We start from the raw sequence: 67968 nt of genomic DNA on the forward strand, positions 1-67968 counted from the left end.
CTTTTTCTGCAAATTCACACAGCGAGTAGCAACCGAAAGCAGTTTATCTAACTTTTCAGTTTCCCAGCCTACTGTAATGGCCTTGAGTTGAGACTGCCCTGCTGGCAACAGGCCTTGTACAAATGCCGCACCAAGCGCTTCAGTTGCATTTTCAAGGGGATCTTTTATGCCTGAGTGCTGAGAAAAAATTCTAGTTAGACGTTCGAGATAAGCGCTCGGATTCTCTCCCTCCTCTTGCCTGCAGCTATTTATTTTTGTCCAGTCTGGCTTTTTAGGGAAGGCCACAGGGATGGCACAGACTAGGCGTTCTCGTTTTTCTTTATATTTTTCTAAGGCTTGTTCATCATTTGCGTTAAAGTCTATGGGTTCTGTAGGCCATTCGGATGCTGCAATTAATTTCCTAAGTTTATCTTCGGGCAAAAGGACTCTCAATAGTTGCTGAACATCCGGCCAGGTTGGTTCATATGCTTGAAATATTAATTTTAGTTCCTCTTGGAATTTTAAAGGGTTTTCTTCAGTTGGTGGGAACCCTTTCTCTATTGTCATTAATTCGCTCCTTTGCCAGGGGGCATGGACAAGCATGGCACGCTGTCATCCTTGTGGGTCAGGGACTACCCGTAAGGGCATGGCTTGTACCGGAGAGGCAGAACTCTGATGAGGTTGAGATGTTATTGGAGTCTGAGAACCTTTCAATGTCCACTCTAAGTTTTTATTCATTTTATCGACTCTTCTTTGAGTTGCAGGACTAGGAAGGCTTATCCTTAATTTTAAGGGATCCTCAGTGGTGTGGCAGACCAATGGAGGGTGAGCCCCTAGATCAGAGTTTTTATCCTCAGGGAACAGGTGCGGCGGTGCCGTCGGGTATTCATTTGGGTTTTTAGATGTGTAGGAAGGTAGTAGCCAATCAAGAAGATCACTATCTGGCTGTTGTGTTTCCACTGGTAGTTTTTCTTTTTCAATTTGGGAAATTTGAGGACAAAGCTTAGTAGATTTAACGGCCGTTTGCAATTGGGCTTTTAATGTATTATTCGAGTCTTTCAAACTAGAAAGTTTGGACTCGGTTAAGCGCTTAGAGGTTTCTTCATACCATGAAAAATAAGCTGACCACTGAGCATCTGGTGTTTTGGAGCCACGCCTTTCAAGGCCGCCCCTGAGGTGTACAATTTTGTCCAAATTAAAAGTTCCCTTCGGGGGAAACTGTTTTGATGGATCATTTCGGGTATACTCATTCCATTTTTCTAAAAATTTACAAGTTTCGGGTCCATAACGCGTGTACATAAAATAAGCAGGAGTACTCTTTTCTGGGACAGGATTGGTTTTACTCTGCCCAGTTCCCATGGGTTTTATTTATTTTTTTTAAACAGAGCTAGCTTAAATAACCGGCACTTCCAATTCCCCTGATCTCTGTGAAGTAGCGCTGCCCTGAGACACCCGGCACTTCAGATCAGACTCTATTAGGATCCTATACCAGGGAAAACCAGTGAAGGCACTTGTCATAAAGGCAGCCCAACTTCCTGCAGAAACAATTCAGAGACAATAGGAGGAGCCTGGCCTGTCTTCCTTTCAGAGACAACACAGAGACAATGGAAGATGGCTACCATAAAGGCAGTCCGGCTTCTTTTCAGAGACAATTTCAGACGACTCCCTGTCTGCCAAGCCCTTGCATTCAGACACTACCCGGTCACTGGATTGCTCCTAGCGGGCTGGCTGGGGCGGCTGCTTGGCTTTCAGAACATACAGAACAGACACATATAACACACAACAATAAACTACTCCCTGTAAGATAATAAATTGAGGAGAAATCCCGTGGTCAGAACTCACTGACTACGGGGCGGAGACCGACCCTCAAGCCCCTACATTATGAGGACATTTGCAAAGCTGGTGTCCTCTTACCGGTTCGTGCGCACTAAGGGGGTTGCAGGGCAGCAGTCCATCACCGGGGCAGGGAGCTGGTATTTGGGATCTTGATGGAACCTCCAAATTGTCGAAACGAGCCTCACACTCAGTAAAAGAACAGGACTATGTAGCACTTTAAAGACTAACAAGATGTTAAAGTGCTACATAGTCCTGGTTTTTGTTTCAGCTACACCAGACTAACACAGTTACATTTCTATCACTACTCAGTACAAGGTACAGAGAATAGTTTATTAGCAATGCTGCAGCATAGCGAGAACGCACCAGAGTGAGTTTCATTCTAGAATACAATTACAACTTCTTTTGTAGTAGCAAGCTTCACAACAAACTATCATCCAGAGCATACTTGTTACTGGGCAAGCTTTCAATTACTGGGCAAACTTTCAGCATATCTACATTCTTCTTACGAAAAAAGTTTCACTTTCTCACACTTTCAAACTACGTGACCTTCTCGCCTACATAAAATGGCGGCTATTTTACAAGATGGATTCCACAGCGTGGAACTGGAAGCATTTCAGAGAACACTACCATAGTGGTCCTGGATTTCAATCTTTCCTAGCAGCCTAAATGTGTCCTCCAGAACTTATCTCCTACCCTTCCCTATAACATTGGTACCTACATGTACCACGACCACCGGCTCCTCCCCAGCACTACACAGAAGACTATCTAGATGTCTCGAGGGATCCGCAACCTTCGCACCAGGCAGGCAAGTGACCACATGGTTCTCCTGGTCACCAGACACCCAGCTGTCTACATTTCTAATGATCGAATCTCCCATTACTAACAACTGCCTTTTCCTAGTGACTGGAGTTCCTGCCCCTGAGATGTATCCTCAGTGCCAGAGGATCTCACAGGATCCACTGGAAGGAGGGTCCCAAGTATGGGATCATTTCCCTCTGCTCCAGTTGCTGCTCTCTCCTTCATAGAATCATAGAACCATAGAACCATAGAGCTGGAAGAGACCTCAGCAGGTCATCAAGTTCAGCCCCCTGCTCTAGGCAGGACCAACCCAACTAAATCAACCCGGCCAGGGCTTTGTCAAGCCGAGACTTAAACACCTCTAGGGATGGAGACTCCACTACTTCCCTAGGGAACCCATTCCAGTGCTTCACCACCCTCCTAGTGAAATATCCCTGAGCCTTTCTCCCTCCTCAACAGCACAGGGGCTGTCTGACCGGAGGTGGGACAGTTCTACAGTGTCCTGGAAAGCCTCCTCTGCGTACCTCTCGGCCTCCCTTAGCTCCTCCGGTTCAGCCAAAGCCCGGACGCGTCTCCGAGGGCCAGGAGCTCCTTGCACCAAAAGCACACGTACGCCCACAGGGCGGGGGGTCAGACGTGCTACATTGGGTGCAATAAACAGGACAGCCCGCACGCTGCTGCTGGGCCTCCGCCTGCATCCTCCCCCTCAGAGAATTAGATTATTGAGAGGGGGGTTTTGTAAATCTGGGAGTTTTGGTTTCAGTTTAAAGGTTTCCAAGAATGCCCCGTGTGTCTGGCCCCCGTGCCCATCCCCTTCTGAACTTCCTCAGGTCCCCTCACAAGGCTCAGTCCTGGCGGGTCGGCAGAGCAAATGTCGTTTTCCCATCGGGCTACGTGGGGCTGGCTGGGCAGCCGTATCCGACCCCGAAGCCCCATGCACAGGGGGCTGCTCAGAGAGGCCTGCAGGCACAGAGGGGGCGGGTGCAGCAGGCCCTGGGTTGGGCCTGTCCCCTCCCCTGTTCTAAATCAGGCGCCCAGACTGCAGGGCCGTGCTGAGCTCGCGGGCTGGGGGCCAATCTAGGCCGCCTGGCGCGGTGACGGCTCAGCCGGTGTCTGGCTGAGAACAGCCCCGGCCGCAGCCTGCGGGCGATTCTCCGGCCCCCGCCCTGGAGCTGGGACCCGACGGCCCAGAGCGGGGCTGGCAGGCCTGGGGGAGCCACAGAGCTGGGGCCGCACGTCTCTGGCTGCCGAGGGCGGGAGCTGGTCACATCCTGTCAGGGCCACGCCGGGGCCCGTGGCTCCGCGTTACTAGGTCAGGTCTGACAGCCAGCGAGGCTCAGACGTCGGCCTGGGCTCCTCTGGGCTCCTCCCCCAGCTCTGCTGGAGCCCCCACCCCCAGCTAGCCCAGCCCCCCACTTCTGACCCACAACCTCCCACCAGCCCCCCACTCCCAACCCACAACCTCCTGCCAGCCCCGCCCTCAGAACCTCTGTCAGGTCTGCCCTTAGAGCCCACGCTCCCGACCCGCAGCCCCCTGGCAGCTCTGCCCTACGTCCTACACAAATAACTTGTATGGGGCCCCACTGCTTAGCTTCAACACGCTAGTCCCTCTGCCTGTGGGGGGCCGTTGTGGTGAGCCCAAGGGGTGGGGTTGGAGGCCCAGGAGCAGAGGGGTTTCCCCTGATGAGCACAAGGCAAATCCTGACAAGAACCAAGTGAAGCAGCAGAGTAAGGAACAGGCCCCAGGTGTCCTGGACCCCACCCCCACGCTGCTCTAACCACTGGCCCCCACTCCCCTCCCAGAGTTGGCATAGAGCCCAGGAGACCTGACCCCACCAGCACTGCTCCGACCAGCAGGCCCTGATGCCCCAGGGGGAGGGGAACCTGGGGGCCTGGCTCCCCGGCTGCAGCTCTCAGCCCAGCCCTAAGTGGGTGGGCGCGGGGCAAGCCCGGCATGTGACTGCAGCGGGGAGTCCCTCTGCCTGGCTGGGCCCGGCACACACCAGGCTCCTGCCAGCGACCACCATGTGGCTGCAGCTGGGCTGCCTGGTGCTGTGCAGCCAGCTCCTGCCCTGGGCTTCCAGCTCCCTCCCAGGTCAGTGGTGCCCTTTCCTGGTGGGGACGGGGTGGGAAGTTGCACTAAGGCTCTTGGCTACCAGGAGGCGCTGTGGCCAGGCAGGCAGGGCGGAGTCCCTGGGGGGCTGTGACCTTGTCAGACTGTGGAGGGGGGGGGATATTGGTGCCGGTTACTGGCCAGTGCAGGGACTCAGGGCAGGTCTGACTCAGGGCCTCTGCTGCAGAGCGGTCAGTGGGAAGCAGCAGGGCATAGTGGTTAGAGCGGGGTGGGGTAAGCCAGGATTCCTGGGCTCTATCCAGGCTCTGGCAGGGGAGCAGGGACTGGGGCACAGAACCAGGGGGCTGGGACCCCTCCGTTCCATTCCCAGTGCGGCGCTAGGGGGCGCTGTGCTGCGGGGGCGGAGCAGCCCCACAGGGCCTGGCAGAGGAGCATGTGGACGTGGGAACAAAGAGGCGGATGCCAGGTCTGTGCAGACAGTTTATTGGGCTGAGCAGCAGGGTGCTGCCCCCCCCCCCCGAACCCGTCGCTCGGTGCCATGCGATTCCGGCCTGGCTGCCTGGGATCCGCTCCCGCGATGGGCTGGGGAGCCTCGGGGCAAAGCGGGTCACGTCTTGCAGCACAAGCCAAATCCGGGGTTCTCAGGGCAGCAGCCATAGCAGAAATAACAAACGAAACCCTGAGGCTCCTGGAAGGGATGGAGAGACCAGAGTGAGGCCTGCCCGTCACCGAACCCCGATTCCTTCTCCCAGGCCCCTTTCCTGTCCCGGAGCCAGGGGCACAACCCCGGAGTCCTGACTCCCAGGCCCTGCGCTAACCATTAGATCCCACTACCCTCCCAACACTGGGCATAGAACCCGGGCGTCCAGGCTCCCAGCCCTCCCCACCCCCGGCTAAACACTGTGCTCAGTCCGCTCTGAGATCTCTTATCCCCGTGTGGTCCTGCAGGCAGAGTTCAATCTGGGGGTCAGTAACCGGGGCTCAGGACGAGGCCGGGAACAGGACTCCTGGGTTCCATCCCTGACTCTCAGCAATGCGGAGCCCAAAGGGTTTTGTTCTCCCGGGGTCAGAGCTCCCAGACTGGCCACCGCTGCCCCCTGCCGGCAAGGAGAGATGCTGGTCGGGAGGAGCCTGCCCTAAAACATTGCTGGGGTAAACACAGGCTGGTCTTGAGCTGTGGAACTCATTGCCACAGGAAGTGTTGACGTTCACTCACAGGACTCCCTCCCACTGGGGAAGCTTCTGGGATTCCCAGCCACTGGATGTCAATGCCTGGAATCTGTGGGATATCTCAGCCATTAATCTGCTGAACCAGCTGCCACAACAGGTTAGTGGCTTAGCCCCCGGTTCACACGACACCCTCCCCTCTCCCACCCGTCCCAGCAGAGACACAAGCTAAGCCCCCGGTTGCCACTCACCGCTTCCCTCTTCACCAGACCCTTGGACTCGCCTCGTCCTTCCTCCTCGTGCTGGGACTCCAGGCCCTGGCAGAGTGGAAGAGCAGGGGTCACTTGTGCCCCACGGTGTGTTTGCTTAGCAGCCCCTGCTCTGGAGGGGTCCCAGGGAAATGTAACGCCCGTCTCCAAAGCGTGTCCTGAGCGCACGGCTGGGCTCTATACCCAGCGCTGTCTAGGGAGTGGGGGCTAGTGGTCAGAGCCAGCTTGTATCCCTGGCTTTAAGAGGGGAAGGAAGCTCATGGCATTAGAGCAGTGGGGTGGAGAAGGGGCTCAGAGGCAGGATGTCTCAATTCCATTCCCATTGCTCCTGCTGACCTGCTGTGCGTTGCCCAGGCAGTGCCTCAGTTTCCCCTCCCAGCCTTTACTCCATGGAAGCCCTTTGGGGTTGGGCCAGGCTGTCTCTGCCTGTGGGGGCAGCACCTGACACACGGGGACTGGACCTGGTTCCCCACTCACCCCCGCCAGGGACGCTCCACGGGCTCCCTCGGCACAAAGCAGGGCCATGCCCAGGAGCAGGGCAGCCAACATCTGGACTTGCATCTTCTCTCGGCGTTGGATCTCCTCCGGGAGCAGGTGAATGGGGCCGGGAGTCACCGGGGCCTGGATTTATACCCTAGCTGGGTGTCCTCGTGCCAAGAGAGCTGGTGATGGGAAGGGAGGGGCGTTCCAGTAAGGCAGGGCTGGAGCAATCATTCAGCTTTGATCCAAGTCCTTGTGGGAAAGACTCCTGGGGTTACGCAACATGGAACCTTTTTACCAAACCTTCCTGCCTGTAACCAGGTGACAAAACCCATCCCCCCGCCAGTCCTGGCTCCCAGTCCTTGATCGGCCCCTCTGACCCCCCCGCCCCAAGTCGGGGGCAAGTTCCAGGAGGCTACATCACCCGATTTCCTGGAGGCTACATCACCCGACCGAATCGTTCATTAAAGCGTCATCGTCACTTCCCGGAGACGTCCTGGGGGGCTGAAGCACCCCAGAGCCCCCAGGAGTCCCGGAACCTTCTCTCCAGCCTCCTTGGCCCGGTGCGGGGCCTTCCCAGATTTGCAGCCCTAGAGCCAGGATCTCTGTGTTACCGGAACACGCCTGGTTAACGATTAACCCCTGGGCCCTCCTCCGAGCCAGGCCTGGGCTGGGCCGGGGCTCTGCTCTCTGCCCCTCACCCCTCCGCCCCCCACAGTGTCTGAGAAACGGGGCCTCCTGCCCTGTGCATTGCGGGGTGTCTGGCCATTTCCAGTGCAAAGCTCAAGGGGCGAACTGGTGTGAGGGGACAACGGGGCGCAGGGCTGGGAGATTTCCTCTGGTCCTGCCATTGGTGTGACTCCTGGGGGACCCCAACCCATCCCCCAGGGCCGGGAGTCCCACGAGTGAACCCGCGAACACCCAGAGTGAGGGGGTCCCACCAGTTAACAGCCCCAGCACTTCCTGACCCGGAGCCTCGCCTGCTCCCACCACACCTCTGGGTGTTCGCGGGTTCACTCGTGGGACTCCCGGCCCTGGGGGATGAGTTGGGGTCCCCCAGGAGTCACACCAATGCCAGGACCAGAGGGGATCTCCCACCCTGCTCCCCATTCCTCTCTCAGACCAATGAGCTTTGCATTGGAAATGGCCCCGCTCCCCAGACACCGCACAATGCGCAGGGCAGGCAATCCTGTTTCTCAGACACTGTGGGGGGCGGGAGGGTGAGGGGCAGAGAGCAGAGCCCCGGCCCAGCCCAGGCCTGGCTCCGAGGAGGGCCCAGGGGTTAATCGTTAACCAGGCGTGTTCCGGTAACACAGAGATCCCGGCTCTGGGGCTGCAAATCTGGGAAGGCCCCGCACCAGGCAAAGGAGGCTGGGGGGAAGGTTCCGGGACTCCTGGGGGCTCTGGGTGCTTCAGCCCCCAGGACGTCTCCGGGAAGTGACGATGACGCTTTAATGAACGATTCGGTCGGGTGATGTAGCCTCCAGGAAATCAGCAACCCTGGAACTTGCCCCTAAGTTTGGGGCGGGGGGGTCAGAGGGGCCGATCAGGGGCTGGGAGCCAGGACTGGCGGGGGAATGGGTGTTGTCACCTGGTTACAGGCAGGAGGGTTTGGTAAAAAGGTCCCATGTCGCGTAACCCCAGGAGTGTTTCCCACAAGGACTTGGACCGAAGCTGAACGATTGCTCCAGCTCTGCCTTACTGGAATCCCCCTCCCCTCCCATCACCAGCTCCCTTGGCACGAGGGCGCCCAGCTAGGGTATAAATCCAGGCCCCTGTGGCTCCGGGCCCCATTCACCTGCTCCCGGAGGAGACCCAACGCCAAGAAGATGCGAGTCCAGACGCTGGCTGCCCTGCTCCTGGGCGTGGCCCTGCTTTGTGCCGAGGGAGCCCACGGAGCGTCCCTGGCGGGGGTGAGTGGGGAGCCGGGTCCAGTCCCCGTGTGTCAGGTGCTGCCCCCACAGGCAGAGAGAGCCTGGCCCAGCCCCAAAGAGCTTCCATGCAGTAAAGGCTGGGAGGGGAAACTGAGGCACTGCCTGGGCAACGCACAGCAGGACAGCAGTAGAGCAGGGAATGGAATTGAGTGATCCTGCCTCTCAGCCCCTGCCAATGCTCCCAATGCTAGCTCCTCCCCCCTGGTTCTTTGCCCCTCCCACTGCTCTAATGCCAGGGGCTTCCCTCCCCTCCCAGAGCCAGGGATACAACCCTGCTGTGACCACTAGCCCCCGCTGCTCAGCCAGCTCTGGGGATAGAGCCCAGCTGTGCACTCAGGACGCGCTTTGGAGACGGGCGTTACATTTCCCTGGGCCCCTCCGGAGCAGGGGCTGCTGGGCAAACACACTGTGGGGCACAAGTGACTCCTGCTCTCCCGCTCTGCCAGGCGTCCCAGCACGAGGAGGAAGGACAAGGCGAGTCCAAGGGGCTGGTGAAGAGGGAAGCGGTGAGTGGCAGGCGGCGGCTCGGGTTGTGTCTCTGCTGGGACGGGTGGGGGAGGGGAGGGTGTCGTGTGAGCCGGGGGTTTAGCCACTAACCTGTTGTGGCTGCTGGTTCAGCAGATTAAAGGCTGAGATATCCCACAGATTCCGGGCATTGACATCCAGTGGCAGGGAGTCCCACAAGTTCATGCCAGGAAATCCAGTGGGAGGGAGTCCTGTGAGTGCACCTCGACATCTCCTGTGCCAATGGGTCAGCTGAAGTCCAGCCTGGATTAAGCCCCAGTAATATCTCAGGGCAGGTTCCTCCCGACCAGCATCTCTCCTTGCCGGCGGGGGCAGCGGTGGCCAGTCTGGGAGCTCTGACCCCGGGAGAACAAAACCCTTTGGGCTCCGCATTGCTGAGAGTCAGGGATGGAACCCAGGAGTCCTGTTCCCGGCCTCGTCCTGAGCCCCGGTTACTGACCCCCAGATTGAACTCTGCCTGCAGGACCACACGGGGATAAGAGATCTCAGAGCCGACTGAGCACAGTGTTTAGCTGGGGGTGGGGAGGGCTGGGAGCCTGGACGCCCGGGTTCTATGCCCAGTGTTGGGAGGGTAGTGGGATCTAATGGTTAGCGCAGGGCCTGGGAGTCAGGACTCCGGGGTTGTGCCCCTGGCTCCGGGACAGGAAAGGGGCCTGGGAGAAGGAATCGGGGTTCGGTGACGGGCAGGCCTCACTCTGGTCTCTCCCTCCCTTCCAGGAGCCTCAGGGTTTCGTTTGTTATTTCTGCTATGGCTGCTGCCCTGAGAACCCTGGATTTGGCTTGTGCTGCAAGACGTGACCCGCTTTTCCCTGAGGCTCCCCAGCCCGTCGCGGGAGCGGATCCCAGGCAGCCGGGCCGGAATCGCATGGCACCGAGCGACGGGTTCGGGGGGGGGCGGGCAACACCCTGCTGCTCAGCCCAATAAACTGTCTGCACAGACCTGGCATCCGCCTCTTTGTTCCCATGTCCACATGCTCCTCTGCCAGGCCCTGTGGGGCTGCTCCGCCCCCGCAGCACAGCGCCCCCTAGCGCCGCACTGGGAATGGAACGGAGGGGTCCCAGCCCCCTGGTTCTGTGCCCCAGTCCCTGCTCCCCTGCCAGAGCCGGGATAGAGCACAGGAATCTTGGATTACCGCACCCTGCTCTAACCGCTATGCCCTGCTGCTTCCCACTGACCGCTCTGCAGCAGAGGCCCTGAGTCAGACCTGCCCTGAGTCCCTGCACTGGCCAGTATCCGGCACCAATATCCCCCCCCCCCTCCACAGTCTGACAAGGTCACAGCCCCCCAGGGACTCCGCCCTGCCTGCCTGGCCACAGCGCCTCCTGGTAGCCAAGAGCCTTAGTGCAACCCCCCACTCCTTCCCCACCAGGGAAGGGCACCACTGACCTGGGAGGGAGCTGGAAGCCCAGGGCAGGAGCTGGCTGCACAGCACCAGGCAGCCCAGCTGCAGCCGCATGGTGGTCGCTGGCAGGAACCTGGTGTGTGCCGGGCCCAGGCAGGCAGAGGGACTCCCCGCTGCAGTCACATGCCGGGCTTGTCCCGCGCCCACCAGCTGCAGGCTGGGCTGAGAGCTGCAGCCAGGGAGCCAGGCCCCCAGGTTCCCCTCCCCCTGGGGCAGCAGGGCCTGCTGGTCAGAGCAGTGCCGGTGGGGTCAGGTCTCCTGGGCTCTATGCCAACTCTGGGAGGGGAGTGGGGGCCAGTGGTTAGAGCAGCGTGGGGGTGGGGTCCAGGACACCTGGGGCCTGTTCCTTACTCTGCTGCTTCACTTGGTTCTTGTCAAGATTTGCCTACTGCTCATCAGGGGAAACCCCCCTGCTCCTGGGCCTCCAACCCCACCCCTTGGGCTCACCACAACGGCCCCCCACAGGCAGAGGGACTAGCGTGTTGAAGCTAAGCAGTGGGGCCCCATACCAGTTATTTGTGTGGGGCTCAGGGCTGGGCTGGCAGGGGGGTTGTGGGTCGGGAGTGGGAGTCTAGCAGGGCTGGTAGGGGCTGTGGGTTAGGAGTAGGGGGTTCTGAGGACAGGGCTAGCAGGGGGCTGTGGGGCAGGAATGAGGGGCTTTAGCACAGCTGTGGGGGAGGTCGAAAGCGGTGCTAGCAGGGGGCTGTGGGTCGGGAGATGGGGCTCTGAGGGCAGGCCTGACAAAGGCTGTGGGTCGGGAATGGCGTGTTGTGCTGGCAGGTTGCTGTGGGTCAGGAGTGGGGGCTTTGTGGGGAGGGGTGGCAGGAGGTTGTGGGTTGGGAGTGGGGGGCTGGTTGGAGGTTGTGAGTTGGGAGTGGGGGGCTGGTGGGAGCCTGTGGGTCGGAAGTGGGGGGCTCGGCTGGCAGGGGGTTGGGGGTGGGGGCTCCAGGAGAGCTGGGGGAGGAGCCCAGAGGAGCCCAGGCCGACGTCTGAGCCTCGCAGGCTGTCAGACCTGACCTAGTAACGCGGAGCCGCGGGCCCTGTCGTGGCCCTGACAGGATGTGACCAGCCCCCGCCCTCGGCAGCCAGAGACGTGCGGCCCCAGCTCTGTGGCTCCCCCAGGCCTGCCAGCCCCGCTCTGGGCCGCCGGGTCCCAGCTCCAGAGCAGGGGCCAGGGAATCGCCCGCAGGCTGCGGCCGGGGCTGTTCTCAGCCAGGCACCGGCTGAGCCGTCACCGCGCCAGGTGACCTAGATTGGCCCCCAGCCCGCGAGCTCAGCACGGCCCTGCAGTCTGGGCGCCTGATTTAGGACAGGGGAAGGGACAGGCCCAACCCAGGGCCTGCTGCACCCGCCCCCTCTGTGCCTGCAGGCCTCTCTGAGCAGCCCCCTGCGCATGGGGCTTTGGGGTCGGATACGGCAGCCAAGCCAGCCCCACGCAGCCTGATGGGAAAACGGCGTTTGCTCTGCCGACCCGCCAAGACTGAGCCTTGCGAGGGCACCTGAGGAAGTTCAGAGGGGGAGGGGGACGGGGGCCAGACACACGGGGCATTCCTGGAAACCTTTAAACTGAAACCAAAACTCCCGGATTTACAAAACCCCCCTCTCAATAATCTAATTCTCTGAGGGAGAGGATGCAGGCGGAGGCCCAGCAGCAGCGTGCGGGCTGTCCTGTTTATTGCACCCAATGTAGCACGTCTGACCCCCCGCCCTGTGGGCGTACGTGTGCTTTTGGTGCAAGGAGCTCCTGGCCCTCGGAGACGCGTCCGGGCTTTGGCTGAACCGGAGGAGCTAAGGGAGGCCGAGAGGTACGCAGAGGAGGCTTTCCGGGACACTGTAGAACTGTCCCACCTCCGGTCAGAAAGCCCCTGTGCTGTTGAAGAGGGAAAAAGACTCAGGGAAGGAAAACATGTAACCTTGGGTGGGCCAGACTTCACTGCCCTTTTCCAGTGTCTAAAAAGCCCCCCCCACTTCCGTAGGACGTACTTGAGACCCAGAATTCGGACTGTAAGGAATTTTAGCAAGGATTGCCCAGTGCCAGCCTCCCAACATTCATATTCCAAAAGAAATAAATGTAATTAAATAACGTTATAAAATGTTATGAAGAAACAAATCATCTAATGCTCCCAACAGAACACGCCCATTGTCTAACCCACAGATACTGCCCAGTTACAGCAAACAGAAGCAAAGCGGAAACCAGTAAAACGTGACCAGTCCACTCCACACGGACACAACAGGAAAAGTCGGAGAGGCCCCAGAAGCTCAGATTTAGTTCACCAGAGTCTGTTTGTGCCTCTGCTCGTCCAATCTGCACCATAGGCTGAGTCTGAACCATCTCTCCACTTGCTCACAGGGATCCTCAGTTGGAGTCCAGGCAGCCTGTTCCCCTGCCGTGGATCACTGCGAGGCAGCCCCGCTCCCTGATCAACCAGGCAGTTAACTCCCAAGTGAACAGACTTACAGAAACCCTGTCACAAGACAATACAAACACTGAGAACAACACAACAGAAACGGCTCTTTCCCCGTCGCTACGTTGACAGAGGAGCTGATGAATCCGACTGACTGAGAAAGTAACTGCAACAGTTTGGCTAAACTCAAACCAGCACTGAGAGCAGACAATTAGCACAGGAGAAGGGATTTTCCCTCCCAGGTTTCCCCTCCCATATAATTTAGCATGGCCCATGATCCCTGGTAGAGGGTTAACACCATCACTACCTGCTGCAGAGTGAGGAACAGCTGGCTGATCTCTGCTCCTTCCTCTGCTTCTCCTAGCTCACTCAGGCCTTAGAAAAGCACCTGCCCTGCCTGCTGGCTCATGGAGCCTGACCCCAGACTACCCACTCAACTCCAGAAACTTCTGGGTATGGAGTCTAAATCTGCCCAGCAACAGTAACACTCAACTCACTCCTACCTCCTCAGAGGGGTCTTTTTGGTTATGTCTACACTGCATCCCTCTGTCGACAAAGGGATGCAAATCCAGCACATCGAAATTGCTAATGAAGCAGGGATTTAAATACCCTGTGCTTCATTAGGATAAACACGGACGTCGCTTCTTTTCGAAACGGAGTTTTTTAAAAAAACGGCAGTCTAGATGTGTATCTGTCGAAAGTAAACCCTTTTTCGACAGATCCTGTATACCTCAAAAAATGAGGTTTAGAGGATCTGTCGGAAAAGGGTTTATTTTCAACAGATTCGCGTCTAGACTGCTGGGTTTTTTCGAAAACACTCCGTTTTGAAAAAAAGCGGCGGCCATGTTTATGCTAATGAAGTGTTGGATATTTAAATCCCTGCTTCATTAGCAATTTCGATGTGCCTAATCTCAATTCCCTGTCGAAAGAGAGGTGTAGTCTAGGCACACCCATAAGAAGATAGCTCCTAGTAGGTACCTGGAAACCATAGTTGGGACCCTCCTTCCAACGGATGCAGTGGTGTCCGCTTGCACTGGGGAGGGAACTCCAGTCAAGGTAGGTGTTAGTAATGGGGATTTGATTATTAGAAACATAGACAGCTGGGTGTCTGGTGACCAGGAGAACCGTGTGGTGACTTGCCTGCCCGGTGTGAAGGTTGCGGATCTGTCGAGACATCTAGATAGATGTATGTGTAGTGCTGGGGAGGAGCCGGTGGTCGTGGTGCATGTAGGACCAATGACATAGGGAAGGGTAGGAGAGAGGTCCTGGAAGCCAAATTTAGGCTGCTAGGAAAGAGATTGAGAGCCAGGACTGCTATGGTAGTGTTCTCTGAAATGCTTCCAGTTCCACACGCAGGGCCAGGTAGGCAGGCAGAGCTTCAGAATCTTAATGCGTGGATGAGATGATGGTGTAGACTGTAGAAAGGAGGGGTTTAGATTTTTTAGGAAGTGGGGAAACTTTTGGAAAGGGAGAGCCTACACAGGAAGGATGGGCTCAAGCTACAGCAGAATGGAGCCAGACTGCTGGCACTTAACTTTAAAAAGGTCGTTGTGCACTTTTCAATCTAAGGGCTGGGGGAAAGCCGACGGGTGCGGAGGAGTGCATGGATCGGACAGAGACATCTCTTAGGGGAGGCTCTCTTCATAGATTTGCTCTATGTTCCAATCAGGGGGAGAGGATGGAAGTATGGGTCGGATCTGATGAGAAACCATCACATGAAAAAGAATCTAACAGATCAGGAAACGGCAGACAGATAAATAGGGACAAATTATTAAAGTGCTTAACACAAATGCTAGAAGTCTAAATAATAAGATGGGTTAACTAGAGTGCCTTGTTTTAAAGGAGGACATTGATATAATAGGCATCATGGAAACTTGGTGGAATAAGGACAATCAATGACACTCAGTCATACCAGGGTACAAAATCTATCGGAAGGACAGAACGGGTCATGCAGGTGGGGGAATGGCCCTATACGTGAAAGAAAATATGGAATATAGTGGGCTTATATTTCCGGAAAGCCTTTGACAAGGCCCCTCACCAAAGACTCTTAAATAAAGGAAGCTGACATGGGGTGACGGGGAAAGTCATCTCATGGACTAATAACTGATTAAAAGACAGGAAACAAAGGGTAGGAATAAATGGTGTTTTCAGAATGGAGAAAGGTAACTTGGTGTCCTGCAAGGGTCTGTACTGGGATCAATCCTATTCAACCTATTTATAAATGATCTGGAGAAAGGAGCAAACAGTGAGGTGGCAAAATTTGCAGATGATATCAAAGTGCTCAAGAGAGTCAAGACAAAAGCAGATTGTGAAGAGCTTCAGAAAGATCTCACCAAACTAAGTGATTGGGCAACAAAATGGCAAATAAATGTTGATCAATGTAAAGTCATGCACATTGGAAAAAATAATCCCAACTATATATACACAATGATGGGGACTAATCTGGCTACAACTACTCAAGAGAGAGATCTTGGAGTCCTTGTGGATGGTTCTCTGGAAACATGCACTCAATGGGCACTCAAAAAAACCAAAACAGAATCTTAGGGATCATTAAAAAGAGGCTAGAGGATATCTTATTGCCTCTATATAAATCCATGGGACGTGCTCCTCTTGAGTATTGCGTACAGATGTGGTTGCCTCATTTCAAAAAAGATATATGGGCATTGGAAAAGGTTCAGAAAAGGTCAACAAAAATGACGAGGGGTTTGGAATGGGTCCCATACGAAGAGAGATTAAAAAGACTTGGACTTTTCAGCTTGGAAAAGAGGAGACTAAGGGGGGATATAATAGAGGTCTCTAAAATTATGACTGGTGTGGAAAAAGTGAATGAGGAAAAGTGATTTACTTATTCCCACAAGATAAGAACTAGGGATCACCACATGAAATTAATAGGCAGCAGGCTCAAAACAAACAAAAGGAAGTTTTTCTTCACTCAGCGCACAGGCAATCTGTGGAACTCCTTGCCAGAGGATGTGGTGAAGACCCGGACTTTAACGGGGTTCAAAAAGAACTAGCTACGTTCATGGAGGTTAGGTCCATCAATGACTATTAACCAGGCTGGATAGGAATGGTGTCCCTAGCCTGTGTTTGTCAGAGACTGGAAACGAATGACAGGAGGGATCACGGGCTCATTCCTCGTTCTATTCCCTCCCTGTGGGTCATCTGGCATTGGCCACTGTCAGCAGACAGGACACTGTGCTGGATGGACCTTTGGTCTGACCCAGTCTGGCCGTTCTTATGTTCTTATGATATGGCTAGAACTGGGAATTTCCTGTTCCTGTGTCCCGCTGGTTCATGGCCTCAGACAGCAGCAGCCAACCCTGCTGGGGTGTCAGCCTGGTGTGGGGCTGGCTGGGGAATGACTCCTGCCCTGCACCCAGCCAGGGGCCTGAAACCTGCCGGGGAAAAGCCCACAGAGCATCAGATTCAAAGGCAGAGGGGTGGGTGGCTCCAGGACCGGGACTCGGGCTCTCCCCTGGAGGGGGCGCCAACTACACTCTGGCTACTCAGGGCAGGGGCTGGGCCGAGGAAGCTTTGCGGGTTCAGGCTCTTTGTGAGTGGAGTTGCCAGGGGCCAGGAAATGTGGGGGCCGGTAACAGCGAGGAGGCTGCACTAAGGCTCTTGGCCACCAGGAGGCGCTGTGGCCTGGTGCGCAGCTGGGGAGCCCAGGGAGGGGATGCTGGGGGACTGTGAGCCAGTCAGACGGGAGTAGGGGAATATTGGTGCCCGTTACTGGCCAGTGCAGGGACTCAGGGCAGGTCGGACTCAGCGACACTGCAGCAGAGCAGTCAGGGGGAAGCAGCAGGGCGTAGTGGTTAGAGCGGGGTGGGGTGAGCCAGGACTCCTGGGTTGTGTCCCAGGCTCTGGTAGGGGAGCAGGGACTGGGGCACAGAACCAGGGGGCTGGGACTCTTCTGTTCCATTCCCAGTGCAGCGCTAGGGGGCGCTGTGCTGCGGGGGCGGAGCAGCCCCACAGGGCCTGGCAGAGGAGCACGTGGACGTGGGAACAAAGAGGCAGATGCCAGGTCTGGGCAGACAGTTTATTGGGCTGCGCAGAAAGATTCTGCCCGAATCCCTCGCTCGGTCCAGGCTGGCTGGGATCCGCTCGCGGGACGGGCTGGGGAGCCTCGCGGGGCCTGGGGCAAAGGGGTCACATCGTGCAGCAGAAGCCAAATCCGCCGTTCCGAGGGCAGCAGTTATAGCAGAAGCGACAAACGAAACCCGGAGGCTCCTGGAAGGGATGAAGAGACCAGAGTGAGGCCTGCCCCTAACCGAACCCTGATTCCTTCTCCCAGGCCCCTTTCCCAACCCGGAGCCAGGGGCACAACCCTGGAGTCCTGACTCCCAGCCCCTGCTCTAACCACCAGACCCCACTCCCCTTCCACAACAGCAGATAGAACCCAGGAGTCCAGACCCCCAGGCCTTTTTAGTTGCTCTAACCACTAGACTCCACTCCACTTGCGGATTTTTTCTGAAATGAGTATTCCCGTGTGGAATTGGAGGCAGAGTTTGATCTCGTCGGTGGTGGGGTCTAGTGGTTACATCACTGTCTGGCGAAAACTAGGAGGCTGGGTTATTTCCTCACAGACTGACCACTGCTTCCCCCTGCTGGGCAGGAGACAGGTTTGGTGATAGGTACTTGCCCTGAGATACTGTTCTCCTTAATCCATGTGATACTGGGGGTCCTGAAATTTGGAATTCACCACCAGAGAGATACAGGGATCAACCCCTGGGATTCCTTCCCACTGCGTTTCCTGGGGTGAGCCTGTGGAACCCCCTGCCACTGGATATCAATGCCTGGGATCTCTGGGATATTTCAGCCATTAATCTGCTGAACCATCAGCCACAGCAGGTTACTGGCTGAGCCCCTGGCTCATACCACCCCCTCTCCTCTCCCACCCTTCCCAGCAGAGACACAAGCCGAACCCCCGCCTGCCACTCACCGCTTCTCTCTTTACCAGCCCCTTGGACTCGCCTCGTCCTTCCTCCACATGCTGGGACTCCGGGCCCTGGCAGAGCGGGAGAGCAGGGATCACTGGTGCCCCACGGTGTGTTTGCCCAGCAGCCCCTGCTCTGGAGGGGTCCCAGGGAATGTAATGCCTGTCCCCAAAGCGCGTCCTGAGCGCACAGCTGGGCTCTGTTCCCAGCGCTGGCAGGAGAGCAGGGGCTAGTGGTCAGAGCAGTGTTGTATCCCTGGTTCTGGGAGGGGAGGGAAGCCCTTGGCATTAGAGCAGAGGGGCTGGGGAGGGCTGAGGGGCAGGACCACTCAATTCCATTCCTTGCTCTGCTGCTGACCTGCTGTGAGTTGCCTGGGCAGTGCCTCGGTTTCCCCTCCTAGATTTTACTGCATGGAAGCCCTTTGGGGCTGGGCCAGGCTCTCTCTGCGTGTGGGGGCAGCACCTGACACACGGGACTGGACCCGGCTCCCCACTCACCCCCGCCAGGGACGCTCCACGGGCTCCCTCGGCACAAAGCAGGGCCACGCCCAGGAGCAGGGCAGCCAACATCTGGACTCGCATCTTCTCTCGGCGTTGGGTCTCGTCTGGGAGCAGGCGAATGGGGCCGAGAGCCACAGGGGCCTGGATTTATACCCTAGCCCGGCGCCCTCATGTCAGGGGAGCTAGGGATGGGAGGGAAGAGGGGGGTTCCAGTAAGGCAGGGCTGGAGCAATCTTTTAGCTCCGATCCACGTCCTTATGGGAAAGACTCCTGGGGTTACGCAACATGGAATGTTTTTACCAAACCCTCCTGCCTGTAACCAGGTGACAACACCCATCCCCCGGCCAGTCCTGGCTCCCAGCCCCTGCTCGGCCCAACTGGAGTCCCCAAAGTGGGGTAGAAGTTCCCAGGTTGCCAATTTCAGCTGGACGTATTCCTGGAATCTTCAATTCCCGGAAGCATCCTGGTCGGCTCAGACCCCGGAGAACCCAGGAGCCTGGCTTTGACCGTTACCCTCCACTCCTCACCCGGAGTTACATTGAACCCAGGAGTCCTGATTCCAATTCCCTTTAACGTCCTTTCCCACCACACCAGTCTGGGCTCTGCTTTGGAGGCCGCGGGCCAGTGTGTTGAGGATTGGCCACAGATTTTGACTGACTCCCTGTTTAACTTTGGTTTATAGGGTCTAAAGGATTGGCCCAGCTGGCTCTTTGGGTGAGATCCGAGGTATCAATTGCCCTGGGACTGTGGCTGGTCCTTTGGGACTGGGAGAACCTGTCTGGAGCTGGTGAGATGGGTTAGAACCTCTCCCCTGTGTAATGTGGGGCTGGGTGGGCTACAGGGAGCACTGGAGTGTCTGAGGGGAGGTGGTGGGCTGGGTTATAACTTCTCTGTGTAAGAGGGGGCTGGCTGGGGCACAGAGAACACTGGGGTGTCTGAGGAGAGGTGGGGGATGGGTTATAACCTCTCCCCTGTGTAAGGGGGGGCTGGCCAGGGCACAGGGAACACTGGAGTGTCTGAGGGGTTGTTTCTGCAGCTTCTTGCTAGCCAGTGTGGGGAACACAAGTGCTCTGCGGGGCTGATTTGGATAACCCCCAGCACTGGGCTGAGCAATTCATCCTGATTTGACCCTCTCAGCGGTGCCCCCAAACCCGCGCTGTTACAGCTTCATCTTCCCTCCATGGGATGCCGCCAGGCCCGTCTCTGGGAGACTGAGGCACGTTGTAAATGGCTAATGGCTGCGCTCTGTGCTCGGCGCTAGATTGCTGGGTGCTGGCGTTGCCTCCTGACAGGATGTGACCGCCTCCGCCTCGGCAGCAGGGCGGGGGCCATGTGGGCTCGGGTGGGCGCACCGGGCCCTGCCTCAGAGGGGCCGTGCAGGCCCAGCCTGGCACCATCACTGACCAACTGAGCTGTGTTCGCCAGCAGGGCAGGGCCGCGCGGGGCCTTGGAGCGCTGCAGTAATTGAGCTGACGGCCCTGACAGCCACGCCCACATCGCAGGGGCTGGGCCTGTGCTGGGGTAGCCCGCGGGACTCCCTGCCGCAGGATGCAGGAGGGGTCGGCCCCCAGGGCACCCTGCTGGGTGGGGAGGGGGGATTATCAGGGTTAACCTGCAGGTGTCGGTGGTAGGAGCAGGTGAGGCTCCGGGCCAGGAAGTGCTTGGGCTGTTAACTGGTGGGACCCCTTCACTCTGGGTGTTCGCGGGTTCACTCATGGGACTCCCGGCCCTGGGGGATGAGTTGGGGTCCCCCAGGAGTCACACCAATGGCAGGACCAAAGGGGATCTCCCAGCCCTGCGCCCCGTTCTCCCCTCAGACCAGTCGGCGGGAGGGCATTTGCCCCTTGAGCTTTGCACTGGAAATGGCCCCGCTCCCCAGACACCCTGCAATGCACAGGGCAGGAGGCCCCGTTTCTCAGACACTGTGGGGGGGTGAAGGGCAGAGAGCAGAGCCCCGGCCCAGCCCAGGCCTGGCTCCGAGGAGGGCCCAGGGGTTAATCGTTAACCAGGCGTGTTCCGGTAACACAGAGATCCCGGCTCTGGGGCTGCAAATCTGGGAAGGCCCCGCACCGGGCCAAGGAGGCTGGAGAGAAGGTTCCGGGACTCCTGGGGGCTCTGGGGTGCTTCAGCCCCCAGGATGTCTCCGGGAAGTGACGATGATGCTTTAATGAACGATTCGGTCGGGTGATGTAGCCTCCAGGAAATCGGCAACCCTGGAACTTGCCCCTAAGTTTGGGGCGGAGGGATCAGAGGGGCCAATCAAGGACTGGGAGCCAGGACTGGCGGGGGGATGGGTGTTGTCACCTGGTTACAGGCAGGAGGGTTTGGTAAAAAGGTCCCATGTCGCGTAACCCCAGGAGTGTTTCCCACAAGGACTTGGATCGAAGCTGAACGATTGCTCCAGCCCTGCCTTACTGGAATCCCCCTCCCCTCCCATCACCAGCTCCCTTGGCACGAGGGCGCCCAGCTAGGGTATAAATCCAGGCCCCTGTGGCTCCCGGCCCCATTCGCCTGCTCCCAGAAGAGACCCAACGCCGAGAGAAGATGCGAGTCCAGACGCTGGCTGCCCTGCTCCTGGGCGTGGCCCTGCTTTGTGCCGAGGGAGCCCGCGGAGCGTCCCTGGCGGGGGTGAGTGGGGAGCCGGGTCCAGTCCCCGTGTGTCAGGTGCTGCCCCCACCTGCAGAGAGAGCCTGGCCCAGCCCCAAAGGGCTTCCATGCAGTAAAGGCTGGGAGGGGAAACTGAAGCACTGTCCGTGCAACTCACAGCAGGTCAGCAGCAGAGCAGGGAATGGAATTGAGCTCGTCCTGCCTCTCAGCCCCTCCCCAGCCCCACTGCTCTAATGCCAAGGGCTTCCCTCCCCTCCCAGAACCAGGGATACAACACTGCTCTGACCACTAGCCCCCGCTGCTCAGCCAGCTCTGGGTTTAGAGCCCAGCTGTGCACTCAGGATGCGCTTTGGAGATGGGCATTATGTTCCCCGGGACCCCTCCGGAGCAGGGGCTGCTGGGCAAACACACCGTGGGGCATGAGTGACCCCTGCTCTCCCGCTCTGCCAGGGCCTGGAGTCCCAGCACGAGGAGGAAGGACGAGGCGAGTCCAAGGCGATGGTGAAGAGGGAAGCGGTGAGTGACAGGCGGCGGCTCGGCTTGTGTCTCTGTTGTGAAGGATGGGTGAGGGGAGGCTGCAGTGTTAGCTGGGGGCTAAACCAGTAACCTGTTGTGGCTGCTGGTTCAGCAGATTAAGATTTATAGTGGCCAATAGATGGACTGCGATAACGTCCAGGGGCAGGGAGTTCCACAGGCTCATGCTAGGAAAGTGTGGGAGGGAATCCTGTGAGTGCACCTCAATATGTCCTGTGACCATGAGTTCCACAGCTCAAGACGAACGCTCTGGGTTAAAAGTTTCAGAGGGGGAGCCGAGTTAGTCTGTAACAGGAAAACCTAAAAAGCAACCAATCGTCTGGTAGCACTTTATAGACTGACAAAACATGTCGATGGGATCATGAGCTTTCGTGGGCACAACCTACTCCCGTCATCTGAAGAAGTGGGCTGTGCCTAGAAAAGCTCATGATCCTATCAACATGTTTTGTTAATCTTTGAAATGCTACCAGTCCAGACTATTGGATGGTTTTTAAGTTGTTACTATGGTTTAAGGACGGCAGGATGCTACCTACAAGCATCTTTCCTGCCCAGCAGGGGGCAGCAGTGGCCAGTGAGTAAGAACATAACCGGGTCTCCTTTTCACCTCACAGCGATCTAACCACTACACCGCATTACTCCCCTCTTTCTGCCCTTCCCCCAACAATCAAAAGGTGCCTCCAATTCCATAGGGGAATTATAATTTGGAAAAAATTCTGCAGGTGGAGGGGACTCTGGTTGTTACAGCAGAAAAAAGAAGCTGGAATAAGGACTCTGGGGTCGTGCCCCCGGCTCTGGGACGAGAAAGGGGCCTGGGAGAAGGAATCGGGGTTCGGTGACGGGCCTCACTCTGGTCTCTCCATCCCTTCCAGGAGCCTCCGGGTTTCGTTTGTCGTTTCTGCTATAACTGCTGCCCTGGGAACCGTGGATTTGGCTTCTGCTGCACGATGTGACCCCTTTGCCCTGGGCCCCGCGAGGCTCCCCAGCCCGTCCCGCGAGCGGATCCCAGACAGCCAGGGCCGGAATCTCCTGCTCAGCCCAATAAACTGTCTGCCCAGACCTGGCGTCTGCCTCTTTGTTCCCACATCCACGTGCTCCTCTGCCAGGCCCTGTGGGGCTGCTCCCCCCCCCCAGTAGCACAGCGCCCCCTAGCGCCGCATTGGGAATGGAACGGAAGAGTCCCAGCCCCCTGGTTCTGTGCCCCAGTCTCCCTCCCCTGCCAGAGCCAGGATAGAACCCAGGAATCCTGGCTCACCCCACCCCGCTCTAACCACTATGCCCTGCTGCTTCCCCCTGACTGCTCTGCTGCAGAGGCCCTGGGTCTGACCTGCCCTGAGTCCCTGCACTGGCCAGTAACTGGCAACAATATCCCCTGACCCCGTCTGACCGGCTCACAGCCCCCCAGCAACCCCACCCCCACTGCCTGCATGGCCACAGCACCCCCTGGTGGCCAGGAGCCTACGTGCAGCCTCCTCGCTGTCACCAGCCCCCACATTTCCTGGCTCCAGGCAGCTCCACTCACGAAGAGCCTGAACCCACAAAGCTTCCCCGGCCCAGCCCCTGCCCCTGAGTAGCCAGAGCCGAGGCGGCGCCCCCTCCAGGCCCCGGTCCCTGAGCCGCCCACCCCTCTGCCTTCGGCGCCGATGCCCTGTGGCTTTTCCCCAGCAGGTTTCAGGCCCTTGGCTGGGTGCAGGGCAGGAGTCTATCTCCAGCCAGCCCCACACCAGGCTGAAGCCCCAGCGGGGTTGGCTGGAGCCGACTGCGGCCCTGAACCAGCAGGACACAGGGACGCTCCCTCTGAGCAGGAAATTCCCAGTTCCAGCCACGTCCACTCGCAGGGCTCAGCCCCGGCGGGTCGGCAGAGCAAACACCACTTGCTCATCGGGCCGTGTGGGGCCGGCTGGGCTGCCGTGTCTGACCCACGCGCAGGGGGCTGCTCAGAGAGGCCTGCAGGCACAGAGGGGGCGGGTGCAGCAGGCTCTGGGCTGGGCCCGTTCCCTCCCCTGCCCCGAATCAGGCACCCAGACTGCAGGGCCGTGCTGAGTTCGCAGGCTGGGGGCCAATCTAGGCCGCCCGGCGTGGTGACGGCTCAGCCGGTGTCTGGCTGAGAACAGCCCCGGCCGCAGCCTGCGGGCGATTCCCCGGCCCCTGCTCTGGAGCTGGGACCCAGTTGCTCAGGCAGGGGCTGGCAGGCCTGGGGGAGCCGCAGAGCTGGGGCCGCACGTCCCTGGCTGCCGAGGGCGGGGGCTGGTCACATCCTGCCAGGGCCACGCCTGGGCCCGCGGCTCCGCGTTACTAGGTCAGGTCTGACAGTCAACGAGGCTCAGACGTCGGTCTGGGCTCCTCTGGGCTCCTCCCCCAGCTCTCCTGGAGCCCCCACTCCCAGCCCCCTGCCAGCCCAGCCCCCCACTCCCAACCCACAACCTCCCACCAGCCCCCCACTCCCGACCTACAGTCTCTGTCAGGCCTGCCCCTCATCTCTCAACCCACAGCTCCTTGCTAGCCCTGCTGTTGACCTCCTCCACAGCTGTGCTAGAGCCCCTCACTCCCACCCCATTGCCTCCTGCTAGCCCTGCTTTCAGACCCCCCACTCCCGACACACAGTCCTGAGAGCCCCCACTCCCGATCCACAACTCCCTCCCATACCTGCCCTCAGAGCCCCCACTCCTAACCTGCAGCCCCCTGCTAGCCCCCACCTTGGCCCTGCACACACGGCTGTGCTGGTGCCCCATAGTCACAGGAGGTGGGCCCAAGCGCTGGGGTTGGAGGCCCAGGACCAGGTGGGTTCCTCCTCTCCCCGTGAGAAGCAGAGAGCCTCAAAAGAGGAGAGAGAAGCAGCAGGAGGAGGAACAGGTCCCAGGTCACTGTCTGCCTGCTTTAACCACTGGACCCTACTCCCCTCCCAGAGCCAGGCACAGAACCCTGGAGCCCTGACCCCCGCCCCCCTCACCTACCTCTGCTCCGACCAGCAGGCCCTGCTGCCCCAGGGGGAGGGGAACCTGGGGGCCTGGCTCCCCGGCTGCAGCTCTCAGCCCAGCCCTAAGTGGGTGGGTGCGGGGTGAGCCCGGCACGTGACTGCAGCGGGGAGTCCCTCTGCCTGGCTGGGCCCGGCACACACCAGGCTCCTGCCAGCGACCACCATGCGGCTGCAGCTGGGCTGCCTGGTGCTGTGCAGCCAGCTCCTGCCCTGGGCTTCCGGCTCCCTCCCAGGTCAGTGGTGCCCTTCCCTTGGGAGGGTGGCGGGGGGGGGGAAGAAGGCTGCACCCCCAGCCCAAGGGTAGGAGCCATGATCAACATGGGGGCTTTGTGCTAGAAAGCTGGGGTTCCAGCCCCGACTTTAGATGGGGAGTGGGGCGCTGTGGTTAGAGCGAGGGGGGCTGGGGTCCAGGACACCAGGGTTCCAGCCCCAGCTCTGGGAGGGCTGTGAGGAGTAGTGGTTAGAGCAGGGGGGGCTGAGAGCTAGGACACCGGGGTTCCAGCCCCAGCTCTCAGAGGGCAGTGGGGAGTAGTGGTTAGAGCAGTGGGGGTTGGATGCCTGTTTGCCTGGGTTCTAGCCCTGGCTGTAGAAGGAGAGTGGGGTGGGGACTCAGGTGCACCCCGTGTTTGTCTCTTCTGACTATGGCTTGGCCCCTAGATTGTCTGCTCTTGTCTACACTCGGCCGCTGTCCCAGGGAAACGCGTCTCTCCCCAGTCAGAGCCATTCTGCCCCGCGGGGGCCGGTACCAAGGGGCTCACGCTGGGACGGCTCTACCCAGGGGGAGGGAATGAAGCGGTTTGGCCGGGGGCGATTTCCCCTTAGCGGTGTGAGCGGCGTCCCTGCCCACGGACAGGGCTGGGGACCCCGCCGGGGAGGAACAGGGCAGCAGGACGGGGTCTGGTCTCAGCCCCCCTGCCCGGCTCAGCTCTAGGCCTGTCCTGTGAATGGGCCCAGTAGCTGCAGCCTCCCTGAATGATCCCTTCCCCATTCCAGCCCCCCTGCCCCATTCTCCCCCAGGGCAGGAGCTCTCTCTGCCCCCTTCTCCCCACTTTTCCATCCCTGGCTGCTTAGGAGCCAGGCAGGGGGGCACTAGGAACAGCTGAGCGGCCGGAGTGGGGAGGGTTAGTCTGTCAGGCATCAGCCGTCGCCGCCGCGCTGCAGTCAGAGCCGGAAGCCAGTGGGGGGGGGTCCCCGATTTCCCCCTTTCTGGGTTTGCAATTTTGGCCTTTGGGCATTCGACGCCCACCCTGGCTTTCTGCAGCCTGACACAAAGCCCAGCTGGCAGCTGAACGGCCGCGAGCCCGTGGAAAAGTCCCGGCTTCCACGTGTCACGCGCAGCTGGACACAGGTGGTGGATCTACCGGGGGAGGGGACTGCAGCACCCCCAGCTTGGTGGGTTTCCAGTCAATGCAGGTTTTCTGGTTTGGGTCAGTGGCTCCCAGCACCCCCATGGTGCAAATTGTTCCAGCCCCCGGGCAGCTTGGGAAGTGACGCATGTGATGTCTTGGGGAAACTGAGGCCAGTGTGGTTAAGAGACTTGCCCGATATCATATGGAGAGAACCCAGGAGTCCTGATTCCCAGCCTCCCCCAATTCCAACCCGCTAGACCCCACTGTCCTAAGCCAGGGATGGACCCAGGAGTCCTGGCTCCCAGCCCCCGCCCTTCACTCCAACCCAGCAGCTCTCAATCTTTTGTAGTGGTCACTCCATTCACACAGCAAACCTCGGAGTGCAACCCCATCCCCCCTTATGTACAGGCAGTCCCCGGGTTACATGGATCCGACTTACATCGGATCCCTACTTACAAACGGGGTGAGGCAACCCCACACTAGCTGCTTCCCCCCAGCAGACCAGGGAGACGCAAAGCTAGCGCCCTGCCCCCCGCAGACCAGGGAGACGTGGAGTGGCTTTTCTCAGCAGACACCTTAGCTTGAGAATAAAGGACTGAGGGAAGTGAGGTGTGGGAGAATAAAACTGAGCTCTGGAGAAATGTTTGGCTAGAGTTTCCCCTACAATATGTACCAGTTCCAACTTACATACAAATTCAACTTAAGAACAAACCTATAGTCCCTATCTTGTACGTAACCCGGGGACTGTCTGTATTAAAAACCCATTTCTATATCTTTAACACTATTGTAAATGCTGGCGGTGAATGAAGTGGAGCTTGGAGGCAGAGACTGACCACTCATGGACACCCTCCCCCACATAATGCCCAGTTTGAGAGCCCCCGTTCTAACCCATTAGACCCCCCCCCCCTCCACCTCTCCTGGAGCAAGGGATAAAATCCTGGAGTCCTACAAGGAAGGTGCACTAGTGTCATGCTGCAGAGAGCCCCACAGATAAATCCCACGAACATCTGGAGGCAGTGAGTTCCGCAGGACCCCTACTCTAGCCCCACCCCCGTGCTTGTGTCTCTGCAGATGCCAGCTTCACCGTGCTTCAGTTTCCATCTGAAGTGGGCGTCATCCAGGGCGCCAGCGCCACCCTGAACTGCACGTTCACCCAGGGGCTCTCCCCAGGCAAGGGCGCCGTTTCCTGGTCCCGAGTTGGGCCTGGGGGGGAGGTCACTGTGCCCCTGACAGCCCGCTTCATGCTGGCCTATCCTGACACCTTCCTGCACAGAGGGGAAGGGACGCTGGCCATTGCCAATGTGAGCCTGGAGGATGCTGGGAAATACATCTGCCGGGTGCTGCTGTGGGGCACTGGGGAGGCGCAAGGCAACGGGACGCAGCTGCGTGTTTACGGTAAGAGCCCTTCGTTCTTTGGGCAAGGGCGCAGGATCACAGCCAGGGCTGGGACCGTTGCCCCACACTGGATGGGCAGTTCTTGTGGCTGCAACATGGCCGTCCTCCTGCCAGCCCCTGCTGGACGGGGTGAACCCTGCTCTGCCTGTGCTGCCTCCTGCTGGAAGGGGTGGGAACTGGTGTGTATCTGATTGGAGGTATCTCCCACATTGTTCCCCTCCACCCTGAGGAAAGGTGTGTGAGAGTGCCCCCTGCTGGAGGAGATGGGACCTGCAGTGTGTAGGTGATTGGAGGTATCTCCCACTGGCCCCCATCTCCCTAAGGAAAGGCGTTTATGAGGGTCCTCTGCTGGTGGGCACAAGAGCTGTTTCATGCATATGAGATTAGAACCAGCAGCTATCATAGAATCATAGAATAATAGGACTGGAAGGGACCTCGAGAGGTCATCGAGTCCAGCCCCCCGCCCTCAAGGCAGGACCAAGCTCCGTCTACACCATCCCTGACAGATGTCTATCTAACCTGTTCTTAAATATCTCCAGAGAGGGAGATTCCACCACCTCCCTTGGCAATTTATTCCAATATTTGACCACCCTGACAGTTAGGAATTTTTTCCTAATGTCCAATCTAAACCTCCCCTGCTGCACTTTAAGCCCATTACTTCTTGTCCTGTCCTCAGTAACCAAGAAGAACAAATTTTCTCCTTCCTCCTTGTGACACCCTTTTAGATATTTGAAAACCGCTATCATGTCCCCCCTTAATCTTCTTTTTTCCAAACTAAACAAGCCCAGTTCATGAAGCCTGGCTTCATAGGTCATGTTCTCTAAACCTTTAATCATTCTTGTCGCTCTTCTCTGTACCCTTTCCAATTTCTCCACATCTTTCTTGAAATGTGGCGCCCAGAACTGGACACAGTACTCCAGCTGAGGCCTAACTAGTGCAGAGTAGAGCAGCAGAATGACTTCACGAGTTTTGCTTACAACACACCTGTTGATATAACCTAGAATCATATTTGCTTTTTTTGCAACAGCATCACACTGTTGACTCATATTCAACTTTTGGTCCACTATGACCCCTAGATCCCTTTCCGCCATGCTCCTTCCTAGACAGTCGCTTCCCATCTTGTATGTATGGAACTGATTGTTCCTTCCTAAGTGGAGCACTTTGCATTTCTCTTTATTAAACCTCATCCTGTTTACCTCTGACCATTTCTCTAACTTGCTAAGGTCATTTTGAATTATGTCCCTATCCTCCAAAGAAGTTGCAACCCCACCCAGTTTGGTATCATCTGCAAACTTAATAAGCGTACTCTCTATCCCAATATCTACATCATTGATGAAGATATTGAACAGTACGGGTCCCAAAACAGACCCTTGAGGAACTCCACTTGTTATCCCTTTCCAGCAGGATTTAGCACCGTTAACAACAACTCTCTGACTACTGTTATCCAGCCAATTATGCACCCACCTTATCGTGGCCCTATCTAAGTTATATTTGCCTAGTTTATCAATAAGAATATCATGCGAGACCATATCAAATGCCTTACTAAAGTCTAGGTATATGACATCCACCGCTTCTCCCTTATCCACAAGGCTCGTTATCCTATCAAAGAAAGCTATCAGATTAGTTTGGCATGACTTGTTCTTCACAAACCCATGCTGGCTATTCCCTATCACTTTATTACCTTCCAAGTGTTTGCATATGATTTCCTTAATTACCTGCTCCATTATCTTCCCTGGGACAGACGTTAAACTGACCGGTCTGTAGTTTAGACAAAGCTTCTTGAGCAAGAAGCCTGCAGTCTAGACGTAGCCAATCAACCCCCGTCCTGGGGCCGTGCCGGAGCTGGCACCCCCTAGAGGGCAAAGGGTCCAGAACCCATTCCAGTCTTGCAACATCTTCATGACTCTTTCCCAAGATGCGACCGTTTGATTATTTGTCTCCCCTTTCACTCCAGCCCCACCATCCCACCCAGTTATCTCCCTCCAGTTCCACCCGAAGCCAGAGCCAAGATGGAGCCTGATTTGCAGAACAGCTGGTTTCTACCCCCCACCCGCCCAGCTCTCCTGGTACCAAGGGAGCATCCGCCTGCCCCCAGCCCAGCCACTGAAGCAGTGTGAGGACCAGACCGGGCTCCTCTGGGCTTCCACCACCCTAGGCTTGCCTTCCTCAGGACCAAGCACCACCTACACCTGTCAGGTGGGGCATCTGTCCCTCCAGGAACCCCTGAGCACAGACTACACCTATGGTGAGTAGGGGGAGACCAAAGCTTGTCTGGCTGCAGGGAGTTCCACAGGCTGGCCCCCCTCATGTCTAGCGGCAGGGAGGCCAGTGGGCTGGTCCCACTCCTATCCAGTAGCAGGGAGGCCCATGGGCTGGCCCCATTCATGTCCACTGGCAGGGAGTCCAGCAGGCTGACCCTACTCACGTCTAGTGGCAGGGAGTTCCACAGGCTGGCCCCCCTCACGTCTAGCGGCAGGGAGTCCTGCAGGAGAGGGGAATGGGGATGGGAACAGGTCTGGGGAGCGCTTGTGACAGAGCATCTCAAGCACTGACAAGCCGGGGCGCCTGCCGCAGGAGGGGCTGCCGGGCTGATGGGTCCCAGCAGCAAAGGGGAAGGCTCTGGGCATTGGCCCCACATACTCAGTAAAACTCATCAGCCTGGGGAGAGACCCCACTGGCCCTGGGGCTCCGGGCATCCCCTGCGCCCCTTAACCCTGGGCCTTTCCCCTTCCAGACCCAGAGCTCCAGGAGCACCCCTCCTTGATCGCCGGCCTCAACCTGCTGAAGATAGCGCTGCTGGGGGCACTCAGCCTGGGCGTGGGGTTGGCTGGTAAGAGCCTCCTGCCCCTGCAGCCACCTGGGTCCCTTCTAAAGCTGCCGGGTAACCCCCTGGGGCATTGGACCCCAAAAGCAGGGGTGGGGGCTGTCGGGGCAGGGGACTGGGACAGGGGACCTTCCCCTCTAGGGGCGCTGTCTTTGATGCAGCCCCAGGGATTCAGGGACTGGGACACGGGGCCAGCTCTCATCCAGCCCCAAGGCAGAGGCCTGAGACACGGGGCCTTTCCCTCTAGGGGGCGCCGTCTATCTCTTACATGCACCCCACGCAGGAATCACTCCCTGCAGTGTGTCTGAGGTAGCTGGGGTTGGATGCTGGGGGCCAGACCCATGGACGGGCAGTTGGGCTGCAGAACAGCTGGACTCCCCACCACGCTCACGCTCCCTTTCTTCTTGGTCCTTCCTTCTAGTGTGTCTGAGGCCCAGCCTAAGGTGCTGCCGCCCACGCCCGAGGGGGAAGGCCCCATCCCAGAAGGAACCACTCCGGTCAGTGCTGGGACTCACCCCCAGAGGGCGCCCTTCCCTGGGGTCCCCGTCGTCAGGACCCGCACTGGCCCCTTGGGTTCCGGGGGGCTCAGGAAATAGACGGAACTAAGGCTCAAGGGGGCGGGGGGGAGGGACTTGGCTGGGTTATATGGGGGGGAAGAACCCAGGAGTCCTGACCAGCCCCCCCCCAATCAACAGCTGCCACTCCCCTCCCAGAGCAGGGGGAGAAGCCAGGAGCGCGGGCTTCCAAGGACTCATGGGGAGTCAGGGTGGGAGGAGGAGGGTGAAGGACTGGGGTAGGGGGCGGGGCAGGGGGGAAGTGAGGGTTTAGGCAGAGTGGACAAGAGCGCCCCCTAGAGGGTCAGCTCCTCCCACACCCACTGCCTGCCGGGTGCCCAGGCCGAGCTGCGCCTGTCTCTGATCAGCCTCTGCGCTGCAGATGGCACATTCCTAGCAGTCTTCACATTCCCGCTGCGGCCCCGGCCCTTCCCTCCACGCGGCAGCCAGCCAGCTGCCCCTTGCCTGTGCGCTGCTTAGCATCTCGCCGCCTGACAGCCCCTGGGAACGCCGGACCCCGGCTGCCCCTGCGCGCCATTTCCCTGGCACGGGCTGCAGGAACCAGGACACGAACCCCCACATCCTGGCCAAATGCCCAGCCCCCCTTGCACTGCTGTGTGGCTGCCCTACCCCAGAGGTGGCTGCACCAGGTGTGCCATTGCTTAGCTGTATTGGCTGTCCAACAGAAGAGGATAATAGCCTAGTACTCCTGCCAGCTGAGGTGATAAACTCCTGTCACTCTCTATATTGAGATAGCCTACTACTGCAGCCTGCCTACACCGGCTCACGCCGCAAAGCGCTGGGGGCTTGTGTTGATTTCTAAACAACCTTCTGCATCAGCGGAGATGGCAGCAGCTGTTAATAAACCCCTTATCAGATTAAATGAGCCGAAGACAGCCTTGCGCACCTTGCACCCTCCCGCCAGTCCTGCCTCTTATCTGAACTCTCCAGGTTGCTTGGTTCTCCCGATAAATTAATCCCCAAACAGCCCTTTGCACGGAAATCAGAGGTTGAGACGCTTCCTATGAGCTGGGAAGCGACACAAATCAAAACACTGAGCCAGCTCCCCAGCAGGGCACCAGATCTGGCCCCCAATTACTCTCATGGAGCTCCGGCCGAGTGACCCCAACAGGATGCACCTTGCTGACATCAGTGAGGCTACAGCCAAATGACCCCAGCTCAAAGTCCGGCCCTCAAGCGAGAGCACCTACAGGAGCCGAGCCCCCTTTATAAACAGAAGTCCATGGAAACAGTGTGATCAGTGGGGAGGGGACTGGGAGCCAGGACTCCTGGGTTCTAGGCCTGTGTCTCTGTGCACATGTCCCATACGGGCTCTGTGCCTCGGTTTCCCCTCTGCATACTAACAAGCTTTCCCAGATATTGCAGAGCTGCCAGGCAGCGCAGGGTTCAAAGCCCTTTCGCACTTAGTGTGGAGGGTTGATTCCCGTTTACCAGCCAGGTACATAGAGTGCTTTGTAAACATTAGCTAATTAAATGTTATTGTTCCGAAGACTGGATAAATATAATTCTCCATGTTGTCCGGGGGGGGGGGGGGGGGGAGAAAATGAGGTATAGAGATGGGATGATACAGGCCAGCAGGGACAGAGCTGGGAAGAGAACCCAAGGATCACGACTCCCACTAGACTCTGCTCTAACCACTAGACTCTGCACCCCTCCCAGAGCTGGGCTAGAACCCAGGAGTCTTGGCTCCCAGCCCTGCCCCATGGTAATCAGTCTGAGCCCCATTTATAAACAGGCAGACCAGTCCCTCTCCCTACCTATCTGCACCCTGCATTATTTCCTTGAGAACCAGACCATATCACGTCCTCCAGGACTGACACCAGTGGGTCAAGCCTCTTGCTTCAGTGCCCTGCATCGGCCACTTTAATTAGCTTCTCCTTGCCATGATTACAGAGGCTAATGAGGCACCTTTGGCTGGACACACACACACACACACACACACACACACAGAGGTGGGGACAAATCCAGGCAGTAGCAGCAAAATGGATGATCAAAGTCTGAGATGAGGCCCCCGATGGGTGCATTTCCAGGAGAGTCCAACACAGGGTGCCTGTAGCGTTGCCCTACCCAGCGCCTTCACCAGGGGGCGACATTGCGGGCTCACACAGCACAAGCCCCTGCCCTGCACTGCCTGCGGGTGGCCTCCCACCACTGCATTCTATGAGCACCAGCACACTCTGTTGCCCCCTACTGCCATGGAGGTGCACTGCCAGCGTGCACCATCTGACCCACCTAGAGAACAGCCTACAATTGCGACCCTCCTGCTGCAGCACTGCCATGGGGCAGGATGCAGAGCTGTGGGTTTTAGTTCCAAGGGTGGCGGGTTTGAGTCCCGACAGAATTCATGAGAGGAGGGTCATTCTGCTAATAATCAAGACTTGGTCCCAAGATGACGCTGACAACAGTTGTTGGCTCTTCTTCCTTAGATCCCACAGTGCTTTTTGGGGGGGGGGTGTCAGTATCCCTGCCGTACAGCTGGGGAAACTGAGGCACCAAGTGGTGACTTGACTTGCCTGGGGTTATGCAGCAGGCCCTGGGCTCTGTCAGCTTGGCCTCGTGGGCCAGGGAGTCCCTTGACATGGCGGGTGCCAGAGACCTTTGATACAGAAGGAAAGCAGGCATTGGGCCTAGAAAGCAGGCATTGGGCCTAGACATAGCTCCATGGCAGGTTCCAATCCTGACCCCAATGTGTCACGAAGCTGGTGCTTCCCAGCTTGGTCCTGGCTCCAGAGAGGGGACCCCAGGCTCTGGGAACAGGACCCTGAGTCTAAGCCCTCATGCTCCCATCACCTGGACCCCAGTGCCAGGGATAGAATGCAGGAGTCCTGCCCTCATAGCCCGCTGGGTTAGGCTGGGGGGACTGCTCAGTTCACAGCTTGGAGCAGTAAATCTGGCCTCTGTCTTGGTCCTGGGGCCCCCCAGGCGCCAGCCTCTCTGTCCGTCTGCACAAGACCTTCCTAGCCAAGGGGGGCATGGCACAGACGGCCCAGAGCCGGGCCAGGAACTTGCAGCAGGAGTGCTGGACGGCGGAGGAGGAGAAGTAGAAGATGATGGGGTCCAGGCTGGCGTTGAAGGTGCTGAGGAGCAAGGCCTTGTCCCTCCAGGCCGGGTTGGCCCGCTGGAAGAAGCCCACCACGTGGGAGACATTGTAGGGCGTAAAGCAGATGATGAAGACAGCGAGAGTGGCCGCCACCAAGCCCACGGCCCGCTGCTTCTTCTCCCGGCTGATGTGGGGGGAGGACACCACCGCCCACATGAAGCCGCAGTAGCAGAAGGAGGTGAGCAAGGAGGGCACGAGGAAGAGGACGATGCCCAGCTCCAGCCGCGCGGGCAGCAGCACCCGCAGCTGGATGGGCGTGAAGTTGTCGTAGCAGGCGCCGGTGGTGTTGGCCGGTTCGCTCGCCGGCTGCAGCTCGGTCACGTAGACGATGCTGCAGTGGGCCAGGGAGCAGAGCCACAGGCCCAGGCTGGCCAGGGCGGCGTAGGCCGGCCGGCGGCGCAGCTTGTAGCGGAGGGGGTAGGCGGCGGCCAGGTAGCGCTCCACGCTGACGGCCGTCAGGAAGAGGGTGCTGGAGTAGATGGAGCTGAAGTAGAAGAGGCCGCTGAGGGGGCAGAGGAAGGCGGGCAGCGGCCAGCACCCGGCCACGGCCTCGGCCACCTTGAAGGGCAGGAAGGCCAGGAAGCAGAGGTCCGAGAGGGTGAGGTTGAGCAGAAGGATGCAGTTGGGCGTGGCCTTGCGCCGCAGCTTGCGGATGAGGGCGTGCAGGGCCAGGAGGTTGGTGGGGAAGCCGGTCAGGAGGGTCAGCAGGTAGATGGAGAGGTAGAGGGCGCGCTCCTCGGGCTGCGGGGCCATCGCACCTGGGGAGAGAGAGGGCGGAGAGTCAGGGCTGGGAGGTGGGGCCTTTCCCACAGGGGGCGCCAGGAGCAGGACGTGGGGTCTTTCCCCTCTAGGGGGCACTGGGTGCAGGACCTTTCCCCCAGGGGGCACCAGGAGCAGGACGTGGGGCCTTTCCCCCAGGGGGCGCCAGGAGCAGGATGTGGGGCCTTTCCCCCAGGGGGCATCGGGAGGTGGAGGTGGGGCCATTCCCACAGGGGGCGCTGGGAGCAGGACGCAGGGCCTTTCCCCTCTAGGGGCCAGATCAGTGGGAGCCTGGATTGGTATTCGGGGTCCTTCCCCATCCAGCCTGACTCACAGGCTGTGATCTCAGTGGCTAGGGGAGCCCTCTCAAACCGGCTTTAATTCCAGCCTTAGAGCCTGGCTGGGCAGCGGCTTCCGTCTCTCCCCAGCCCCATCACTCTCTGGAGCTCGTCTGGCCCTGCGGGGAGCTGGTCCCCCCCATGCACCCCCACTGCCTCTGCCACAAGCAGGTGGTGTCTCCCAGGCAGCACCTCAGAGCCGGGAATGTGGCGCATTTGCCAACAATGTGTGTGTGTGTGTGTGTGTGTGCGCGCGAACTCACGCGACACACCCCGAGCCGGTGTCTGACACACCTGTCCAGCAGGGGGCAGAGCTAATACAGAGCAGGGCTTGTCCCCCCCCCCCCCCCCCCACAGCAGGGTCCAGCTCCTTCAGCAGTGGCCACCAGGACACACACACACCTATTCCCAGCCCCCACAGTGCTCATTCCTTCCAGCAGGGGGCACCAGGACACCCAGCGTGGGGCTCATGCCCACCAGCAGGGGGCATCAGAAAGCCACAGCCAGACACCTCCCTTAGCTCCCCGAGGGCTGCTGGGGCACGTGCCGAGCCTGGCTCCACGCCCAGGAGGCAAAGTGTTGCAAGAGCCGTGGCATGGAGCCTTGTGCGTATCAGTGCCCCAGATCTGGCCAACAGCCTGACTTGTCAGTTCAGCGGCCCACATCCGCCCCCCACCGCCCTAGATCCTGTTTCCTCGCTACGGCTGCTGAGTGAACCCTCGGCCACTGGCTGCAGAACCCTGCGACTTGGGGAAAGAACTGGACCCGCGGACGGCTCCTCCAGCCCGGAGATGTGGCCACCAAGGGGGGTGGGTGCTGGGAAACGCATAGCGCCACTGGCCGGGTGCTCAGGAACGGATCAGAGCCGACTCCTGGACTCTGCCCCTAAGAAGCAGGTTTGAGGGAGAGCTGGGAGCCAGGACCGCTGGGTTCTATGCCGGTGGGAATCTAGTGGTTAAAGCAGGGAGGGCCGGGAGTCAGGACACCTGGGTTCTGTCCCAGCTCTGGGAGGGGAGTGGGAACTAGTGGTTAAAGCAGGGAGGGCGGAGCGCTAGAACTCCCGGGTTCTGTCTACAGCTCCTGGAAAGGAAGTGGCTCCAGTCGGGATTCCCAGGCTCTCCGCGGGCGGTGAGGGAGGATGGGTCAATGCCGGGGCCAGGCCTGTGGCCGCATTGATTCGGCAGGCACTCGAGTGCCGTGTCGCCAGCTTGTGGAAGACGTGTCTCCCCAGAGACGAGCAGAGAGGCACTTACTAGGTGTCTCTTCCTGGCGTAATAAAGGCCTAACTCAATCCAGGGGCTCAGCTGTCCCTATCGATCAGAGGCCATGAGTCATTCTCCCCGCTGCAGCTCCCCCCCCCCAGCCTCAGGGCTCCATTCTCATCCCTGGCTGGCTCCGGCTACAGCAGCTCCATGACCCCAGCGTGGCACTAGGGGGCGCTGTGCTGCAGGGGCAGGAGGGCTCGCCCCAACAGGCAATGGCTGGCCCCAGCATGGCACTAGGGGGCGCTGTGCTGCAGGGGCAGGAGGGCTCTCCCCAACAGGCAATGGCTGGCCCCAGCATGGCACTAGGGGGCACTGTGCTGCAGGGTGGGATGGGGGCTCTCCCCAGGAGGCAGGGCTGGCCCCAGCGTGGCACTAGGGGGCGCTGTGCTGCAGGGTGTGGTGGGGGCTCTCCCCAACAGGCAATGGCTGGCCCCAGCATGGCACTAGGGGGCGCTGTGCTGCAGGGGCAGGAGGGCTCTCCCCAACAGGCAATGGCTGGCCCCAGCATGGCACTAGGGGGCGCTGTGCTGCAGGGTGGGGTGGGGGCTCTCCCCAGCAGGCAGGGCTGGCCTTGGGGTCCTAGAGCGGCGCCAGGAAGCGTGGGGTGGGGGTAGGGCAGCCTACGTCATGTCTGTATATTGCTTATCTGGGCTCTCTGAAGCCGGCATATTTGCATGTCCCTGATTGGCCTGGCCCTCCCTCCTCTGCCTTAGCTGTCAGCGGGTGGGAATGTGGGAACCGGCCGGAGAGATCCCCCGAACCCAGCCTGCAAACCCTGGGCCAACAACCCCACTTTCCCACAGCCCCCTCTCCACAATGGAGCGCTGCCTGTGGCCTCCCTCGCGAAGGGCTGGGGGAGAGGACGGGGGGCCCATGCAGGCACCTCTCTAGTGAGCAGCACAGGCTAACAGCCCTGGGGAGCCAGGACTCCTGGGTTCTATCCTGGCTCTGGGAGGAGAGTGGGGTCTAGTGGTTAAAGCGGGGGGGGGGGGCAGGAGTGGAGCGAGGTCTCCTGAGTTCTGTTCCCAGCTCTATCCTATACTCCCTGTGCAATTTTGAGGAAGTCACTTTCTCCGTGCCTCAGTTTCTCCCCCATCTATAAAACCCACCGGCCCCTTCCTCCCTGGCTGAGGGGCAGGCCCTGTACTCAGCTCAGCAAGCACGCTCGTCGCTGCATCGTTGAAGTGGAACAGAGCTCCCGGGTCGGCAACGGAGCCTCCAAAATGCTCTAAAATCTACAGGCAGGTGGGGTCAGCGGTGCCACTCTGGGGTCAGCAGCTGGGTCTCTCTTAACGGGGGGGGGGGGGGGGGGATAAATCTTCCCTCCTCATCACCAGCCGGCCTGCTGCTATTCCAGCAGGTTCCACTGTGAGCTGGCTCTTCCCTTGGAAATCAGCAGGGTCCCCCTAAACCATTTGCTTTACCTCGGCTCCAGAAATAGGGCCTGGAGCACACCTCCTGCTCCCACCCCCCCAAGGGTCGCCAGTTCCAATCCAGACCCAGCAGGCTCAGAGAATCAGGGACTGGGACCCGGGGCCTTTCCTGCCCAGGCGCCAACTCTAACCCCCTTCCAAACTTATCATCCCCATAGCTTTCTGGGCCCACAAAGCCTCAGGCAGCAACTTCCCCCCTGCAGGCTGTCAGCAGAGCACCAATCCCAGGCCTCTAGGTCAACAGCTCCGAGAGTCACTCCGCAACCTCGCAGATATAGTAGGTTGGTATCCCTTATGTCTTCTACCTGGTTGCACTGTAGAGCCAAGCCCCCAAGACCTGGGTAGCGAGTGACTCGGGGAAGGTCCACACTGCAATGGGGCACCCGCTGCTGGAGGGGTCTCACAGTGTAGGCCCCATAGGAAGGGGACGAGGTGCCGAGCTTGGCTCAGATGGGAAAACGGCTTGGGAAAACCCCGGCAGGCTGGTGCGTGGCACCATGCCAGGGGATCTGGGCCTGGCTCCGTGGAGAGGACCAAGCGCACGGGCACAGCAGGGTGCGTGCTGAGCGCACTAGTGATGACAGCAGCCAGACAGATGGACGCAGCTGCCGGCATGGGAGGGTTTCCCATCTCCCTGCTCAGGGGAGCTAAGGAGGAATCCCAATTTCTCTGCCCTCGAATGTGGGAGGGATGAAGGGGGCAGCTTTGACAGCCTTGGGGGAGCTGCTGGGCCCCAGAGCAGACTGACAGCTGCTGTGTGGATCACGTCACTTCTGGCTCTTCTAAAGCAGAGGGGCCCTGGCTCCCAGCCCCCCTAACTGCTAGACCCCTCTCTCCTCCCAGAGCTAAGGAGACAACCCAGGAGTCCTGGCTCCCAGCCCTGCCCTGCTGTAACTCTAGACCCCACTCCCCTTCCGGGGCAAGGCAAAAACCCAGGAGTCCTGATGCCTGGCCTTCCACCCTGGCCTTCCACTCTAACCACTAGACCTCACTGCTGCTAAACTACCAGGAAGAAATGGGGCTAGAGCCCAGGACTCCGGGCCACAATCCGACGGGCCAGGCCCTCTGCTCTGTTGGAGCCCGGATGGGGAAGGCCGGATGGTCTGGTTTTCTCTGCCACCAGATCTGCCCTACCCCAGCCCACCCTGCAATGATGGGGGGAAAGCTTTTGGGTGTTCCTATTGTGGCAGCTGCTCAGTCGCCTGGGGACAGCTCACCTGGCGCAGGGAAATTGGGTCACCTGGAGCGGGGAAATTGGGTCAGTGCTGATTCCTGGGTTCTAGCCCCGGCTCTGACAGGGATGTGGGGTCTAGTAGCTAGAGCAGGGAGGTTGGCAGCCAGCCAGAGCACCTGGGCTTTAGTACCAGTTCTGGGAGGAGAGTGGGGTCTAGTGGTTGGAGGAAGCTGGGGGCAAAAATCCCTGGGTTCTAGCCCCAGCTCTGATACGAGTGTGGGGTCTAGTGGTTAGAGCGGGGGGTTGGCAGCCATGATTCTGGAACTCCTTGGCCAGCTGTTTTATTGTATGGGACTCACAGTAGTTACCAAATATTCAAATAAAGTCACCAGGAGCAGGGGCTCTGTCTGCAGGTCCCATCCCCGTGCAGTGCCAGGGCTGGGGACAGAACCCAGGCGTCCTGGCTCCGCATCTCTCGGGGGGAGGTGCTGTACTCAAGCATCTAACACCCCACAGGGTGCGTCTCGCATAGTGTTCCCCCCCCCCCTCCACGGATCACCCCACGAGGGTATTAATGGCACCAGGCAGCCAATCTGCTGCTTGCGTGATGTGAAAGCCAAACGGCACCTCCCGATTTCCAGGAATGGATTTAAATGCTGTGAGGGGCCTGCAGGGAAAAGGAGAAAATGGGAGTTACCCCCGGCTGGGAGCGCTGCCTTCTGGGCAGAAAAGCAGCCAGAGTTGGCACCGCCTGCTAAAGGCTAAATGGAATTGACAGAGCCAGGAAAGTCCCCAGACATGAACTACTTCAAGGCAGACCCAAAAGAGAAAATAACAGAACTCCTCTTGTTATTACTTATGGGCCACAGCTCAGACCCCTCCAACACATACACAATCTACAACCCATCTTGGATAATGATCCCTCACTCTGAGGCCTTGGGAGAAAAGCCTGTTCTTGCTTAGACAACCCCCTAGCCTGAAACGCATTCTTTCTGATAACCATGCCACACAACCACATCACGAGCCTCCAGGAACCCAGCCCTGCAACCAAAAACGATGCCAACTCTGCCCACATATCTACACTGACAAATTCATCACTGGAGCCAACAATCTAAGGTACCAAATCAAAAGGACATTTGACTGCACAGCCAGTAATTTGATCTCTGCCATCAATGCCCCACTGCTATAGATATATATTGGACAAACTGGACAGGCTCTGCAGGAAAGAATCAATGGACACAAATCAGATATACATAAAGGAAACATACCGAAGCCTATTGGGAACACGTCAATCTTCCAAATCACTATTTAAAAGATCTTCAAGTCTTGTCACAAACCAGTTCTACGAGCCAGATCCACAGAGAAGCATTGGAATTAGTTCATCCGCAGATTCAATTCACATGTTAATGGGCTCATGATGAAAGTTGGTTGGGACATGACCGACCTAACCGCCGTTGAAGGTGCAAACAGCTCTTTGTGTGGACTCTTACGTCAGGAAGGATACTATCCTTTGACTTGGATTCTTCCCTGCTTCTTTTTAACTACCCAATCTTCAGAGACTTACTAATTCCCTCTAGCTCCCTGTCTCCCCTGCCCCCCGCTTTCCCCCCACCCTTTCTCTATTTATTTTGGGTCTGCACATCCTAAACTCAGAACTCTGGTCATCTGAAGAAGTGGGCTGTGCCCACAAAAGCTCACGATCCCATCTACATGTTTTGTCAGTCTATAAAGTGCTACCAGACTGTTTGTTGTGGGGTTTTTCCCCCTGTAACAGACTAACTTGGCTACCCCGTAAAGCTCCTGAAAGAAACCCGTTTGCCACCTGGCAAATTAGCCTGTGGGACCCCCCACCACTGGGGTTAAGGAGCTCAGGTCCCACAAGGAGAGAGTCCCTGGCCCAGGGCAGATCAGGGGTCACGGGCAGGCTCCTTGACACCCAGCAGAGCTGCAAATCCTGCTTCGGCTGCTCCTGCTTGTCCGGGCTGGGGGCCTCGTCTCCCCAGAGCGATCCGGATCGCTGTACCAGAGACAGGCCTTCATGAGCCAGACGCCTGCTAGGGGTGCAAGGTCGGGTGGGCTGGCTTTCGCCAGACACACTTTTGCTGCTCTCTGAAAGGTGGGTGTGTGGGTACCTCGCACGGCTCTGCCAGCGTGCGCCCAAAGCAGGGCTCAGCCCCTCCAGCAGGGTGCAGCAGCGACACCCCCCCCCCCATCTCTAACCCCCAGCCCTCCCCCCCCCCCGGGGCCCTTCCGCAGGAGGGCAGCCAATAGGCCCTTCCGCATCCCAAGTGCTCAGCCGCGAGGGAAGCTGGCACCGCGCCCGGCTCCTCGCTGAAGCAAGCCCATCTCCCAGATGCGGCTGGGAGCCCGCAGGGTGCTGGGAGACGGGGTCGAGGGCAGGCTCCTTGGCACCCAGCGGAGCAGGATTTGCAGCTTCGGCTGCTCCTGCTTGTCCCGGCTGGGGGCCTCGTCTCCCCAGAGCGATCAGGATTGCCTGTACCCCCTGCTGTCCCCACTAGCACTGGTTCCCCCGCTGTAGCTACTGGACTCCGCTGCCTTTACAGAGCCAGGAGTAGAACCCAAGTATTCTGGCTCCCACTGCCTGCTCTAACCACTAGACCCCACTCCCCTTCCAGGGCCACAGAGAACCCAGGAGTCTTGGCCTCCACCACCCCCTGCTCCGACCACCAGACACCTCTCCCCCCATCCTGAGCCAGGGGTAGAGCCCAGCAGTCCTGACTCCCGCCCCCCCCCCCCGCTCTAACCATTGGACCCCACTGCCTGCAGGGAGGTGTTTGAGAGGCAGAGGGAACAAATGGATCCCATTAGCGGCTCCCAGGGCTGGGGCCGGGGCCGCTGGCAGGGACAGCAGCGAGCAGGTGCAGCCCTGCGTTGCTGGGAAGCCACAACAGCTTCTGCAGAAGGTAAACAGAATGTTCCAGCCCTGGCCAGCTGGGGCAGAGGACCCACCACCATCCATCCACCTCTAGGGGGCACTGGGCCCCCATCTGGCCCCAGAGTGGGGCACTGGCTGGCTCTGGGGGCAGGGAAGGGGGCCTTTCCCCACTAGGGCGCCCCAGATCCCATCTGGCCCCAGGGAGGGGCACTGGCTGGCTCTGGGGGCGGGGAAGGGGGCCTTTCCCCTCTAGGGCGCCCCAGATCCCATCTGGCCCCAGGGCGGGGCACTGGCTGGCTCTGGGGGCAGGGAAGGGGGCCTTTCCTCTCTAGGGTGCCCCAGATCCCATCTGGCCCCAGGGCGGGGCACTGGCTGGCTCTGGGGGCAGGGAAGGGGGCCTTTCCCCTCTAGGGCGCCCCAGATCCCATCTGGCCCCAGGGCGGGGCACTGGCTGGCTCTGGGGGCGGGGAAGGGGGCCTTTCCCCTCTAGGGTGCCCCAGATCCCATCTGGCCCCAGGGCAGGGCACTGGCTGGCTCTGGGGGCGGGAGGTCTTTCCAGTCTAAGCCGCACTCCATCCAGCACTGGGCACGGAACCCAGGAGTCCTAGTGAAAGATTGGTGCGAAACAGCCACCGTCCTGCTGGGTTCAAGCCCTAGCAGGGGAGTGGGGTCTAGTGGGTAGAGCGGACTGGGGCAGGACTCCTGGGCTCTGTTCTGGCACCAGGACAGTGAGTGGCTGAATACTGAGGAGCTGGCATAAGGCTGGAATCTCCATCTGCCCATCCGGCCATTCATGCCCCCCCCTTCTTGCCTCTCCCCCTCCCCAGGGGGTTGATTCCTAGGGCGGGGGGGGGGGGGATTTCACTGAACTCCCGGAGGAGCCGGGTCAGTGGCTGACTGGGGAGAGAACTAGCCAGAGGGGGGCAGCGAGGACACAGGGGCAGATACCCGGGGGGGGGGGGGTCAGAGGGGTGCGGGAAGGGGCCGGCGGTGCAGGGAGGGGGGACAGGGGGGCCATGAGGGGGCAGGGGCTGTGGGGCAGGATCTCAGGGACGCGCTGAGATTTATGAAGGCGGGACACGGTCCCCAGCGCCAGCCCCGGGCTCTTACCTCGCTGCGCGGGGCCGGCCCCCTGGGTCCCTTGTGGGGAGCTGCCGCCAGTCCCGTCCCGTCCGCTCCTCTCCGCGGCTGCGGCAGCCCCCGCACCAGCTGGAGCCTCCCGGGGGCGGGGCCGGGAGCCGCGGGGGCGGGGCTACAGTGGGCTGGGGGAGATGCACGTGGGGGGGAGGGGAGCTGGGAAGACTGAGTCCCGCGGGGGGCAGAGAGGAGGGGGGATCCCGGCCAAGCCCAGTGCCGAGGTGGCTGGGAAAGGAGGACCCCCCCCGACCCCCCCCCCACACACACACGGGGGGGAGGGCACAAGCCCAGCGCCAAGGTGACTGGAGGCCAAAATTAGACAAAGACCCAGCAGGGGGCGGAATCAGCGGAGACGTGGGGAGCAGAACCCCAGAGTCCTGATTCCCCACCTAGTCCCCATTCCCCCTGCAGAGGTGGGGGGAGGTCCCGGCGCTCAGATCCCCTTCTTGGGCCCAAACACAGCCCTTGGCATCTAGAGCTGGGGGGAGGGGGCCCCTGGGCTGGGCTGGCAGGGGCTGTGGGTCGGGAGTGAGGGGCACTGGCAGAGCTGGGGTGGTGGGGGCCCCTGGGCTGGGCTGGCAGGGGCTGTGGGTCGGGAGTGAGGGGCACTGGCAGAGCTGGGGTGGTGGGGGCCCCTGGGCTGGGCTGGCAGAGGCTGTGGGTCGGGAGTGAGGGGCACTGGCAGAGATGGGGAGGGGTGCTAGGCTGGCAGAGGCTGTGGGTCGGGAGTGAGGGGCACTGGCAGAGCTGGGGTGGTGGGGGCCCCTGGGCTGGGCTGGCAGGGGCTGTGGGTCGGGAGTGAGGGGCACTGGCAGAGCTGGGGTGGTGGGGGCCCCTGGGCTGGGCTGGCAGGGGCTGTGGGTCGGGAGTGAGGGGCACTGGCAGAGATGGGGGGCAGAGCTGGGCAGCGAGTAGAGAGAGGGGCACCAGCAGAGCTTGGGGGCAGGGCTGGGCTGACAGGGGCTGCAGGTTGGCAGTGAGGGGCACCGGCAGGACGGGGGGGGGGGCAGAGCTGGGCTGGTAGTGGCTGCGGGTTAGGGGTGAGGGGCACCGGCAGGGGTGGGGTGGAGGGGACCCCGGGCTAAGCTGGCAGGGGCTGCAGGGAAGGATTCCTCCCTAGGTGTCAGCAGTCCCCATCCCTGCCTGCTGCCGGCCTCTCTCTCTGTTTACCATCTAATATTGTTTCCATCATGTTCAACAACTTCCCCAATAAAGCCCTGCCTGGAGGATGGATCTAACCTTTCATCTCTGCCCGGCTCCGCACTTCCCCTTTTCCCTGGAGGATTCCCCATACAAAGTAAACAAGCCATTGCGGCAGCCAGCGTGGACAGGCCGAACCCTAACCCTTCCCCCCCAAGCTCCTGAGCCGGTTTGCCTAGGCAAAGTGGGAGGTCAAATTGGACATTGCCAATTTCCGTAATGCTAATTCCTTCTTTAATGAGCTCACCTCCGAGACTCAGCCACCTCCGGGGCAGGGCAGCCGGGAGCGGCCGCCCTGCAATGCTGCCTGCACATGCCCTGGTGTGACCAGCTCTGGGGAGAGGCAGCTGGGAACAGCCTCATAAGGACACCCCCTCCCAGTCTCTCTCTGCAACATGGGGTGCAGCTCCCCTGCTAGGCTCACTGGCTGCATCTCCCCTAGAGGGGCAGGGGGCTCTGGCTGAGAGGGCATCTCCTGTCTTCTGCCCAGGGCTCTGTAACAGACCTCCCCGGCCAAGCCACCCAGCCTGGTGGGGAATCAGGGCACCTTCTGGGGGACACACTTAACAGGGGCCATCCCAGCGCCCTCTGCTAGCATCCCTTTTGTCTCTCCGGCGGTTTCCTCACCCAGGAGCAAGTGCAGCCTCCCAGGCCTCTCCAGAGGACGGTTTCTTGCCCCCAGCTCAGGGTTTTACCTCAGTGCATCATAGCCTCCTGCTCGCTCCCCTTACAGAGCTCTCCATGGTGCCACCGCTCCCTTAGCCAGCCACTGTCTTCAGGGCTCCAGAGAAACGGAGCAGACTCTGGTCCTGAAGGTCTTTTTATAGGGGCTTTCTGGCCTCTGATTGGCCCGTTCCTCCACAGCTGGTCTAGCCTCCCAGAGGACTTACCTATGGCCTTTTCCTGGGCTGGGGTGTGGCAGGACAACAGGGCTTCCAGCAGGGGGCCTCAGCGCCTGGTCCACCCCATCCCAGGCTCCTACCAGGTTAATCTTATGGGGGCTGAGAGGTGGCTCTGAGTTTGCCCCAGAGGCAAAGGTGCTGCTGTCTGGCTGCCGGACGTTGCACCGACCGATCTAAGGGACAGGTCCCGGCATGGAGACTAGAGCCAGGCTGGCACACGGGCACGACACTGGCAGGCCTGGCAGATATTCCAGGGCTGGTGGGGCTGCAGGCCATTCAGGGTGGCTTTGATCCCCTCGGGCACTGCCTATGCTGGGCAGTCAGCCTGGCTGTCCCCTACCCAAGGCCAGAAACTCTGGCAACTCCAGACACTTGCCCTGCATCTAGGGGTCTAGGACACACGTACTCACCGCCCCCACCCAGTGCCCACTTTTTGTGCTGCGACCTGCTGAGACTCCAATGTCTGGGGCGGACTGTGGGGGTAGGGATCGTTCCTGGGCACTGGAGATGGGGGCCAGCAGGCCATTGCCTCCCCCACTTGAAATGGGTCTAAAACACGGATGGGAAAGAGCCTGGTATGAAACCCGCCCTGCCACATCCGGGGGATATGGCAACACAATGTGAAAATCCACACATCCTCCCCTGTCCGGATGCCACTATTCTAGTGCTCGGTCTGTAGCTCGGACCGGTCAAATGGCTGGTTAGCTCGGGCCCTGCTCTGCGTTGTGCCACATGCAGCGTGCCGGCTGGATCCTGCTCTGCGTTGTGCCACATGCAGCGTGCCGGCTGGATCCTGCTCTGCGTTGTGCCATGTGCAGTGTGCCGGCTGGATCCTGCTCTGCGTTGTGCCACATGCAGCGTGCCGGCTGGATCCTGCTCTGCGTTGTGCCATGTGCAGTGTGCCGGCTGGATCCTGCTCTGCGTTGTGCCACGTGCAGTGTGCCGGCTGGATCCCGCTCTGCGTTGTGCCACATGCAGCGTGCCGGCTGGATCCTGCTCTGCGTTGTGCCATGTGCAGTGTGCCGGCTGGATCCTGCTCTGCGTTGTGCCACGTGCAGCATGCCGGCTGGATCCCGCTCTGCGTTGTGCCACATGCAGCGTGCCGGCTGGATCCTGCTCTGCGTTGTGCCATGTGCAATGTGCCGGCTGGATCCTGCTCTGCGTTGTGCCACGTGCAGTGTGCCGGCTGGATCCTGCTCTGCGTTGTGCCACATGCAGCGTGCCGGCTGGATCCTGCTCTGCGTTGTGCCACGTGCAGTGTGCCGGCTGGATCCCGCTCTGCGTTGTGCCACATGCAGCGTGCCGGCTGGATCCTGCTCTGCGTTGTGCCATGTGCAGTGTGCCGGCTGGATCCTGCTCTGCGTTGTGCCACGTGCAGTGTGCCGGCTGGATCCTGCTCTGCGTTGTGCCACATGCAGCGTGCCGGCTGGATCCTGCTCTGCATTGTGCCACGTGCAGTGTGCCGGCTGGATCCTGCTCTGCGTTGTGCCACATGCAGTGTGCCGGCTGGATCCTGCTCTGCGTTGTGCCACGTGCAGTGTGCCGGCTGGATCCTGCTCTGCGTTGTGCCACATGCAGCGTGCCGGCTGGATCCTGCTCTGCATTGTGCCACGTGCAGTGTGCCGGCTGGATCCTGCTCTGCATTGTGCCACGTGCAGTGTGCCGGCTGGTTCCTGCTCTGCGTTGTGCCACGTGCAGTGTACCGGCTGGATCCTGCTCTGCGTTGTGCCACATGCAGTGTACCGGCTGGATCCTGCTCTGCGTTGTGCCATGTGCAGTGTGCCGGCTGGATCCTGCTCTGCGTTGTGCCATGTGCAGTGTGCCGGCTGGATCCTGCTCTGCGTTGTGCCATGTGCAGTGTGCCGGCTGGATCCTGCTCTGCGTTGTGCCACATGCAGTGTGCCGGCTGGATCCTGCTCTGCGTTGTGCCATGTGCAGTGTGCCGGCTGGATCCTGCTCTGCGTTGTGCCATGTGCAGTGTGCCGGCTGGATCCTGCTCTGCGTTGTGCCATGTGCAGTGTGCCGGCTGGATCCTGCTCTGCGTTGTGCCACATGCAGTGTGCCGGCTGGATCCTGCTCTGCGTTGTGCCATGTGCAGTGTGCCGGCTGGATCCTGCTCTGCGTTGTGCCATGTGCAGTGTACCGGCTGGATCCTGCTCTGCGTTGTGCCATGTGCAGTGTGCCGGCTGGATCCTGCTCTGCGTTGTGCCACATGCAGTGTGCTGGCCAGATCCTGCTCTGCGTTGTGCCACGTGCAGTGTGCCGGCTGGATCCTGCTCTGCGTTGTGCCACATGCAGTGTACCGGCTGGATCCTGCTCTGCGTTGTGCCATGTGCAGTGTACCGGCTGGATCCTGCTCTGCGTTGTGCCACGTGCAGTGTACCAGCTGGATCCTGCTCTGCGTTGTGCCATGTGCAGTGTACCGGCTGGATCCTGCTCTGCGTTGTGCCACGTGCAGTGTACCAGCTGGATCCTGCTCTGCGTTGTGCCATGTGCAGTGTGCCGGCTGGTTCCTGCTCTGCGTTGTGCCACGTGCAGTGTACCGGCTGGATCCTGCTCTGTTTTGCCACATATTATGCCATGTGCAGTGTTCGGTCCAGGCTGTGATGCTTATAAGAAGCACGTGGGATTTTTTTCGGGGGATATGGCAATGTGCCACATTTATTGAGAACACAACATGAAAATCCACACATCCTCCCCCATCCTACTGCCGCTGTTCTACTGCCCAGTCTGTAGCTTGGACCAGTCTAATGGCCGGGTAGCTCGGGCCCAGGTGGGGGTGCCGCATTCTGTCTGTTCCAATGCCGTGTGCCGAGGCTGATCGAGACGGAAGCCAAAGTTTCATGGAAAAACAGCCCATCCTCTCTAGTAGTTCTTTCCCATTGACGTCTATGGGTTTTGCAGCATCATGTTGCAAACCATTACTCTGTGATGAGTAACAAACACCCACAAGGTCTCTGTCAGGCATTTTTACAACTGAAATACCCCCGGCAAAGTGAGGAAACACTTGGACAGAGCCAGACAAGTACCCAGAAGTCACCTGCTTCAAGACAGGTGACAAGGAAAATAACAGAACACCCACTAATCATCACCTACAGCCCCCAGCTCAAACCCCTCCCGTGCATCACTGACAATCTACAACCTCTCCCGGAGAACAGTCCCTCCCTCTCACAGCCTTGGGAGACAGGCCAGGCCCCGCCTACAGACAACCCCCAACCTGCAACAATTACTCACCAGCCGCCACACATCACACGTCAGACATACTCCCCCAGGAACCTACCCCTGCAACAAACGCTGGTGCCAGCTCTGCCCACACATCTGCACAAGCCACACCACCACAGGCACTACCCACATCAACCGCCACATCAGGAGCTCATAACAACTGCACATGTGCTAATGTGATCTGTGCCAGCAATGCCTCTCTGCTGTGGATATTGACCAAACCAGGCCGTCTCTGCGACAAAGGATAAATGGACACCAATCAGACATCAGGAAAGGTAACCCACAGAAACCCGGAGGGGAACATTTTAACCTGCCTGGACACTCAATCATGGATTTAAAAGTAGCCAGTCTGCTACCAAGGTATTTCACCACCCAATTAGAGAGAGAGACTGCTAAACTGGAATTCATTTACAAATTTGACACTGGTGCCCTGGGCTTGAATAAAGACATTAATTGGTTAACACACAACAAAGCCAATTTCTCCTGCCGTTGACATTCACATTTTCACATGAAAAACTATGAATGGGACACATCAAGCCCACTTAATTAGCTTCATTAACACGGCTCCTACAATTGACAGGTAACTGTTAAATCTCTATATATCTTGGATTCTGTTATTTCCACTCCAACTCATCTGATGAAGTGGGTTTTACCCATGGTAGCTCAGAATCCTATATATATTTTGTTAGTCTCTAGGGGCACGTCTACACAGCAGGGCTAAAGCCGAAATAAGCTATGCCATTTGAGCTACATCAATTGCGTAGTCACGTCAAAATAGCTTATTTCAGCTTTTGGTGCTGTGCCACGTGTAGCGTGTCAGCCGGATCCCATTCTACGTCATGCCACGTGCAGCGTGCCGGCTGGATCCTGCTCTGCGTTGTGCCACGTGCAGCGTGCCGGCTGGTTCCTGCTCTGCGTTGTGCCACGTGCAGCGTGCCGGCTGGATCCTGCTCTGCGTTGTGCCACGTGCAGCGTGCCGGCTGGTTCCTGCTCTGCGTTGTGCCACGTGCAGCGTGCCGGCTGGATCCTGCTCTGCGTTGTGCCACGTGCAGCGTGCCGGCTGGTTCCTGCTCTGCGTTGTGCCACGTGCAGCGTGCCGGCTGGTTCCTGCTCTGCGTTGTGCCACGTGCAGCGTGCCGGCTGGATCCTGCTCTGCGTTGTGCCACGTGCAGCATGCCGGCTGGTTCCTGCTCTGCGTTGTGCCATGTGCAGCATGCCGGCTGGTTCCTGCTCTGCGTTGTGCCATGTGCAGCGTGCCGGCTGGTTCCTGCTCTGCGTTGTGCCACGTGCAGCGTGCCGGCTGGTTCCTGCTCTGCGTTGTGCCACGTGCAGCGTGCCGGCTGGTTCCTGCTCTGTGTTGTGCCACGTGCAGCGTGCCGGCTGGTTCCTGCTCTGCGTTGTGCCATGTGCAGTGTGCCGGCTAGATCCTGCTCTGTGTTGTGCCATGTGCAGCGTGCCGGCTGGATCCTGCTCTGCGTTGTGCCACATGCAGTGTGCCGGCTGGATCCTGCTCTGCGTTGTGCCACGTGCAGCGTGCCAACCAGATCCTGCTCTGCGTTGTGCCATGTGCAGTGTGCCAGTGGGATCTCACTCTGCATCGTGCCACATGCAGCGAATTGGCTGGATTCTGCTATGTGTCATGCCATGTGCATTGTGCCAGCCAGATCCCACCATGTGTCATGCCACGTGCAGCGTGCTGGTCAGATCCCACTCTCTGTGTCATGCAATGTGCAGTGTGCCAGCCGGATCCCATTCTGTGTCATGCAGCGTGCAGCTTGCCAGCTGGATTCCACATTCCATTGTGCCACATACATCATGCTGGTTGAATCCTGCTCTGCATTGTGCCACATGCAGTGTGCCGGCAGGATCTCACTCTGTGCCATGCCACGTGCATTGTGCCAGCCAGATCCCGCTCTGCGTTGTGCCATGTATAAGGTGCCAGCTGGATCCCACTCTGTGTAACGCCACGTTCAGCGTGTCAGCTGGATCCCTCTCTGTGTCATGCTATGTGCATTGTGCCAGCCAGATCCCGCTCTGTGTTGTGTCACGTACTAGGTGCCAGCTGGATCCCGCTCTGTGTTGTGCCACGTGCATTGTGCCAGCTGGATCCCGCTCTGTGTTGTGCCACGTACTAGGTGCCAGCTGGATCCCGCTCTGTGTTGTGCCACGTGCATTGTGCCAGCTGGATCCCGCTCTGTGTTGTGCCACGTACTAGGTGCCAGCTGGATCCCGCTCTGTGTTGTGCCACGTGCATTGTGCCAGCTGGATCCCGCTCTGTGTTGTGCCACGTACTAGGTGCCAGCTGGATCCCGCTCTGTGTTGTGCCACGTGCATTGTGCCAGCTGGATCCCGCTCTGTGTTGTGCCACGTGCATTGTGCCAGCTGGATCCCGCTCTGTGTTGTGTCATGTACTAGGTGCCAGCTGGATCCCGCTCTGTGTTGTGCCACGTGCATTGTGCCAGCTGGATCCCGCTCTGTGTTGTGCCACGTACTAGGTGCCAGCTGGATCCTGCTCTGTGTCATGCCATGTGCAGTGTGCTGACTGGATCCCACTCTGTGGGGTGAGCCCACAGAGCAAGGAGATGGGGCTGGGTGCGGAGCCCCAGACATGAGGCCAGCAGCTGGGAGCAGGTTCCCCTGTGAGGTGAGGGGCTGGAGGGTGAGGGAGGGCTGGGAGCAGGGCATGGGGGGAAGCACCCCAGTTTTTCCATGAAGAGCCAGTATCTGGTGGGAGGTGGTGGTGTCAGTGCCCCTGCATAAATCCTGGGGTTGCTGTAGCCCCTCCCCCCCCCCCCGCATCCCCACTTCCAGCACCTAGGCTCCTGCACGGCAAAGGCCAGAGACCTGCCCCAGGAACCCCAGAGCCGAGCTAATACCAGCCCTGATCTGAACACTGGGAAGTGGTTCCGCTGATGAATGACGCTTGTCGGGACAGAGGTTGCTCTGCACGGACCATGCGACCCAGCCGCACTTGGCTGCCAAGGGAATAACATCGCTGGGGAGTGTGTGTGCTCAGTTCCTCATGTCGCCGGCAGGCGTCTGCACCAGCAACAGCCATACCGACTGTATCACCAACACAGGCACTGTGGAACAGGTGACACAGGACAGTGCCTGGCAGCAACAGGCAATGTAGGAGAGCACCTGGCAGCCAGCAGCAGGTGATGTGGGACAGCGCCCGATGGCCAGTAACAGGCAACATGGGACAGCACCTGACGGACAGCAACAGGCTGCTTGGGACAGTGCCTGATGATCAGCAACAGTCTACTTGGACAACGCCTGGTGGTCAGCAACAGGCGAAGTAGGACAGCACCTGACAGCCAGCACCAGGCTACTTGGGACAGCGCCTGACAGCCAGCAATAGGCAACATGGGACAGCACCTGACAGCCAGTACTACGCAACGCAACATGGGACAGTGCCTGATGGCAACAACAGGCAACATGGGACAGCGCCTGATGGCAACAACAGGCAACATGGGACAGCGCCTGATGGCAACAACAGGCATCATGGGACAGCGCCTGATGGCAACAACAGGCAGCATGGGACAGCGCCTGATGGCAACGACAGGCAACATGGGACAGCGCCTGACGACCAGCAACAGGTAAAGTGGGACAGCGCCTGACGACCAGCAACAGCTGATGTGGGACAGCGCCTGACGACCAGCAACAGCTGATGTGGGACACTGCCTGACAACCAGCAACAGGAAAGATGAGCACCACAGTGTCTGCACTGACATGATGTCACCCTACCTGCATCGATGGATGCTCTGGGGCCCTTGGAGGAGGCATTACGGAGATAGGGGAGGGGCAGGTTCCTTCGGTGAGAACAAAATGTGAGTGTGGATGGTGCCAGGGCTGGGTGACAAGAGCCGCTGTGCTGCGTGCCCAGCGCAATCCAGCCCAGCCCCTGTGTCTCATCTGAGTGTCTCTAGCTTCAGCTCCTGGCGCAGGATCGCGTCCGACCCTCCTCTGCTCAGTCACCAAGCCCATTGTTAGAGATCTGAGCTCCATGGCGCTGCCGAGACACAGGGATCAGCTCCCCTTTCACCTCCCCTTTGCTCTGCCAGTGGGTCCTGCATTACCCACTGGACACAGATTGTCTGATCCTTCCATCCCCCCCCTCCCCCCCGCCTGTGTCCACCTCCGACGATCTATCAAACCCTGCTGTTCCCAGTCCGCCCCTCTGAGCTGGGTATTTGGGGGTCTGCCGGCAGGATACTATAAATAGCTGGGGGAGGGGAGCATTGCAGTCGATGGCCAGGGGCTGCTGAGCATCAGGCTCAGCTGAGCTGGTCCTGGGGGCCCGGCACGAATCGGTGGGAACTGTCGACACGGCAGCTCCCCTGCAGCCGGAGAAGAAGCCCCAACAAGCCTGGGGTCGCCCTCGCCCTGCACTTGGGGACACAGGCCAGGCCACATCACCCCGCGCTCCCCGCCCCCCCGGGAACCTCTCAGGGGCAGCTCTTGCCTGGCTTTGCCCTGTTCCCCCAGCAAAACTCCCGTCCAGTCCCCGTGGCGGGTGCACCCCAGCACATCAGCACAGCACAGCCGCCCGGTGCTATTCCGCATCCAGCCAGCCACGTCTTTGTTATCCAAGCCCGCGTTCGGCGCTTCTCCCCTGGGGCTCCGTCTGGGACATCACAATTGCTTCACGCATCCCAGCCTGCCCTCCGCCCTCCGCCAGCCGCCAGAGCCGCTAAAAATCCCCGTCCGTCACCGGCCTGTGTCTGGACCTCCTAGGTCAGATCCCCCGCTCCTGGCGCCTGATTTATCTCCCTCCCCAGCTGCAAGATCCATGAGCGAGCGGCACCCTCGCCCTTCGTGTACACATGGCGGGGGGAGGGGGAGGGGCTTGACCCTCCCTGCACTTTGTTCACAGGCAAAATAAGCCCTTCCAGTCAGGATGTTGTGGAGAGCCAGCACGGAGCCCGCCACACACCAACCCCCTGTATCCCCAGGCCAGGGACCTGCCCCAGGACCCCCACGGCCGAGCTGGTAGCACCCGGCCAGCCCTGATCTAAGCACTGGGCAGAGGGAGCAGGCCCCAGGCCTCCAGGAAGTCATTCAGCTGATGAATGACTCTTGCTGGAACAAAAGTCTGCTCTGCACAGACCAGGAGATGGAGCTGCACTTGGCCACCACGGGAACAACATGGCTAATGAGTGTTCATGCTTGGCTGCCCATGTCGCTGGCAGGCATTTGCACCAGCAGCGCGGGTAGCAGCTGTATCACCAGCATGGGCACTATGGGACAGCGCCTGACAGCCAGCAACAGGCAATGTGGGACAGCGCCTGACAGCCAGCAACAGGCAATGTGGGACAGCACCTGACAGCCAGCAACAGGCAATGTGGGACAGCGCCTGACAGCCAGCAACAGGCAATGTGGGACAGCACCTGACAGCCAGCAACAGGCAATGTGGGACAGCGCCTGACAGCCAGCAACAAGCAATGCTGGACAGCACCTGACGGCCAGCAACAAGCAATGTGGGACAGCACCTGACGACCAGTAACAGGAGATGTGGTACAGCACCTGACAGCCAGCAACAGGCAATGTGGGACAGCACCTGACGACCAGTAACAGATGATGTGGGACAGCACCTGACGACCAGCAACAGGTGATGTGAGACAGCACCTGACGATCAGCAACAGGTGATGTGGGGCAGCGCCTGACAGCCAGCAACAGGCAACGTGGGACAGCACATGACAGCTGGCAACAGGCGATGTGGGACAGTGCCTGATGGCCAGCAACAAGCAATGTGGGACAGCACCTGACGACCAGTAACAGGTGATGTGGGACAGTGCCTGATGGCCAGCAACAGGCAATGTGGGACAGCACCTGACGACCAGCAACAGGAGATGTGGGACAGCACCTGACGACCAGCAACAGGCAATGTGGGACAGCACCTGACAACCAGTAACAGGTGATGTGGGACAGCACCTGACGACCAGCAACAGGCGATGTGGGACAGTGCCTGATGGCCAGCAACAAGCAATGTGGGACAGCACCTGACGACCAGTAACAGGTGATGTGGGACAGCGCCTGATGGCCAGCAATAGGCAATATAGGACAGTGCCTGACAGCCAGCAGCAGGTGACATGGGACAGCGACTGACGGCCAGCAAGCAGCGACGTGGGACAGTGCCTGACAGCCAGCAACAGGTGATGTGGGACAGCGCCTGATGGCTAGCAACAGCCAACATGAGCAATGCAGCATCTACACTGACACAGTGTCAACCAAACCGCACTGAGATGGACGCTCCGCCACCCTCTAACCCTCCTCTGCTCGGCCGCCAAGCCCACGGTGGTGCTGAGACACGGGGATCGGCCTCGCGGGGCCGCTGCTGGGATTTCTTGTGGTTAGTCACCAGGCCCTTGAATGCACTGAAACCTTTGTCACGTTGTGACAGAGTGGAAGAGAAGCCACCCCTGCCCAGAGGGGCTCGTGTCTCAGAGAAGGCGACGAGGAAGCAGGGTCCACGCACGGATCAGCCGTTAACAGGGTTGTTTTTTCCAGCGTCCATGGTGGCAGCAGCCATCAGAGCAGCAGAATGCAAGGACTGCGACTCACCCGCCTTCTCACCCCCTTGTCCGAGTAGCTCTCCTTTTGCGTCTCCCTCGCCGGCTCTACCCTTCCCAGCAGCCCCGGGCCCGGGGTGCCTCAGACCGTAGGCTAAGGAAGGCTAACCCCCTCCCTGACTCAGGATGTGGCTGTGCCCACACTTCCCGTTCCCACGCCAGCCCAACCCCCCGCCTGACACTGGCAGGGCTCAGCTCCAGCCAAGGCTGAGGGGTCTCGGCCGGCCGCCAGGGGCTGGGGCAGCCAGGTGCAGCTCTGGGATCGGGCCAGCCAGGGCTGGATTATCCATCAGGCACAACAGACACAGGCCTGGGGCCTACGAGAAAGCCGAGGGCCTAAAAAAATGTCAAAATTGACTCAAAGTGAGAAAACTGCTAAATCAGACCTGCCAGTTTGCTGCCTTTAGACCATAAGCAACATGCCAGTAACTATTGGGCGTATGGGCCACGGGGCATTTCTCCCTTATCTATTTGCATGTCATCTGATTTACAGGCCTATGATGATGAGGGTGCCTGGGGCCTCCGAAGACCCGCCGGCTCGGGCTGGGCCGTTCCCTGGTGATGCCCCCAGTGGCCGCTTGCCACCAAAGCAGCCTCTGAAAGTCAGGAAAGGCTCCAGTCTGCCCCCCCTCGCGCCCCCCCATCATTCCCCCTGGGGCTCAGGTGTGAGGTGCTGGCGCCCTCTGGTGGATGGGGCTGGCTCTCTCCAGGACCCCAGGGTGGCTCTCCAGAAAGGGGCAGTCGGAGCGGGAGGGGACGTGGGGGAATCTCTGGCAGCTGAGCTCTGGCCATGGACTGAGGATGCTGCGTAGCTTGGGACCAGCCTCATGCCCACTTAGGGGGCCTGTCCAGGACTTGCTGGGAGAAGCAGATGGTGTCAGAGCTGAATGACTCCTTCCAAGCAGATCCGGACCTCCCCCCCCCCCCCCCACCTCCCGACCCTGCCAGTGCCTTTTCCCAACTTCCCAGAGCCCGCCTCCGCTGCCTGGCCTAGTCCCTCATCCCCGACCCTCAGCCCCTGCCAGCCCAGCCCTGAGCGCCCCCCCAGCTCTGTGATACTGGGATGTAGAGTGAATGCTGATCGCATGGTCTGGGCCAACCCTGTGGTTTGTAGAGGCATCAAGCCTGCACGGAAGAGAACATCTATCTGTCTTGCCATCGGGCCCCAGCCCGCCAGATGGCCCTGGAGATTCACAGCTACGTGCAGAGATGCAGGCTACAAATCCCCAGCTGCACACGCAGGCAGATTGCAGCTGATAAATCACCGGGCACCAGCCCTGCCTGCTGGGGAAAGCCCCCGCCTCCACCCCGGCGGCACAGCGCCCCCTGGCGCCACATTGCCCCACCCCCACCCCTGCAGCACAGCGCCCCCTCGTGCCACATCGCCCCACCCTACCCTTGCGGCACAGCATCCCCTAGTGCCACATTGCCCCGCCCTACCCTTGCGGCACAGCGCCCCCTAGTGACACATCGCCCCACCCTACCCTTGCGGCACAGCGCCCCCTAGTGACACATCACCCCACCCTACCCTTGCAGCACAGCGCCCCCTAGTTCCACATCGCCCCACCCTACCCTTGTGGCACAGCGCCCCCTGGTGCCACATTGCCCCACCCCTGCAGCACAGCGCCCCCTTGTGCCACATCGCCCCACCCTACCCTTGTGGCACAGCGCCCCCTGGTGCCACATTGCCCCACCCCTGCAGCACAGCGCCCCCTCATGCCACATCGCCCCACCCTACCCTTGCGGCACAGCGCCCCCTGGTGCCACATTGCCCCAGCCTGCCCTTGCAGCACAGCGCCCCCTGGTGCCACATTGCCCCACCCTACCCTTGCGGCACAGCGCCCCCTAGTGCCACATTGCCCCACCCTACCCTTGCGGCACAGCGCCCCCTAATGCCACATCGTCCCACCCTACCCTTGCGGCACAGCGCCCCCTGGTGCCACATTGCCCCAGCCTGCCCTTGCAGCACAGCGCCCCCTAGTGCCACATTGCCCCACCCTACCCTTGCGGCACAGCGCCCCCTAGTGCCACATTGCCCCACCCTACCCTTGTGGCACAGCGCCCCCTAATGCCACATTGCCCCACCCTACCCTTGCAGCACAGCGCCCCCTAGTGCCACATTGCCCCACCCTACCCTTGCAGCACAGCGCCCCCTAGTGCCACATTGCCCCACCCTACCCTTGCAGCACAGCGCCCCCTAGTGCCACATTGCCCCACCCTACCCTTGCAGCACAGCGCCCCCTAGTGCCACATTGCCCCACCCTACCCTTGCGGCACAGCGCCTCCTAGCTCTGCCCTGCAGTTGGCACCAGAGTTCATTCCACTTACACACATACACTGTTTCCTACAACTGCATTAGTGTGGTGCGAGTTTGTGCAGGTGTGTGTGTGTGTGTGTGTGTGTGTCCCCACTGACCCCTGCTGGATGGGATGGGCCCTGTGTCCCTGTGTGTAAAGAGAAACACACCCCTCCCCCATTCTCTGCTACCCACAGCTCTTCTTTGGGAGGGGGTGGGAGCCCCTGGGCGTGGGGGGGAGGGGCTTTACAATTCAGCAGGGGCGGGGCGCTCATGGTGCGTGTGTTCACCGTGCTCGGCTGGGGTTGTGTGTTTGCTAGCAGCTGCTTTAGGCAGTGAGATGTGCTGGGTCACCGCCACATTCGTAGTAGGAGTCAGAGCCAGCACTCCCCCACTCCCACCCCTAACCCAGGAGCTGGACAGGGGACTGAGCTGGGGCGGGGGGTGTTTACAGGGGGCTGTGTGGATGGTTTCTGCCCTGCGGAATCCAGGGGCAGTAGGGGCAGGAGAGAGGGGGTGCTCACAGTGACAGAGTCCCATGGCCTGGGACCTGGGAGATCCCCAGCAGCTCCGGGCCCTGCCTATCCCAGTTATCCATTAACCCCAGTTAATATCAACTCCTCGGAGACACTGTTTGTTTACATGCCATGCTGGATTCACGCCCTGCAATTAATTAAAAGGAGCCAACAACAATACCTGTGCGTCCCACTTCCTAGCCAGGTTCCCCTTCCTGGAGAGAACCCAGGCCTGCTGGCTCCCAGCGTCCCCGGCTCTAGCCCAGAGGCCAGAAGAAAAATAAGAAAATACTCTCGCTTGGATCATCAATCAATTATTTTATTGAACAGGTAGCTAAAATCACTGCCCCGGGGGGTGCCAGACCCACCAGCGAAGGGAGGGGGTGCAGGATGTTGTGCGAGGGAGATCTCAGCTCTGCGACCAGACCTGGGACAGACCCACAGTGGCCAGTGTGTGTTGTACGTGAGCCTGCTAAGCACCCATCCCCACCCGCCTGGAGGATAACAGCCCTACTGCCGCTGCAAAGGGCACGCTGCCTTTAGATCCCACCAGCTCTTCACGGTGGTGCTAGAGGTCTGGCCTCCAAACCCTGCTCAGTAACCCAAGTGGTGGACAGACTTCGTTGTTCCCTGGAAAATGGGGGGGTCGGCTTTAGGTCCCTTGGAAGGGACGGTGCTTCGGGTAAAATGGGCGAGGCTAGGGGTTAGCCTCCCCAGCCAGCCCAGGCCCATTGCATGGGGCTCCAGCAGCAATTTAAAAGACCCAGGGCTGTATCTGCAGCTACTACCACAGTAGTGGCAGTGGCAACCAGAGCTCTGGGCCCTTTTAAATCACTGGCCCCTTGGGGCAACTGCCCGTTTGCCCCCCCTCCCCACAACCCCCTGCCTCCACCAGTCAGAAGCCCTAGACCCAGCCATGCCGCTTAGGCAGAGCGTTCTGTATTGATGGTGCAGGTCCCAAGTCCAAATCCTTCCTGTCTGCACGGCGGATAACAGCCTTACTACTGCCGCCAGCTCACAGCACCGCTGCTTCAGCTCAAGCACTAGGTTTCTGGGCTGTGGCTTCTTGCGTTCCAAACCCACCGAGACACTAACTACATTTCCACAGAGGCCACCACACGCTAATACCAGGGGCCAAGGAAGAGGCGCTCTCTCGAGTTCACCAAGAGCAAACTCAGGCCTCACGGGGCCTGGCCCTTGTTTCTCTCCCACTAAAAAGCTCTCCCCGAACCAGACAGAGCTCAGCCCAGCCTGTTTCTCCTCCCTGAATCAACCCCCGTGTGGTTCCTCCTGTGCAGTTATGGCCTGTAGTTACTCACTTGCCCGTGGGCCCAGCCATGGAGAAGGGAAGAGCAGGAGTGGGTGGAGGGCGCCAGGATGACCCTCCAGCTGAAATAGGTCCATATTTGGCCACCATGGCAACCCTGCCCTGGAGAGAGGCTGGATTCTTGTGGAAGGAAGTTGGGTCACCCACTCCAAAGCTGACTTCGGACAAAGTCTGGGGGATGCTTGACCAGAGTTTTGCTTGCGGCCCGGCAGTGGCAAAGGAAGGCCTTGGTCACCATGGTGACCCCAACCTCCGCTTGACCATAGTCTCCTGAAGCCTGGTTTGGCCAACGACTCTGAAGCTCGTGTAGGCCAAAGCCCTGTGGAAGTTGGGCACCAGCTCCAAGCCCAGCTGCATGCTGGCGTCTAGGAGGTGCAGGGAAGGACAGAGGATGCCGTCCCCGGCACAAGGGCAGGATCTCTTGCTCCTGTGGCGCCCGGGACAAGAAAGAGCAGAGGGGAGGTCTCATCTGGAAAGTCACGTCGAGGATTCCTCCGCCTCGTCCACGCTGGGACCCTCACTTTTCCTACCCCCTTCCCTGCAGCGAGCCAAGCAGGGGAGATGGCACCGGGCCATGAGGGCGCTGAGTTTGTGCCTCATGCCGGACAGGCAGTCGGCAAAGGCATGTTGGACAGCGGTGGAGGAGAAGTAGAAGATGGCGGGGTCCAAGGAGGCATTGAGGGTGGTGAGGAGAAGAGCGTAAACCCTCCAGGGGGGGCTCTCGTTCTGGACAAAGCCCACCACATGGGACAGGTTGTAGGGGGCGAAGCAGACTATGAAGTTGACCAAGGTGGCCACCGCCAGGCCCACGGCGCGCCGCTTCCTCCGGGCCGGGATGTTGGGCAAGGCCAGCAGGATGCGGACAAAGTTAACGTAGCAGAAGACGGTGACGGTGAAGGGGATGCAGAAGAGGACCAGGAAGAGCTCCAGCCGGAAAGGCATCAGGATCTGGAGCTGCGGACAGGAGAAAGTGTCATAGCAGTGGGATTTATTGAGTGTTAGCGCAGTCCCATTGAGCCGCTGGTCATACCTCTGGATAATGTAGACGATGCTGCAGTGGCTGCAGGCCACTGCCCAAAAGATCAGAGAGGCGGCAACGGCATAGGCTGGCCGGCGTCGGAGCTTGTACTTGATGGGGAAGGCCACCCCCAAGTAGCGCTCGATGCTGATGGCCATGAGGAAGAGGGAGCTGATGTAGATGCTGCTGTAGTAGATGAAGTTGGTGAGCAGGCAGATGAACTTGGGCAAGGGCCACTGCATGTTGTAGGCGGCCTCCACCATCTTGAGGGGGAGGAAGACGAGGAGGACGATGTCGGAGACGGTGAGGTTGAGCAGAATGATGTCGACAGGGGCGGGTTTCTGGCGGACCTTCACCAGGAAGGTGTAGAAGGCCAGGAGGTTGGACGGGAGGCCGATCAGGAAGGTGAAGATGTAGACGGTGAGAACCAGCGGGATGGAAATGGTCGAGCTCATCTTCTCTTCTTCTGCAAAGGAGAACGAACTCGTCAGCTGCTGCAGGAACCCAGGAGTCCTGGTGCCAGCCCCTCCCTCCTCCAGCCCATTAGATCCCACGCCCCTCCCAGAACTGGCCATAGAACCCAGGAGTTCTGGCTGCAGACTTCACTGTCCCCACTAGCCCCCCTTGTCCCCCCTGTTGTGTGGATAAAATCCAGGGGGTCCACACTCCCTTTACCCGCAGCCATGTGAGCCAGCTCCGGCCTCCCGGTGCATTAGCTGACGCTAGACATCTGGCTGGAATTTATGGAGCCGGCTCCTGTATTTATTTAGCTCAGTTTCCTGTTTAGCCAGCGGCGGGTGTAGCTGGCTGGGCGGGGGGGGGCAGCTGAGGATTGATAGGAGGGGCTGCGGCGCCCGAGATCGCGTGAGTAAACACAGAGATGGGCTTGAGGAGAGAGCGCTGAGTGGGCTGCCTGGAGGACAGGGAAGTGGCTCTTAGAGGGAAATTCTGAAAAATATCGTCATGGAAGGAGGAGGGAAGTGCGGTCTAGTGGTCAGTGTGGGAGAGCTGTCCAGAGACTGTAAAGAGCAGCCCGCCAGGATTCCCAGGAATAAGGCATCCGGCACCTGCACCCCAAAAGGGCTGGGGGGTCCTCACCCCAAGCTGTGTAGGGCCCCTCCTTCCCTGTGGTGCGGGCAGCTCTACTCCTGCCTCCCCGCACTGGGTATCGATCATTAAATAGCCTCATTACGGAGAAGTTGATAAACCTGCCATACAGTATGTTGTTGCCTGGCTGTGACCCTTACCGATGGCTGCAGGAAGGGGTCTGTGCTGGGGCCAAGACTCCTGGGTTCTGGCCCCCGCTCTGGGAGGGAAGTGGGGCCTAGTGCGCAGAGATGGGGAGCCTGGACTGCTGGGTTTTAGGGCTGGGTGCGTGGGCCAGCCGGCCCCTCTCTCTGTGTCGTGCCCTCCTGCCAGCAGAAACCATCAGTCCTTCCGCTCTCTGCTGTCAGGAGAAACCCACTTCCCCGCCTGGCCTGGTCTCTTGCTCAGATGTGGTGGTGGGAGATGGAACCGCGATTAGATCAGCCCCGATTGTTGGGTCCCAGAACTCTGACTAAGGGAGCTGCTCCCAGACGGGGGCAATGAGGCCAGGCAGGAATCGCCTCTCCGGTCTCTTTGAGCAGGGGATCCATTCTGTGGGGGTGTCTTAGCCATGCCCCGCCTCTTGACTGGCACCCGACAGTTCTGGGTGCCCCCATCAGCAGATCATCAGCTCTCCTGTCTCGGGGCTCCTCTCCCCCTTCCCCATCATGCCGTCACTCCGCTGAGCTAGGCACATTTCCCCAGCCGGCTTGGCTCAGCGCTGATCGCTTGGTGCTGGATAAGCGCTTCTTAAAAGTAGGTCACAGACCTTCCTGCACCCCCCTTTTGCCGGTGGAAGAACAGAGGCTTGGAACAGGAAATGGCCATGTGCGGGGAATGAACCCAGGAGTCCTGGCTCCCTCCCAGACCCTTGCTCTAACCATTTGACTGTACTCCCCCTCCCTGGGCTACTAATCAGGAATATTATGACTGCCAGCCAGCCCCCTGCTCTAGCCACTAAACCTCACTCCCCTTTCAAAGCTGGGGCTGGGATCGACTGGTCAGAAGAGCCACCAACTGGCAGCAAACCTCAGTGTCGCACAGAGGCCTGGGCGCCCCAGCCGATGGCAGCAGAGCTGAGCGGAAGGGGATGCGCCCTGGGGCCGTGCCCCAGGAAGAGACGGGCTGGCAGGGCCGGGGGCTCTGGATGCCATGGGCAGCACAGTCCAGCCCCGGACCTCGGGCAGCCGGCGGCACAGAGCTGCTCTCCCAGCCCCAGTTCCTCCCGCCCCAGCCAGAGCCCCCACCCCCACCCCAATCTCTTTCCCTGGCTCCTGCACCCCTCACGCTCCCCAGACTCCTGCCCAACCCCCCTCCCCCCGCCAGTAGGGGTTGAAATAAGACAGTACCCGTAAGAAATGTACACGCTTTGACCCCTGTACAACAGACCCATTGGGGGTGGGAATAGAATCCAAGAGATCTGCCCCCCCCGGCTTTAACCACTAGACCCCACTCCCTGGCCAGAGTGAGTGATGGAATCCTGGCTCCCAGGTACACAGAACACTAGAACAGGAAGGGAACTTAAATCTCTCCCGTGATGGAGATTCCCCAACCTCCCTAGGCAACTTATTCCAGTGCTTAACCACCCTGAATTGGCCCTACTCTAACCACTGGACCGCTCTCCCCTGCATAGAAACACTGATCCAGGCGGCTAGAAGCCCATCCTCACCTCCTCTCCGCAGCCAGCGCGTGGGGCTGGAACTCAGGAGTCCGGGCTGGGAGCCCCCACGGGTGAAGCGTCAGGGCAGAGCTGGGGACTATTCTCCGGCGCCTCAGCCGGGCGGGGAGTACACTGCCGCCGAGAGAGTGGTTACGTGATGTGTGTGGTGGTGCCCCAGGAAACCTCGCCAGCCCCTTTCCAGGGTGTGAGACGCAAGCGTTACTTCCGCGTGACTCGGGGTAGAGCAAAGCCACACTCCCCTGCCGGCACCACACCCTGCTGGGGGCCGGGACTCCTGGGTTCCAACCCCAGCTCTGTGATGGGGGGCCGGTGATGCAGCTCCAGGGCAGACACGCGCTGAGTTTGTGGATGTTTCTTCGGTGTCCCTGGCTGCAGCATCCTTCTGAAGTGTGATATTACATCAACAAGCAAATCCGAGTCCGGATTTCTCCGCTTGGGCTCCAGGACGCATAAAATCCCCCCCTAGTGCATCAAGACACCTACCCTGTGCCATGATAACCCTTGGCCCAGCTCCCAGCTCTAACCACTAGACCTACTGCCCTCCCTGAGCTGGGAGAGACCCAGGATCTCACCCGTCCGCCTGCTCTGACTTCAAGAGTGGCAGTTTTCAAGGTATGGGTCAGGCCTCCAAAATAGGTTCATCTTCATGAAGTCGTCCTGGGTGGCGTTAGACTCTCTGGGGTCCGGGGGGAGCCCGAGCTGCCACGGGGCTGAAGCCCAGATCTCAGTCAGATAGAAAGACTGTCCAGAGCAGCAACTCTTTTCTGACCCCAAAAATAGCTCCATGTGCCCCGGTGCCCTTGGCTAACCACTGAGTCACAGAGGGCGTGAGGGGCCGCCGGAAGCTGGCTGCGTGTCGTCGGAAGCGGGTGTGGTGCAATGGAGTTTGAGAGTTGCACCACTCGCCCCGATTCAACTTCCACCGAGAACCCAGGAGTCCTGGCTCCACCCCCCCAGCTCTAACCACTAGGCCCCTAGTAGAGGAGCTGAATCCTGCCTCCCCCCGGGGGTAGGTTGCCCCTTTGGCTGCAGGGAGGCTGGGCCAGGCCGGTTCTGCCTCGGCGAGGCAAGGAGAAATGGTGGACTGCAGCGGCTGCCAGGAGGCTCAGGTGGGGCCTTTGCAACCCCTCAGCAGCCAGACTTCTGGAAAATCAAACCAGGAAAATGCATCGTTCAGCCCATGAGATTTCCTCTAGGGGGCGCTGGGCCCGGTTTGGCCCCAGGGCCATTTGGCTCAGAAGGCGGGGCCGGCGGGAGGGACCATCTTTTCCTAGGTGGAATACGGCCCCCTGGTAAAATGACATGCACTTCTATCCACCTCTCTCACCTCCGCACACCTGCCAGCCCTGTGCTCTCTGCTCCCCACGCCTGGCGGGATTCCCGGGACAAGATCGACCTTTCCTGCTACCCGGCACCATGAGGCAATACTGGGGGGGCGGTGTCGTGTGCCCTCCTGGAGTTCTGTGGGGGCTCCCACTAGAAGGTGATCAGCAGCCTTCCTGAAGGTGGCTGCTGAGGGGTTGCAAAGAGGGAAGGGACAGGAGCCTCTTCCAGCCACAGGGAATGGAGGGGGTGGGGGGTGGGGACCCTTTTCTTCTCTCCCCACCTTCCCCTGTGACTGGAAGCAGCTAGCCCCTTCCGGCCTGCACAGAGTCGAAAGGCAGCTCACACCTCCGGGCTGCTGGCCACCGACATCACCCAGTCGCCAATGGCCCCCAGCTACAGAGCGGGCAGGAAGGGATTAAGCCCTAAGGATACCTAATGGAACCCACTGGGCCAGGGAGGTATCTCAGCAGGAGAGGGAGCCTCGGATGGAGCAGCCCTGTACCCCCAGGACCCAGGGCCGGGTGGGAGGATGTGAAGTGGGTGCTAAGCCCCTGCCCGGAATGCAACTGGGAGAGGACCGGGGCAGGGCTGATGGGTGGGTAGCAGACGCAACATGTAACCAGCCACTGCCTGGAAACAGGACGGGGGCAGGGCCTTCCCAGCCGGGAGCTGGCGCCTAGCGAGGGTTGCGCGGATGAACCAGCCAGCTGTGCCCGCTGCATCCCCGCCCCGCTACCAGCCACCTTGCATCCCCACCCCCACCGTCAGCCACTGGACTCCCCATTCGCCATTGGCGAGCTGGGATCCGGCCAGCAGGACTGGCCAGTACTGATGGGGGCGGGGCAGAATATACGGGACAATTTGCCCCTTTTCAAGAAGATGTTGGGACAGGCACAAATACGGGACCGAGGAGCATCCGAGGCCAGGAGGAATTCCTTGAGCATATTCACTGGAGGCCTCCCAGGCTGAGGCAGCTGTCCAGCTACAGAGGATGCCTGGCACACCCGGGGTGGGGCGGAGAGGGTTCTGGCCCCGGGAGGGTGGGGACACTGGCAGCTGAGTAATCCCAACCCACTCACCGTGGTTCTGGAGAACTGTTACGCCACCCCGGCACCTGCTCGGGCGGAGAAGCCACGGAGCCCCAAGGCAGGGAGGGCTGAGCCACCACTCCCAGGAGGACACGTAGGACAGTGGTGGTTGGAGACTTTCTTCTGAGGGGGCGGAGGCCCCGTGTCGCAGCCTGAGATGACATTCCATGTGGTGTGTGGCCTGCCAGGGGCCTGTATCCAAGACGCTACTGTGGGATGTCGAGGGTTATCAGGCCCTCTGACTCCTACCCTGTGCGACTCACCCCTCTAGGCACAGAGGGATGCAGATTAGGCAGGTCGACATTGCAAACGAGGCAGGGATTTAAATATCCCGTGCCTAATTTGCATTAAAATGGCCGCCACGTTTGGGCGACTCAGCACTTTGTCGGCAAAAAGCGTCAGTCTAGAGGGGGATCTGTCGAGAAAGAAAGCCTTTTTCGACACAGCCCTCATGCCTCCTGCAAGGAGGTTTACAGGATCTGTCGAAAAAGGCTTTCTTTCTCGACAGATCCCCCTCTAGACTGCCGCTTTTTGCCGACAAAGTGCTGAGTCGGCAAAACGTGGCGGCTATTTTTATGCAAATTCGGTGCGGGATATTTAAATCCCTGCCTCATTTGCAATGTCGACCTGCCTAATCTGCATCCCTCTGCCAACAGAGGGTTGCAGTCTAGACATACCCTGAATGGCCCTCGGCAGATCCGAAGTGACTGCGGGGCTCTAGGAGTGCGGGTGAAGGAGTGTGGCACCCAAGTGGGGATCTCTTCAGTCCTTTGGGTCAAAGGCACTCGCAGAGACAGGCGCATTCTGGAGGTGAAGGCCTGGCTGCGAAGACGATGTCACCAAAGGGGCTTTGGCTTCCCTGACCACAAGATGCTATTCCAGGAAAGACTGCTAAGCAGAGAGGGAGTCCATCTAGTGAGGAAGGGGAAGAGCAGATTTGGAGGCAGACTGGCTACCCTAGTGAGAAGGGCTTTACATTAGACTCGATGGGGGCAGGGAAGCAAAGCTCACAGGTAAGTGAACAACACGGAGAGCTCGAAGATGGGTCAGAAATTGGGGGAAGCATGGGCTGTAATAGGAGGGGAAAGGAGAGGCAAGACAGATCTGGGAGGCAAAATCAGTATTGTAGGGTCTGTCTACACTACAGAGGAAGGTCAAAGCTGCCACCATGGATCTTCCAGAGTTTGAATTCACGGGTCTAGTGAAGACAGCTCATAGGAATGGAGAGGGGTGTTCCGGTTGGTGCTGGTAGCCCAGCTTCCGCGAGGAGCAAGGGACATAGAAGGGAGCGTGTTCTCCCTTCGACTTCCTGCAGCGTGGACAGTGCCAAAAGCTGAGGGAAGTTACTTCAACTTCAGCTACACAATTAATGTAGCTGAAGTGGCCTATATTAATTGGACCTTCGCCTGTAGTGCAGACCTACCCTTACTTGCCTCATATACTAGTGTGAGAAGCCTGGGGAATAAGCAGGAAGTGCTAATAAATAAACACAAATCTGACCAAGTTGGCATCATAGAGACTTAGTGGGATAATACACACCATTGGGATATTGGTACAGAAAGATACAGCTTGCTCAGGAAGGACAGTCAGGGAAAAAAGGGAGGAGGTGTTGCAGTATATATTAAAAATGTACACACTTGGACTGAGGTGGAGATGGACGTAGGAGACAGATGTGTTGAGAGTCTCTGGGTTAGGCTAAAAGAGTTAAAAAACAAGGGTGATGTCATGCTAGGGGTCTACTACAAGCCACCTACCCAGGTGGATGAGGCTTTTTTAAACAACTAATAAAACCATCCAAAGCACAAAACTTGCTGGTGATGGGGGACTTCAGCTATGTAACACAGCAGGGGCACAGATTATCCAGCAAGCTTTTGGAATGTATTGGAGACAATTTTTTATTTCAGAAGGCAGAGAAATCTACAGCAGGGAGGCTGTTCCAAATTTGTTTTTAAATCATAGGGAGGAATTGGTGCCCCTCTATAAAAAGGGAAAAAAGGACAACCCAGGAAACCAAAGACCGGTCAGCTTAACTTCTGTTCCAGGAAAGATAACACTGGTCTACAATTTTTTAGAAGTCGTCTGCTTCAGAGATAATATATGCTATTTATTATGTATTTTGATGTGCTGAATTCAAATATGACAATTAAAACAACTGATTGGCTACTGTTTCCAAGATATTTCAGTTTTTACATTTTACGTCTATGTATATTGTGTAGATAGTAGAGTTTTAATCATAAATTGTAAACCTAGGTCTTTTCATGTGTTTATGGTTGCTTTACATGATAATATTTCACCTGTCCTGTTTATGTAACACTTTAAAAATCAGTAAAAGGGTTATATAAATAAAATTTATTATGAAACAAAAGGCAAAAAACTATTATGTACATAGTTTAGTCCTATTCAGTGTCTACTCGGCGCTTCTTGGCTAGTCTCTTGTATTTATTAAATGGAGCATCTCTTGTCACTGTCCAGCAATAGTCTGCAAACATTGATGGGCTCCATTTGCCCTGATAGCGTTTCTCCATTGTTGCAATGTCCTGGGGAAATCGCTCGCCATGCTCGTCGCTCACTGCTCCGCAGTTCGGTGGAAAAAAATCTAGATGAGAGTGCAAAAAATGTATCTTTAGTGACATGTTGCAACCAAGGCTTTTGTATGCCTTGAGGAGGTTTTCCACCAACAACCTGTAGTTGTCTGCCTTGTTGTTTTCGAGAAAATTTATTGCCACTAACTGGAAGGCTTTCCATGCCGTCTTTTCCTTGCCATGCAGTGCATGGTCAAATGCATCATCTCGAAGAAGTTCACGAATCTGAGGACCAACAAAGACACCTTCCTTTATCTTAGTTTCACTTAACCTTGGAAATTTTCCACGGAGGTACTTGAAAGCTGCTTGTGTTTTGTCCATGGTCTTGACAAAGTTCTTCATCAGACCCAGCTTGATGTGTAAGGATGGTAACAAAATTTTCCTTGATTCAACAAGTGGTGGATGCTGAACACTTTTCCTCCTAGGCTCCAATGATTGTCGGAGTGGCCAATCTATCTTGATGTAGTGGGAATCTCTTACACGACT

At 59.0% G+C, this 67968-nt stretch overlaps 3 protein-coding genes and 4 long non-coding RNA genes across 12 annotated transcripts; 3 read left to right on the forward strand and 4 right to left on the reverse strand.

The window, feature by feature from the left end:
• Nucleotides 1-5154: 5154 nt before the first annotated feature.
• Nucleotides 5155-7071, reverse strand: LOC142819488 (uncharacterized). Of its 3 annotated transcripts, none has more exons than XR_012897409.1 (4): nt 7057-7071; nt 6601-6871; nt 6106-6171; nt 5155-5375 (listed from the first exon to the last, which is right to left on the reverse strand). It is a non-coding gene; the product is annotated as an uncharacterized LOC142819488 (long non-coding RNA). The 3 variants fall into 3 exon arrangements; XR_012897408.1 differs by lacking the exon at nt 7057-7071 and adding an exon at nt 7028-7042 and having other exon boundaries at nt 6601-6855; XR_012897407.1 differs by lacking the exon at nt 7057-7071 and adding an exon at nt 7028-7042.
• A 1287-nt stretch (nt 7072-8358) lies between these two features.
• On the forward strand, nt 8359-10001 carry LOC142819489 (uncharacterized). Its single transcript, XR_012897410.1, has 3 exons — nt 8359-8516; nt 8984-9043; nt 9780-10001. It is a non-coding gene; the product is annotated as an uncharacterized LOC142819489 (long non-coding RNA).
• Nucleotides 10002-16895: 6894 nt separating this feature from the next.
• Nucleotides 16896-19142, reverse strand: LOC142819491 (uncharacterized). The gene is made up of 2 exons (XR_012897412.1): nt 18305-19142; nt 16896-17100 (listed from the first exon to the last, which is right to left on the reverse strand). It is a non-coding gene; the product is annotated as an uncharacterized LOC142819491 (long non-coding RNA).
• Nucleotides 19143-20777: 1635 nt separating this feature from the next.
• Nucleotides 20778-22504, forward strand: LOC142819490 (uncharacterized). The gene is made up of 3 exons (XR_012897411.1): nt 20778-20935; nt 21365-21430; nt 22318-22504. It is a non-coding gene; the product is annotated as an uncharacterized LOC142819490 (long non-coding RNA).
• A 2032-nt stretch (nt 22505-24536) lies between these two features.
• Nucleotides 24537-30771, forward strand: LOC142819486 (tapasin-related protein-like). The gene is made up of 5 exons (XM_075907068.1): nt 24537-24655; nt 26843-27166; nt 29121-29411; nt 29901-29996; nt 30412-30771. Exons 1-5 carry the CDS (start codon nt 24586-24588, stop codon nt 30594-30596), a joined length of 966 nt encoding a protein of 321 aa, XP_075763183.1. The 5' UTR covers nt 24537-24585; the 3' UTR covers nt 30597-30771.
• Nucleotides 30772-32405: 1634 nt separating this feature from the next.
• LOC102456774 (free fatty acid receptor 3-like) lies at nt 32406-44663 on the reverse strand. Of its 4 annotated transcripts, none has more exons than XM_075907067.1 (3): nt 44563-44608; nt 39903-39976; nt 32406-34423 (listed from the first exon to the last, which is right to left on the reverse strand). In XM_075907067.1, the coding sequence occupies exon 3, from the start codon at nt 34416-34418 to the stop codon at nt 33435-33437; it is 984 nt and encodes a 327-aa protein (XP_075763182.1). In that variant the 5' UTR covers nt 34419-34423; nt 39903-39976; nt 44563-44608; the 3' UTR covers nt 32406-33434. The 4 variants fall into 4 exon arrangements, with proteins under 4 accessions (XP_075763182.1, XP_075763180.1, XP_075763181.1 ...); XM_075907065.1 differs by lacking the exon at nt 44563-44608 and adding an exon at nt 42641-42714; XM_075907066.1 differs by lacking the exon at nt 39903-39976 and having other exon boundaries at nt 44563-44663.
• A 13005-nt stretch (nt 44664-57668) lies between these two features.
• LOC102456526 (free fatty acid receptor 2-like) lies at nt 57669-60602 on the reverse strand. The gene is made up of 2 exons (XM_006118129.4): nt 60395-60602; nt 57669-60185 (listed from the first exon to the last, which is right to left on the reverse strand). The coding sequence occupies exons 1-2, from the start codon at nt 60402-60404 to the stop codon at nt 59179-59181; spliced, it is 1017 nt and encodes a 338-aa protein (XP_006118191.3). The 5' UTR covers nt 60405-60602; the 3' UTR covers nt 57669-59178.
• Nucleotides 60603-67968: the final 7366 nt, after the last annotated feature.

This window comes from Pelodiscus sinensis, chromosome 24, assembly GCF_049634645.1.
Source record: "Pelodiscus sinensis isolate JC-2024 chromosome 24, ASM4963464v1, whole genome shotgun sequence".
Taxonomy (NCBI): Eukaryota; Metazoa; Chordata; order Testudines; family Trionychidae; genus Pelodiscus; species Pelodiscus sinensis.

Excerpts from the sequence above, each read along its gene's own strand:
- LOC102456774 (XM_075907066.1), bottom strand. The coding sequence starts at position 34,418 with ATGGCCCCGCAGCCCGAGGAGCGCGCCCTCTACCTCTCCATCTACCTG.
- LOC142819486 (XM_075907068.1), top strand. The coding sequence starts at position 24,586 with ATGCGGCTGCAGCTGGGCTGCCTGGTGCTGTGCAGCCAGCTCCTGCCC. Across the intron at positions 24,656-26,842 it reads GGCTTCCGGCTCCCTCCCAG|ATGCCAGCTTCACCGTGCTT; the intron begins GTCAGTGGTGCC and ends GTGTCTCTGCAG. Across the intron at positions 29,997-30,411 it reads CCTGGGCGTGGGGTTGGCTG|TGTGTCTGAGGCCCAGCCTA; the intron begins GTAAGAGCCTCC and ends CCTTCCTTCTAG.